Here is a 72089-nt window from a genome sequence, read left to right on the forward strand (position 1 = left end):
ATAGCAGGGAAAGCATTGGATTTTGGAGGGGTAAAATTTACTGTTCCCACTCCCATCAGTGCACCAGTAGTGTTGGACTTTGGAGGGGTATGATTTTCTATTCCAAATTCAGCCTGTACAACAGTAAAGAAAGCGTTGGATTTCAGAGCACTGAAATTTACTATTCTAAGTCCAAACAGGGCAAAAGTAGTGAACGCAAAGATTTCAGAAGGACAATATTAACTATTTCCACTCCAAAAAGTGCCACGTTGGGGAAGCGTTTGAATCGGAAGGGTGAGATTTACTATTCTCACACCAGCCACTACAACAGTAGGGATAGTGTTTGACTTTGTTGAGGTGCAATTTACAATTCCCACTCTAGCCTCTGCAATAGAAGGGTAAGCGTTGATTTTTGGAGGGGTGAAATTTGATATTCCCACTGGAACTAGCACAATAGTAGGGAAAGTGTTGGACTTTGGAGGGGAAAATTTACTATTTCCACTCCAAGCAGCACAACAGCAGGGAAAGTGTTGAACTACAAGAGATTACAAGAATGCAGAAATGCACAAATCTACCTGGGGAATTACTCTTCATCCTCACGTTTCACCATGCAGGCCTTGGTCGACCCAAAATGGAACCCAGAGTCTCACATGCATTGTACCATTCACAGGCACACATACACCCAGCGGAGATACACCACCCCTGTACTGCACACTTCTGCATACTACACCGATATAGACCAAGGGTGAGTAAAGCAGATAACAGATTAATTTTAAATGAGTGAGCCTGTAGGTTTCCCTTCAGTGACAAAGGTTAATAAGGACCTGTTCTCTCCTGCTGATCACTATACATATGCTGGCTCATGTTGCTTACATCCTGCTGAAGAAAAGAGCCTCTCACCACTATGAGGCTAGCTATTTGGGTACCTCTCCCAGTCTAACAAGACCAAAATCCATGAAACAGGTCTATTGCATGACCCATGTTTGCCTCTAACTAAACAAATCAGTATTAGAGTTCCAGACAGCAGCACATTTGGGGCACTGGAGGCAGGGGTGCATGCCCATTACCATGTGGAGGACTTTTCCATCCCAACAAAGTGCTTTAGGTTACTTCTGTCTGGACAAACAGCATTATAAGGTGCCTTTGAGAACAGAAAAGGTAAATTAAAAAATCAACTCAGTTTTGTAGATTTGCAGCAGTAGAACAGTAGTGAGCGAGCTTCTCTTGTTTTGTGATTCTTGAAGTGCATCAGCGAATGTGTCTGATTTGCATTAATGCAAAGCCAAATTCAGAGTTCTGACTAGAAAGCCATCAATGATACCTTAAACCTGGCACAGCTGCAGGACCAGGGAATATTTTAAAGAGTCCCTGTCCATGAAAATCAAAGACACCTTAGGAGAGACTACACTGCTGTTTGTGAATTAACTGAAAGACCTGCAAAAAGAGACGAGAAAATGGGGCATTACTTTACTTTTTTATAATATTTGACTATCACATTGGTATTCGAGGTGGTTGCAATACTCACCAGTGCTTTACTGTAATGTTCAATCTCTTGAACCTGACTAAGTATACAATACTGAGCACCTGCAATCTCATCTTAGTGGCTCAGGGGGTTCTCATCCACTTGCTATCAGTGCACTCCAGTTGGACAATCTTACATTATGTTGATATGGCTGAATGTTCGTGGGATGAATGATATTGCTTCTTTTCTATCACAATTTGAAATATGATCTGGTAGCTCCTGTTTCACTGCCTGCCTCTATGACTTTCACTGTGCGTAGATCGTTGACTTCACCCACCAAATCCCTATCTGGCTAAAGCTGAGGATCTCAAAGGGGGTTCCCTAGCTGCTCCTTGCATCCACAGTGGTGTCACTAGCTCTAAGATCACTTCATACTAGTGTTCTGATGGAGAATACCTTAACAATGGAAAAATTAATCACAGAGCTAAACAAACTGTCACAAATAGTGCAGTGAATTTGAAAAATACCTACCTATGCTGCTATGATGACCTCAAACCTCTTTTAATAGACATTGTCTCTATCACATTCATCCTCACGTACCTGTGCAGACATGCCCAGTGGATGGAAGAAAATGCATCTGGATTTAGCCAACCACAGCTGGATTGTCATTATGGGACTGCATGAATTCTGGGGTTTCTCCTTTTCATCAACACTTTTTTTTCCTTTTCTGATGTTTTCACGCTATACACACAAGATCATTTTCTGGAGCTTATTTTGTCAGCCTGCATGAATGGTTTTGTGACTGCACAAATACTCATTTTAATTCTGGGAAACCCAAAACTTGGGCAGGTGCTCTGGAAGAGCCTCACTCTTTGGGGAAAGTGAGCAGATCATGCATTGAATGGATCTTTGAGGTTGGGTAAACTTAGGTAAGGGTTATGGAAGGCAAAACCAAAGGGGATGATGGACGGAGTGTTGAACATTGCAAGCACTCACCCCCAGTCAACTGATCTGGGTTTAATCCATCATCATTCTTTAGCTCACTCCGCCACCCCAGTTCACACATGGCCATATGCAAATCAGTCTGACCCTGTGCCTCATGGGAACAGTCCGGCCCGAACTGCCAAGCCATGTCTTCCCTTGACCAGAAACAAGCATCCTCGGACCAGTGTCGGGTTCATAACCCTCATCAGCCAGGCTATCTTGAATCCAGTGCCAAAGTGAGCAAGGGACCCATGTCTGGGATTACCCTGCCAACTTAGGGCGAACAAAGCAAAGCCAAAGGGGATGATGGACAGAGTGTTGAACATTGCATGCACTCAGCCCCAGTCAACTGATCTGGGTTTAATCCATCATCATTCTTTAGCTCAGGGTTATGGAAGGTCTTCACTTGGAAGAAGTGAAGAGATCATGCAGTGAATAGATCTCTAAGTCCAAGGAATTAGTTGCACTAGATCTAAATTGGCAGCCTCACTGTGCACAAAAACACATAGGTCTTGATTACAACTTACTCATTAGATGGTTGGACTTATGAGTTGTTAGGTATTTTATGCATTTGATCATTATCGGCTTCATTGAAGATCTCAACCTTTGTTAACCTGTCGAACCTCAACCTGCCGAAATTTAACAGGGGAACCCCATACAGTATTTTCTGTATCATGCAGATTTGGGTGCGTTAAACACAAAAATACGCATTTTATTCCCCAACAACTCGTTATAGGTACTATTTGTCACACTCAATACATAACATGCCCCGTGGTATTGCTATCATCATGTGCAATTAATACCACCTATACTCATACTCAAGCCCATACTGTACTCTCTTTGGGTACATTATTTGCTTGTTGATACATTTATGGTGTTTTCCATGATAAAGAATAGTTGAGATTGGATTTTGTAAATGTTGAAAAAATAATTTAAAATATGGAGTGTTTAAAAAAGAGGTTTATCTGTTCTTTACAATTCTACACTTTTCGATGTCTGCAGTTCTTGCTTTCACTTTCACTTGGAGATTTGTTTTCTAAGATATATTTCATTTTCCAGACCATGTAAATGAAAATTGTAATCCCAGAAGCAAGTTTTGAGAGCAGCAAGCCAACTACTTGATTAAGATTCCATCAGAAAAAGAGTTATATGCACAAAAGAGATTGTCTATATCCTTAGAAATTAAAGTTATTATTTGGTGAAATGAGTCAGATGGTGATCACAAAGGGACAGCTAGGCACAAGAGTGCTTAATGTGAACATGGGTTAAATCCAGATGAGCATCTTTACAGGTTGGCAGGAAGATTCGACTGAAGTTCATGAACATTCTAAATTTGATCGCAAACTCTATGTGGGCAGTATGTGTCCGAGCATGCAGCTTTTGTCATTAGTAAAAAATTTAGTATGGATATCAATTTACACACACAATTATGTGACACTTTTTACTATATTTCCCTTTCCATAACGTGGTTGCTAGAGACTTGCAAGCCTTGCAGCACTCTGTTTTCATTGATCTGTAAAACTACATATGCCTTTCATTCATTTTGAATGAACATTATATTTCAAAGCATCATATTCCAATTATCTAACAAAGCAAATGCTTTAAGGTTAAGTTGGGTTTTTATGATCTCTGGTGAATCCAGGTATATATTGTTTTTTATCAAATGTATGTCAGCTTTCAAGCCAACCCATCAGAGGTGAAAAAATAAAGGGAGGAATCAAAATTTTGTATCCCAACTTCCAAAGGAAATATTGCTCTCTGACAGGTAAACCGATAAACAGATTCACACCAAAGTCTGCATAAAAACATAACTTTATTCAGATGAATGTCTTTGACGTTTATGAGAAAATTATAGTACTACAAGATGATGTGAAGGTTCCAGGGGTTGTAATCAATCAATCAAATACTTTATTCGACAACTTAATGTCATAAAAGTTAACAATTCGATCAATCATATTACAATTAAAAATTAGAGGTACAGGATATCGTCTACCAACTCACGATGAATTACTAAACAGATTAAAAATAGAATTTCAGAATAAAAACATACAAACAGTATTGGGGAGAAAAACTACCAAGACTTTTCCTATATTTCAGCTTGTATGGTTAGTGCATTTCTGGGCATATATAAAAAGTGCAAAATACAAATAGGTTTAGGAAACAAAATTTTCACATTGCCTTTCCCATGATACATAAAGTGCTTAATGCGTAGTGCAAAAAGACGCAAACAGGATAAAGTGCAAACATATCAATTGATGCAATCATAGGGTGTGCCGAAGGTAACCCTCCAAGCAGAAGTACATAAAAAAAAAGTGCTATGTGTAATAGGCCTTGCTCAGAAGTTTGGGGAGAACAGCTAAATACTCAATACATTATTATAATTCTAAAAATGGTCCTTCAATTAAACTTACAAAAGCGCACAGCTATATTTACATTATATCATTTAAAAATCTAAGCAATCGGATATCGGGAGTCTGTTTCTCTCCTTTTTGGATCGCATAGCTGCGACCAGGAAGCTGGCAATGTTGAAAATATCCCATGGTGAGCTTAATAACTGGAGGTAAAGTAGTGCTGGTTTAACCTGCAGAAGACCCTTCCCTTTCAGAATTGGAATTAAATACTTATTCCGCATAATGGAATAAAAGGGGCAAAACATCATAAAATGAAGGGTATTCTGGGTAGAGAAATTGTCACACTTACAGGGGGTTGAATGCTCTAGATTACACCACTCCTGAAAATCACCTAACTAAGTTAAAGCGAAACCTAGTTAAAAGCCAGCGATGGTACGGAACATTAACTATTATCAAATAGGGTTCAATACAAATATTTGTTTTCGTTAAAAAATGAGCCCTTACAAGAGGTTTCTGCAACTCTAATTCCTCCCTTCTGCTGACAACAAGTTCTTAAAGTTATGTTTTACCCAGAGAACATCCTCCTTCCGTATCTTTGCAGGGGCCTCAAATAACTCAGGCCGCCCCAATTTAGTTAGCCTGCTTTTAATATAGGTCAACCACTTGATTTTATTGGAATTGTCCAGTTGTACACAGTCGCTTAGGATGTTATGGTTCAGAGTCAGTTCAGGATTCAGCCACACTTTGAGCCAGCAGAGCAACGGAGCTAGGCTCAGAGTGTCTGAGATGTAACCAATCCCATGTTCCTGGTGTATGGAGAAGACTGGCGTTGATTGTGGGACTGATAAAAGACTACGTAGGAATTTGTTTTCGGCTATTTGGAAGCCCCATATAGAGGAGCCGTAGGTCGCGATCGCGACACACTTTGCACTGTATATTTTCAATATGCTCTTAATTGGTCTTGCCCCCAAGTGTTTAGCAAACCCCATTAAACCTATAGCAGAACGTGTAATGGAATTCTTTTTAATTTTCTGCTGCGGGATCCAGGAAAACTTCTCATCAAAGACTACCCCTAAATAGGTAAAAGAGGAGACTGAGGTCACCTCTTGACCATTACAATAAAAAGAATGGGGTTTTCTTGTTTTACTACCGATTGACAAGATATGGGACTTGCTGTTATTCACAACTAGGTCCAGCGACTGCATATAAGCCCCAAAAGCATCTAAAAGCCGCTGTAGAGCAACCGCTGTGCGAGCTATAAGGACTGCGTCATCCGCGTATAGGAGAACCGGGATAGAACAGTTTCCTACACGCGGAATATCCAGGGTCGCTGTTAAAAGGGATCTGTCTAAATCGTTAATATATAGGGTAAAAAGAACAGGTGCCAAGATACACCCTTGCCGAACACCACGAGCAGATCTAAAGGGACTTGTGCATTTACCATCCCGCGAAATTCTGACCGAGGCAGAAAGATCTTGATGAAGATCGGCCAGAAAATACACTAAGGGAGGATCAAGACCTTTTTCCAGCAGGATGGTCCACAGCTTTAACCTGTTAACCAGGTCAAAAGCTGAGGATAAGTCCATAAATGCCATCCTTTACAGCCTTCCTTAGCCACGGTGTATTTGCTAATTAATAATGACAAATTAAGGCACTGGTCAATGGTACTTCTGTGTTTTCTAAACCCATATTGTAAATCAGAAATAATATTTATCTCAGTGGCCCAGTCTGAGATTTTCGTTAAAATTACTTTGCCTAAAATCTTCACAGAAGAATCGATCAAGGATATGGGTCTGTAGCACCGCGGGTCCCCTCTCTGTCCCTTCTTAAAAATTGGAATAATAGTTGAACGGGACCAGGATGCAGGGAACCCTGGGGAGCCAGAGACATTAAAAACGTTAGCCAGGATCTTCGCCCAAAATTTGGGATCACTTTTAAATAGATCAGCTGGGACAGAATCAGGGCCAGGAGCCTTATCACTAATAGTTTCTCTTATAGCTTTCTCCACTTCATCTTCACAGAACACAAGTGGAGCTTGAGGTTGAGTAAGTGATAAGCTAGGAAGCAAGTCCAGGTTCTCAGGTGAGGCATATATTGCCTCAAAATGAGACAGCCATTGGGCCTCAGTAATATGGCAGTCTTGAGTCTCATTTTCTGAACCGGAAAAAAAAGGGGTGTTAATAATTCCCCAAAATTTCGAACTGTCCCTAATTACATCTACTGATAGCAATGCATGCCACGCCTCTGCCTTGATCTCAGATTTCCGCTTATAGATTGCCATCTTATACTGTTTATGCAGATCCGCGATCAAGGCTCTATCTCGGGGTTTTATTTTTAGAGCGTCGTTTAAAAGGCGATGGGCATATGAGCAGTTACTATCAAACCACTTTGGATCATATACCGCTCTCGATTTATGCTTAACTGTAAGGTCACTGGCAATTTGTTTACAAATACCCTCGAAAGCTCTGAGAATGGCGTCTTTTGTGCTCAAGGGATTGACACAAGTTAAAAAGTTCCCCTCGCATTTCTTACAAAGTTCATTAAAAAAGATGTCCGGAATCACCTTAGACCACCTGAGTCGTCTCCCTTGGTCACAGGTGGATACAGTACAAGGTGCAATTTGACTCTTGCCACTGGATAGTAGGCTGTAGTTTATATCAAGTTCCAAAATGACAGGGTTATGGTCACTAAAGGGCGATTCCCTGGCATTGTAGAAGACTACTTTGTCCAACAACCCCGGGGACAAAAAGATATAATCTATAATAGTATCTTTGGTGTTAGATTTGAATGTCGAGCACCGGTCAAGATTATTAACGAAACCGGGTTCGAAGAGGTCAACATCAGCCAGGAGAGACTCTAATGCTTCCCCCTCCCAGTATGTTCAAAATGGGGTATTGAGGCACAATTTTGGCCAAAACCGTCGTCAATACAGCAATTTAGGTGACAAGGATGGATGTTAAAATCGCCCATGAGCACAACATAAAACAGGGTAGTTTGCAAAACCCTATATTTTTCTAAAAAGGAGTTCAAATTGATCAGATGTTGATACCTGTAATCAATTTCCCCAGAATTATAAAAATTCACCAGAAGTATCTTAGGATGAGTGGTAGAACAGATTTCAATAGCCAAGCAATTAATTGAATCTGTCGGAATCCTATTTATAGTTCCCTGTATGTTCAAAGATAAAAGTTACATGAGTCCACCTTTTGCTCTACCAGCTATGGTGGCTTGCGCTGGTAGAAAAAAGGAACTAAAACCATCCAGCCAGAAATTCTCCCCCTTATCCCAGGATTCCTGAATGGCGATTACATCAAAAGATTTTAAAAATTCTAGCCACTGAGGATTGTCCCTTTTACTTCTTAAACCCGCAATATTCCAGCTAACAGTCTGCATTTTGGTGCATTAACAACACCAATGTCTGCTTCTGGACAAATAATACGGGGCCTGGCAGATAGGCAATTTTCATTCTCAGTGCCTAATCCCTCCAGGTCATTAAATGCAGGTGGGGGCGAAGAGACCTCTGGCTCAGGGAGTCAATCATTTAAGTCCAACATACTTAGAGGAGAAAATCTATTAGTCAGGGGTAAACCCACCTCCTCAGGCCCTGACCGGACATTTATAATATCAGGAGTCGGGGGGCCAACTCCTCCCGGTCTTGCAGAACTAGAAACTCTACTTATTGCTCTAGGCCAATGCTGGGACGAATGGGGTTTAATGTTGACAAGTGGCCTACTGAAGGGCAACTCTGTGTTTGAGGGAGGATAGAAGTAGCCCAACGGGACTGGCCTTATACCGTCTGCTTTAAGGGCAGTAGCATCCCAAAACAACCTGTTTGCTATATCCGGTTTGTTAAAATGTACTATTATACAGTCTCCTGCAATATTTTTAGGCTGGTTGCCCACCCACGACAATCGTCTAGCCATAATAATATGGTCTGATATTTCAGAAGAACCCGTACAATAGTGATTGCACCAACTTTTTGTTTTACGTAACAAACCATGTGTTGATTCTTGATCGGGGTGCTCAAGAGAGGGAACCCCTACAAGAACCGCGACAAGAGAGGTAGCTTCAGGGGGAGATCAATCCTATTATGGTTATTAGAAATGGAACTATTATACAACTCAGAATTCTCCCTTGTTACTGTGTTCGGCCCTCTGGGTTGCATAGGGACAGTGCCTTGGGGGGCATTAGAAACATTGTGTCTTGCAGTGGAAGAGAGGACCACCCTATCCCCCAAATTCACCAAGCCACCCTTCCCCAAAGGAGGCGACGGGGCACACGGTTGATTAAACCCTCTGATAGCTAACCCAGTTGCTACTGGTGTCACGTCGATATTATTAGACGGGGGACGCGGGAATGTCTCTCACTCGGGAGTCCAGAATAAAGTTTAAGTGATCACACTTCTTTTTAAGGTCAGCCACACAGGAGTTCATAGTGTCAATAATATCCTTAGCAATAGTGGACAGCATGGATTCAAATCTAGTGCTAAAAATATCCTCAATAAGGAGCTGCAAGGACTGCTGAGTAGAATCATCAATTCCTGGGAAAGCGATAGATGATTTAGCCTTAAAGCCTTTACAACGCTTTACAGGTTTTTTCCTTTGAGTATGTTTTGCATCAGATGGCCCAGCCATAAGGCCCCTTTCACACGGGTTGCAATGGCGGCTCTGTGGGCTAGACTGGTCGCCCAAGTTACCCAAGGTGGGCGCTGGAACATCAGTCAACAGTTCTGGAGCATTAATCACTACCACAGGTTCCAATGGAACAGGAGCCGATTCCGGGACAGCTGACCCATCCCTGGGAGCAGCACTTGTGTCCAAACCTAGTTCTTTTTCGGCGTTAGCAATTTCTTTGTTCAAAGCACCCACAGCGGAGGTTAAATAGGAGATAATGGAAGGAGACTTTCTGGGTATTTTGGCTTTCAAACCCCCCTTATCACAATTACCCATATGCTTGTGCTTACCCATCTGAAGGTGTTGGAGGGGTGGCCCAGCCCAGGCTTATACGGGCTTTGACGGGCACGGACGGGCACGCCCTTGGCCCGGGCTTTGCCCGGGCAGCGCCCGGGCACGCCCGCGCGTGTCCCGCACTGCGTTGGGTCAGTGCTGCTTAAGAGGGCCTCCGGCGCCCTCTGATGACGCTATTGGATTGGCGCCACGCAGGGAATTATGGGGGATGGAGTCCCTTCGCCCCCAGTAGCCGTTTCCCTCACGGCGGGAGCTGGGAGCCTTCTCGCCTTCTCGCCAGAATGCCGTTCCCCTCACGGCAGCGGGATCTCACCGGGTAATAAGGTGTCAGCCCAAGCGGTAAAAGTTCAGCAGTCGCGCGTCCCGCGCTGCGTTGGGTCAGTGCTGCTTAAGAGGGCCTCCGGCGCCCTCTGATGACGCTGTTGGATGGCGCCACGCAGGGAATTATGGGGGATGGAGTCCCTTCGCCCCCAGGAGCCGTTTCCCTCACGGCGGGAGCTGGGAGCCTTCTCGCCTTCTCGCCAGAATGTCGTTCCCCTCACGGCAGCGGGATCTCACCGGGTAATAAGGTGTCAGCCCAAGCGGTAAAAGTTCAGCAGTCGCGAGGCCAGGGGTTGTATATTCTTACCATAATTGACAGATCCTCTGAGGGTCAGGACTTTTGAGCCCTTTAAAGATTGTAAACAGTTCCAATGGAAGATGAAGCATTTTTCCCTTTACTCAATGCAGGATTGACATATACTCAGAGTATTTTAGGATTTAAAAATCTCATTGGCAGGCAGTAACAAAATACATGTTGCAGCAGCCAATTTGTGGTGCCAGGCTCTGAAGCCTCTGTCTTAAAGTGTCGAAGAGGGTACAAGGGTGCTTCAGAGTAACCTGTAATCCGGCAGCAAAAATGGGGTCTCTCTAAGGGGTAGAGAAGATCCCCATTTCTCTTTGGGTGATTCTGTATCCAATGTCTGGTCCACAGGTAGGTCTGCAATTTGACAAATTCAATATCCTTGTTTTGCAAATCCTGGAAAAAAGTACAAACAATAACAAAATCACAGTGCAACTGTGCATGTTGAGTATTTATAGTGAGCACTGTAGAATCTGGGGTCTTAATCACAGATCCCATACTCAGAAACCACAGTGCATGACCAAATTATGTGCCTAGCTGATTCTGTGACATGTGGGTTGGTGCAGGCTTGACTTCATGTCTGGTCATTCTCGCAGAATGCACAACAACAGGTCGAAGGTCTTGCACAGCTGATTCGGTGGCAGAGGCTGTCCACAGTTTGAAACAGAAACAGTTGTTGGGTGGACAGATCACTCAATCTTGAGGACTTTATGCGTGGAACTGATGTAGGGCCACTGTGAATAAGAATATAACAAGCATTTGCAATGCAATAGGTCTCGCATTTGCGAGAGTTTAAGCTATTGACATTGTGAATGACAAGGCCTGTTATTTATCTGTTTTTAATAATTAACACATAAATAAGTCATTGTCATTTACAATGCCAATAGCTCAAACTCCTGGAAATGCGAGACCTATTTCATTTCAAAGACGCGTCCGCCATTTTCACGGGCTGCTTGGAAAGTAAAAGCACGCATGGTGCGCTGAATGCTGCAGGAAAGCATGTCGTGCCTCCAGTAGGAGAAACTGATTAAAGAAAATAGTGCTTACAGATCAAATACAAAGTAAAAGGGCCAGCCCTCATGTGAGTTTACAAATGAAGACAAGGAGGTACTAAGGAGGGACTAACAAGCCTATTAACGAATCCGAAGCCAGCATTTACAAATGACAACGACGCAAGCCAATGAAAAATATGGGTGGAGAGTGAGCGGAGCTTCATGTCCATACTCGAATACAGCATTGCTCCAAATGGGTATGTCTGTGCCTTCCATGCAGTGTGGGGTTTACAGAACACAGAAGCGAATCTACACATAGCAAACACCTGGTCCGATGCCTTTTAGCAGTTAATCAAGGTATCAATCAATTTCTGAAAAAACAATCATTATTACTAATGTGCTTGCATATTCATTTATTTGATGGCTTTTTTTGACAGCATATGAACTGTCTCCCGCCATTGATTTACCCCCAAATTTAATATCTTAAATGGCTAATGTAATAGATAATGTGCTGCCTGGCTAAAAACGTATAAGGTCCCAAAGGCGAGACCTATTGGCTATGCCAATGCTTGTTGTAAACAAAGGTGTCTTGCAGCGAGATGTGCTAGCTTATACTCTTGCTGGGTCAACCATAAAAAAGTGGTTATGATGTCAAAGTAATACCTCACAGGTGATGACTGGGAGGAGGAATATAGAGTAATGAAGATTACCAGTAAATAATCAGCTCACACTGAGGGGACAATTGTTTTCTCCTCTCAAAGAGTACCGCCAAAGCCAGTAAAATGCCACACATAGGTAAACTACAAAAATGGGAATGCAGAGATGTAATATTTCCCAAGTACCTCTCCAGTTGCTTTTTTCTATTTGCAGTATAATTCATGTCGGTATTACACTGAGACTACAAGTCTCACCATGCAAAGATAAAACGTGGCCTGGACGAGCAAAGCCTGAGATAAAGGGAAGGAGCAAAGAGCCTCTGGTGAAAGGAGGGACAGAATGACGAAAGGGGAGAGAACCTATGATGAGCAGTTGGGAGCGAGTGAGAAGCGGAGAATAAAAGTGTAAGATGAAAGGAGGATCAGAGTTAGGAAAAGAAGCAGGGAGTCTCGTGATGAATTAAGGGAGCTAAGAGTAGGGAAAGCAGAGAGCTCGCAATGAATGTATGGACAGGATGAGAAAAGGCAGAGGGGGCCTCTAGAGAATGGAGGGGCAATGAACGACGGACAGAATGCACCGAGTAAAGGAACAGGGTAAAAGAGGGTGAAGACCTGCATCACCCCGTCAGTGGTACTATGCGCTATAAAAATGCAATTAAATGAATAGCGGGGCTGAGTGAGGAAGGCAGAGCCAGGGCGTGAAGGGGCAGTGAGGACAGAATGACAGCCTGCAATAACCGACGAGTCAGAGTGAGGAGTAGAAACATGTGATGGAGGGACAGGAGCAGGAAAGGGCAGGCAGGGGCCTGTGGTGTGTGTGGGCACAGGGAGGTTGCTTTGAACGGAGAGTCAGAGGGAGGAAAGACAGGCACTGTTTTTACAGAGAGACGTTACTAGGATGTGAGAGTGAGAGAGTTTTGGGTTGATAGAGTGAGAGAGGAAGTCTGCGTGAGGGAAGAGATAAGGTTGGAGTGGAGACACAGCCTGCAAGAAAATACAAGACAGAGAGACAGGGCCGTTATTGGGTGCAGGTTATGGAGAGAAGGAAAGAGCACCAACCAGCGGCGGATCGACAGTCAGGGTGAGGAGAAACTGATGACAGCCCCTGCGTCAGGGGTGCACTCCCTCTGTACAGAAGCAGGGGAAAGTGTCCCGGCGCACATCACTCTGAATGCATCATTGCATCATTGAGGAATGGGTTCCTGGCACTCCGCGCCGGCCACACGCCCATGCACTGCACCTTGGCCTCTTTGCTGAGACTGCAGACGTGGCCCAACCTAGGAGGGCAAGAGGTTCTGCAGGGTTAGGGGCAGAGAGGGTCTCTCTGATCATGGACAGGGTTAGCAGAGGCGGGACTCAAATACATGCTTTGCTACCGCGAGAGCCACTAACAGAAAAAACATGGAAAACGAAGACGGCATTAAGTACAGGCTGCAGAGAAAAACGAGAGTTTGAGCTATTAGCATTGTAAATGACAGTGCCTTTTATTTATGTTTTAAAAAAAAACTTAAATAAAAAGCATTGTCATTTACAATGCCAATAGCTCAAAAACTCAAGCTGAGTGGTTAAAACAAGACCTCCAGACAACCTACAACGTTAGCAAGTACGACCCACGGTCCATTGTGGTAGCACGAACATTCAATAGGTGAGATGAGGAAGGCAGGTACTCACTGTCTGTTCCTGTAGTCCGCCACACGCCACTCTATTGTTTACAGAGCATCACAGTTGTGCACGCGTTTCCAGTCCCCTATCCACGATAAACAGCAGAGTAAAAATTGAACAAGCCGGGCCACGGAACGGAAAGCGAGAGGCCAAAATTCTAAGGGGACTATGTGGGCGTGTGACACTAGGACCCTCGATCAATGCTCCGTCGTAGAAGAAGGACTAAAAAGGATAGAAGCCTTTCGAAGCTGGTTAAGGCTAAACAGGGCAGCCATCTTACAAAGACACAGTTGTGGATGGAGTGGAGGAGAAAGCGGACCTGCTGAATAATATCTTCTTGAATTTTGATAGTGTTTTTTCTTAATTGAAAAAATTAACTAACTTGTAAACATATTTATGTACTTTTTCAATTTTCGTCCTCAGTGGGAATGCTTTAGTTTCACATTGGAAAAAAAATGAAAATTAAAGATGGACGATTAACGGATGGTTGACGGACGGCGAGAGCGCACTGCCTGTGGCGTAAAGCTTGAGTGCAAGTGAGTGGTGCGCGCGCAGCAATGATTGGCGGCTGCGCGCGTGCACGCTCACGTGCACTCAAGCTTTAGGCCACAGGCAGCACTTTAAAAATCCCAACTATAAAATGTCTCTCCGAGCCAGCGCATGCGCTGGCATCAGCGAGACCTAAAAAAGGGGGCTGCATATTGTTCCCACTCCACAAGTCTGTGTTCGGTATGGCTAGATGTGAGCACATTATTGGCATTATTTTAACGTCATTTTTAAGTTACAGTTAGGAGCACGTCTGTGCTTTCTGATGACTTGAACATGTTGTCCTGGGTTTTATGTTTATTATGTTAATGTATTATGTAGGTAAAGGAGTGGAAATTTCCTCCACAGGCCACAAGAAAACTATTCTATTTGCTGCTCATTGAAATTGCCATTCACCCAATTACCAAACATTGCCAATTTCCATTTTGACAGGATGCCAAATGAATCAATTAGACGTGTCTTTATTTTCCAAACTATGCCCCAACATTTTACCTTAACTAAGACAGTTTCTCGACTATTCCCCAAACTCAAACGAAAGCACTTTTTAATCAAACAGTACAAAGATCTAGGGCAGAGATTAGAGGGCGAAGGCTAGTAAATGACCTCAGGGCTTCTCTGGCTTGCCCCTGTGCCTTATATACAGGTCATTGCAAATGAGAGACGCAAGTTTTTTCTGACATGGTTTCGCCTCCAAACTGTACATTTTCTGCTTGCGTTCCAGGAAAAGGCACGTGGTTTTCAACTCTCCCCAGATATCACAGTGAACTCCCAGCAGAACAAAGCACTTTGCACCTTTTGCTCTTTTGCGCATTTCACACTGCACAAAGAGTACAGTTTCTTTGGTCGATATTACAAGCACTACAAACCAGATCTCACGCCACGGCATTTGCTTATTTGCACTGCTTGGGAAACAAAACTCTAGTACATGCTGTTTTACCTTACATTTTAAGTGCCATAATGATAAGGGGGCATATGTATCAAACGATTTTTTCATCGCAAACGCTGCGAATCGCAAAATAACAGCGTTTGCGATTCAAAAATCGCTAATCGGGATGTATGAGCCAATATCTCATCGCAAAATTAAGGAATTGCTAATTTAGCGATTTTTTAATTTTGCGTAAGCATTTAAGAAATCGCAAAATGCGATTTCTTAAATGATATGTAACACGCACCCAAGTTGTGCGAATTATCCTTAAGAAATCACAAATTACCACCAACTTCTAGTTGGTGGTAATTTGCGGTTTCCTTTCAAAATGCACTTTTTTGAATTTTACAAAGTGCCACGGCGCGCACATACATGCCCTTAGGGCATGTATGTGCGCCATATGCGCACACATGCTCATTTCAGGGGTGCATCAGGGTGTCATCATGACACCCTTGCACCTTGGAAATTATTCTCAAATTGCGATTAGCAAATTGCGAATCGCAATTTGAGAATTACTTCACATTCATTCCTATGGGTCTCCTGGCCCATAGGATTGAATGGGAAGGTATTCCTTAATTGCGATTTCGCAATATGCTAATCGCAATTTAGGAATTTTAAGAAATCGCAAAAGTTTTGCGATTGTTTAAATACATCCCGTTTTGCAATTCTCAAATAGCGATTCTTTAAAAATCGCTATTTGAGAATCGCAAATGGAGATGTTGATACATATGCCCCAAGGTCACATTACTGAATTATTATCTCATTGCACAGATGCTTTTTTTAATACTTGCTTTTAGTGATTTTAGGAAATGTCTTTCTCAATTTTATTAAGCCTAATATTGTATGTGGTTTTCCTTACCTGCTCTGACTTTTATGGCCAAATAAAGTATTTGATGATGACCTCCAAAGACTACTAAATTTCATCCGTTGTCAGGAGATGTTACAAGGTAATGGTTAAGTTCTGATAGCGGAACCAGTAGACCAATGTTCTAGTCATTTGTCTCCTCCTAAAAATATATTGTGTTTCTGAGCAACTTTTTTTCCCATTGCCATATTCAAGCTGCTGATAACTGAAGTTCTTCCAAGTAGATCAACATCAATGCTAAGCAGAACATCACATGGAAAAGACGATGCTGCTAACCCATGTCACACTGAACCAAGGAACATGGGATTTGAATTTTGATTGCAGCAAGGTAAGAGGATATTGTGCTGATAATGGTTTCAAGATTTCTCTGAAACAGGCTAGTTTTGTTATTGAAATATTGCAATATATTGAAATATTGATATATTTTTTAATGTATCTGACAAATCAACCTGCTCCTGCAAAGCAACAAATAACAGAATTTTTTAAACAGCGTAAAATCTCTTCTATCTTTTGCGCCTGTGGATGGAAAGAAAGAGAGGGGATCTCCAGTTCAATCTTTAGTGTCATCATCAGTAGCATTACCCATCTAGAGAGGTTCCACCACTTGTTTTGACCAAAATGGTTATTTTTAAAATTTAAACTTTAATCTTAGCTTACATGTTTGCATCTTCCTTGGGAAAACAAAATTGAACATAAAAGAACATTGTAACATATCCAGGTAATGCCGTTAAAGTTTAAATTCATCGAAAAAGTATGCAAATCAGAGAATATATGAGTATGAGTAAAGGAAAGCTATGCAAAGTCACGGAAATGGGTTTTAAGAAAGAAAACGAAGAACAGAGGGAGAAGAGAGAAAGAGAAGAAAAGTGCGTATTATATAGGGTACTACAATTTATAACAATATGGAGTAAACATATGCGGAGAATATTAAATGCAGTAGAGAAACATTAGATACAACAAGAATAAACAATGAATATTACAATTGAATACATTTAGGTATAATTCCTAGCAGTAAGGGACAAATGAGTGAAAGGGGCATTCATAACTGATCACATTTGTCTGATAACTGCAAAGAACTAATGTTATAGTTGTCTAGCCAATGATTATAACATACTAAATTCTACCAACTCTTAAAACTGATAATGGCTGTGGACTTCCAGTTGGAAGTACTAACATGGATAGCAATTGATTCAACAAATTTCCAAAGCATTCTGTTAAAAGACCAAACATCATATAGACTACCAGGAAGCAATCAATCATTTAAAAAGGGTATTTGTTCCTGAGTGATATCATTAATATGTTACCACACCATTGACCAAAGTGTGCATATAGCTTGGCAAGAGGAAAACATATGAAACTATGTACCTGGACTGGATGAGTGTTACAATGCAAACAAGTGACTTGACGTGCAAGTTTAGCCTTAAAGAGATGAACAGGAGTGTAAAAAAGACTATTATAGAAAACTATAAAGTTTGAGTGAGGCTAGCAGTACGTGCATTGGAGTGTATTTTGCACCAAACGCCATCCCACAAACAACGCCACCATATAAAGTGTAAGTCAGATTCCCACAATGTTTCTGTGCTCATTGTGGCAATATAGTGTGCTTATAGATGGCCGTAGCCTTACAATGTACAATCAAAGTGATGGGGTGTGGAGGTCAGTTAAAATGGGAGGCAGCAGAGGAGGTATGTTGTGTAAAGGCGTTTTGTACCAGAACTGAGAGCACATCATACCTGGTGCACATGCTAGGTGGGTGGTTGTATGAGGAAGATAACTCGGTAAATGAGAAGAGAAAATCAAATTGGTATGACTGAGAGACGAGGAATAAGCCCATGTTAATCGATGCTTTCCATCTTAAAGTTTTTATATTCTTCCTAAGCAAGTTATTAAACCAAATAAGGCTATTAAAAGATGTATTAATGGAAGTTAGAGGAGACGCAAGAAGAGGTTTCAATAAGGTGCTAGCGTGGGAGACAGTAGCTCGCAACCAAAACGTAGGAGGGTTGGACATGAAAAGAATATGTTTGTGAGAAAAGGATGATAAAATGGCAGACTCTAGAGAGAACCAAGAGAATGGAACAGATAACATTGCGTTTGCCTAAAGCCAAAATCCCTATGGTAAGTTATACAGTTAGGGAAATTAACACCGTTCGAGATATTTGGATGTTTTAATTTTTGCAAAGATACGTCTGGGTTTGTTTACCTTCCTGTAGAAATTTTGAAATCACATGTCAATAGAGCAAAATATTTCATTAGAAATCTTAATAGGTAACATCATGAGAAAGAAATTAACGATGGCCAGGAGCATCATTTTAATGGTATCTAAACAATGACATCATGAAGGTATAATGGAGATCATTTCTGAGAAAAGTGGTGAAGTCTAGCTAGAAGGACTTCTGAATTCACTGTCAGGGTATCTTTGGGAGTTGTACATTTAATTTTGGTGGAGTTTCATGATAACCCTGCCTCAATAAAAGGTTGTTTATTACAGTGCTTATTGAGTGGCATTACTTCCGTTATGTCAACATTTAATTTGTAGCCCGAAACAATGGAGTAGAGTTTAACCTCATGAAAAAAGCCAGGGAAAGAACGCTCTGGTAGTGACAGAACACTATCATCAGTATAACCAGTGAATTTTATATGAGAATCCTTAATTTTTAACCTGGATAAAGTCCTTAATTGGTGGAGAAAGGGCTCCAAGACTAAGAGAAAGAGCAGGGGAGACAAAGGGCAGCCCTGTCTAGTACCTATGGTAAGAGGGAATTAGGGAGATTGTATATGGTTAACTACAACCAATTAATGTGGTGAGAAATACAGCAAAGATATAGGTTGTAGGAACTGAGGACCAATCCTGTAAAGCTTTCATAATTGACCCCATCAAAAGCTTTCTGTGCAATCAAAGATAGTGCAGCCAAAGAGTCTTTTCTTTGTGAGCTTTGATAATAGTATTCAGGGGGGAGCAAGAGTTGTCAGCATCATTTCTGTGCAGGATAAAACCAGTTTGCTTGAAGTCAATGAAATCAGACATCAAGGGGACAAGTCATACAGCTAATGCTGTAGCTATTATCACCCAATTGGTATTAATTAATTAAATAAGTCTGTAATTCTTACATCGGTTTAGATCTCAGTCTTTCTTAAGATTTAGACATATTGGGCCTCCTTTATGAGGCCCTTTGCAACACTTTTGCACGCCAGAACGTCACTTTTTTGACGCTACGGTGGTGCAATGTACTGTGGCATATTCACAAGGCCACATAAAGCCTTGTAAATATGTGCCCCTTTCACGCAGAACACTGCTTGAAAGGGGTGTTCCATGGGTGTTGCTGTGGGTGTTCCCACGCAACACCCATGGAACCTGAAGTATTCCTTGATTTATGAGAAATCATAAACCTGGGAATGTGTCAGAATCTAACGCCACCCGAGGGGTGGCGTTGGGGAGGCACAACAAGGAGAGATGTATTTATTTCTCCTGGTTTTTTGCTTTTACTATGTGTGCTGCATAGAAAGCGGACATTGCCTGAATTGATTGATTTTGTGGAGGAAGGTGTCCCTTCCTACACAAAATCAATCAGTATTCCAACGCAGGCAACCTTGCACAATGGTGCAACGGTGCCTACGTTGGCACATGGTAGCCCATTGTATGCCAGTGCAGGGGAATCGGGCAGGAATGCACCATTTCTATAAGATATTTTCTTTTGATGCAGGGCAGCGCAGCAAGATTCTTTGTGGCACTGCTCTGCACCAAAACCTCATAAATGAAGCCTATTGTATCCTCCAAAAAGGATCCAGAAGTGTATTTCAGATTAATGAAACAGTTAATTAGCTTGAAAAATGTAGGAAAGAGGAGTTTAGAAAAATTAAGATCAAATACAACAGTGAAACCATCTGGTCCAGGTGCTTTGCCCATAGGAAGATGCTGCACTGCCGAATAAAATTCTTCAATATAAATGATTGTTCCAGAATAGAGAGGTCACAAAGAAGTGTAGATTTGGGTACAAGTTTAGGGGAGTAGATAGAGTATACCTAAGCAGCTACTAAAGTATCTAAAACCAATTTATTATTTTTAGTAGTATAGCATATATGTTCCAATTGCTTTATGTGTAGGTGGAAAAATACCTCTTCTCTGTAGTTTTCTTTTTGGTGGAGACAAATCCTATATTAACTTACCATAAACCTGCCTTGGAATGGAATGGGGTTTGTCTGTTGTCTTTAATCAATAAATATGCCTTGACAAATAACATATAAGAAGTAAGAACAGAATTGTCAGAGAGCAAAGATTTATTAACTCTCCATCAGGATTTATGTGGGCGATCAGCAAGGATATCTAGATCGGTCCATACTTGAGCATGGTCAGATATTAAAATCAAACCTATTTCCAAGTTAAGAAAGTGCTGTAGTAAGCTTTTACTAAGTAATATATCATGAAGACGAGATTCAGATGGATGAGTGGGTGAATAGAAGGAGTACTCCTGCAGATCAGGGTTAAGCATTCTCCAAGAGGCAGAGAGTGAATGCTGAGAGATAAAATTGCTAAATACCTTTTGGGAAGTATCAGGAACAAATCGTAATATGGATTTCCTATCAATGAATGGGTCCAAGATTTAGTTACAATCACCTCCCATTAGTAAGTGGTCAGTGTCGTGGGTGAAGAGAGTGTGCCAAAAAGTGGGGTCAGGATATGTTGGACAATAAATGTTCATTAAAGTGAAAGGTGTATCATCAATGTTGAGTGTGACCAATATCCAGAAACCCTCTCAGTACCGTTATTGGGAGAATACTATGATGTTGAGAGACGTATGACAGAGAATTATCACCCCATTTTTGTTAGAGTTGGACGGAGGAAATAAGAATTCACCAACCCATTCTTCTTTTTAATAATGTAACTTCTGATTCAGTAAGATCTGTCTCCTGGTAGAAGGCAATGTGAAATGTTATGTCAGCTAAATGTGCCAATACACACTGACATTTGACTGGATGTTTCAGCCCCTTTGCATTTCTAGTTACTATTCGAATTTTGATAGTATTTGTAAGAAAGTAACAACTTATGACTCATAAAAAGTGTCTTAAATAACTGGTTTAAAGATAAAGAAGAAAGAATAAAGAATAAAGAGAGAAGTACTGGAGGAAGAAAACCTCTGCAGCTTGACACAGGCAAAAGTGGCATCAAAGGGACCTTAATCCTCGGATGCTGACAAAGCAAAAGGGAGCTAAAGACCACCCCTTGGGGGAAGGGACAGTGGCGCACCGAGAGAGAAATGGACAATCCATGACTGCAACAAGAGAATGGAAGAAACAAGGGATAGACACATGAACAAGAAATGCAAAGGAGAACAAATGAATAAGAAAGACTTGTAGAGTGAAAAGACAAATTATGTCTTAATCACAGAAGGCTCCTGAGACTGAACAATAATACACGACTCACTGACAGCAAAAAGGGAAGATCATTTGCGGTACTGTATGACATGACATGGCGTAAAGATTAGGCCTGAGCGGTAAATTCCGTTCCGTTCGCGGAATTTGCGTAATTTGGGTAATTTCGCGTTCCGCGGAGAACGCGAAATTGCTCAAAAATCTGCGTTCCGCGACTTCGCGAAATTTTTTGCTTGTTCGCGTTCTCAATATGCGTGTTCGCGAGATATTTCACCCCGAGCACGCAAACAGCGATCGCGAACAGGTAAAAAGTATCGCGAACAAGCAATTCCACGTGTTCGCGGAATTTCTGCGTGTTCGCGGAGATTTTTTACCGTTTCGCGGAGATTTGCGTAACGCAATTACGCAAGTTCCGCCCACCCCTAGTAAAGATATAAGACTGGGGAACCACTTAATGTCAAAATCTATAAGAAAATGGGAGAAAGAGGTACATCAGTTAACAACATATAAATGACCTTGTATAGGCAAGTAAGTAAAAGTAAAGCTTTAGGTATCAAGTGAACAATGCTGATAGTTATGTATTAGCGGGCGAACGTAAGTCAATAGCCTTAGCCTTGTGCTGGTTGATAAAGGTTTGAAGATTTTCCAGCTCCTCGAAGGAATGTGATTTAACCTTGAAAGTAAGTTTGGAAAGCCAGGGATGAAGTAATTCATATCTGATGTTCAAGGATCTCAATTGAGGACGTAGAGCCAAAAATTGCTTCAGCCCAGCTGATGTGGCAGGAGAGATGTCTTGTGTTGAAAAAAAAACTTATTGCGGGACCATTGAAGATATCCAACTCTTTTCACTGGTGGAAAAATCAGCATAACCTCAGGTAATTGGAGAAATAAAATGGTGATTCCTCTAGCGCAGGATTTGGAGGAAGAGGAGGATCGAGGGCCAAGTTGATGAGCCCATTAAATAGAGAGAGAAGGTAAAGTACGTAAATGCACAATTATAAGGATCACTGACTGCAAGAAAGGACTCATGAAAGAGTCAACTGAACCTTCTGGTATACCAAAGAGTCTTATGTTGATCCCACTGTTCCGGTTTTCCTAATTTTTCGTCAGTCTTTTTGGTTGGACAATGTGTTTAATCATATCAGAGATATCTGAAGTGGAACCTTCGAAGGTAATGACGTGTTGTTCAAGCATGGAGATGTGTTGATCATGGGTGTACCATTAGTCCTCAATTCATTAAAGGGAGAATCTAGTGCCAACTTTTAAATTGTTTTTAGGTCCTTCATTTTTCCATAACAACCTCGAAATTCAAAGGCAGAGGAGATTTAGAACAGCAGTCTAGGTCCTTTTTGGGCCATTTGAAAGAGGCACAATTAGCAGACGTCTTTGAAATGGTGCCAGCAGACAGAGGGGAAGCGACTAATATCTCTTAGACTCCAAGGCGCTCTCCATGAGGTCTATATAGTCAGGAGTGGTATTGTACATCGGAGGCCGTGAAACATGTATGTTAGTCATGGATTTAAATAGAGAAGGAGACTTCCTGACACATTGCACCTTGTGGGATCTCCCCATAGAAAAAGCTCATTTCAGATGAAGTTAAGTGAAAGGCAAAAACTCTATGGTAAAGAGTTATAGGGCTATGTAGTGCTTAGAATGGAATCGGTGTCTATTAGCAATGTAATATTTCCCAATGTGACAAACAAGGAAATGCTTCAGGTTAGGTTGAGTGTGGAGGGTGTTCCTCACAGTTTCTGCATGTTTGGTTGCCGTAGGCCATCATGAAAGCCGTTAATAAAATGCACCCAGGCACTGGCATTAGGGTATAGCATACAATAATGAAGTGGTATCTGGGCACTGTAGGCATCAGAGTGCTGCAAGCTGTTTCTTGCATAAGTATAGTCTTCTATGGCAAGTCACTTGTATGGCGTACCTTATTGCAATGTCAGATCTTTTTGTTGGCCTCTTGTTTGTAGTCTGGGAGGTAGGGGGTTTTACTCGCCATTTTTAGATTTTCCTGTTCTACTAGGCTGTACACACAGTTGCCTCCTGTACCTGAAACAACTGCTTCTGTTTGTGCATGGACCTCTCTTCAGTTGGGGAGATAATAGCTGGATCTGTCCCAGTCAGTGCTTTTAGCACTGATACTCAATCAGGATTTACCAAGACGTTACAAGCCAGACAGTGCACCACTGGCTCTATATCCTCTATAGATGCTGGGCCTATCGCCATAGTGGTACTCCAATCTCAAGTTCGGAGATGGCGATGCAATCCTTTAGCCTGTTTCGGCATGAGTAGTAAGTGAGACTTGTGTGTCACTGTTCAAGCGCATGTTTATTTCCATTTCCGGACAGATAAATGTATTATGATAACACCATCTGTGTCTTTTCAATATTCACCATCCCGTCCCTTTGGGACAGGCATAACTCAGGGTCCTGCACCTTTTTGGAGCAATGTACTACACTGGTCACTGCCAAGTGGCTCACACAGAGGTGACCATATTGAAAATAGTCAGCCTCCGCCCCTCTGCCTGATATTTTCAACTATTTTAATATATAAGCTGTAGGTTGAGACCAAAACCCCAAGTCAGACCAAAGAAACATTGACAAGGCATTATGCTATATGCCTCTAATATGTTTTTGCTACGTTTTGCATCATACAGGCAGTATTTACAAACCTTAAGCTCTCTGTCAAAGCACAGGCTGACTCACCTTAAAAACTGGAGCCATGCTGGTCAAATAATGGCTACTGGCTGAGGTGAATGGTTTGGGAGAGGGTGCTATGAGCGGCAAACCCTTCATCTGACACTGTGCTGGGACTGACCACACCCTACAGGACAACTGGGAGAAGAGGTTGGAGGCCCCTAAGAAACTGCCTCTGATATTGGAGACACCCCATGTCTATTTTAATTGAAAATTGCTGTCTGACCAGATGCCCAATATCATAGCACCATAGTCTCGTAACTCAATGAGTAGCGAGTCCACCCCAGAGGGTGGGGAGGTGGATTCCAGAATGTATTCAAGACCATTTAATGACTCAAAAAAGTATAGGCTGTGTCACCACCGCCAATCGATGACGGCATTTTTGGGTCTGGATTCTGTTCCTTTTTTCGTTATTCTTACACTTGTCTTGTTCCAAGGGATTTGGGCAATACATCTGGTACGGAGAAATGTACCTTATGATATTGACTGCGGACTTCGTTTCGCGATATTCTTAGGACTGTTGTGGACACTGGGAGGGCACTCGGGTATATCTAGTTCATTTTTATGTCAATCTCGCACATTGCAACCAGGTGTGCCAAGATTTATACAAATAAAGATACACAATTGATGGACAGAATGCAGAACAAATCAATAAATTCACCCCCAGTCAAGAGATCTGGGTTAAATCCATCATTATTTTGCCTCCCATGTCACCCCAGTCTAGACTTGGACATATGCAAATCAGTCTTCACCCTGTACCTCATGGGAACAGTCCAGCCCGAACTGCCAAGCCAGGTCCTCTCTGGACCGGAAACAAGCATCCTAGGACCGGTTTCGGGGTTTCACCCCTCTTCAGCCAGGATAGCTTGATTCCAGTGGCACAGTGAGCCCAGGACCCACGTCTGGGCATATCTGGCGCACTCAGGGCGAGAAAACAAAAGATACAGAATTGATGGACGGAATGCAGAACAAATCTAAACATTCACCCCCAGTCAAGAGATCTGAGTTAAATCCATCATTCTTTTGCTCACCATGCCACCCCAGTTTAGACCTGGCCATATGCAAATCAGTCTTGACCCTGTGCCTCATGGGAACAGTCCAGCCCAAACTGCCAAGCCAGGTCCACCCTGGACGGGAAACAAGCATTCTAGGACCGGTTTCGGGGTTTCACCCCTCTTCAGCCAAGAATATATGTTTATAGCATGTTTTTGTGACTGATTTACATTAATTTGGCTCAGAGTTTGTAATAAATCTTTTTTTTTCAATTTCAAGATACAGACTCTTACTTTTAATTTGTGATCCAATTGATCAAACTGTCTAAGAGCTTAAACATTTGTCTTTTCCTCTCAGGCTTCAAAAAAGGTCTATTAACCTATCCAAATTAGAAGGTCTGGCCTAGAGCGTTCTCAATGTGATAGGCAATGGAACAGGGTGCATAAAACAGGGCAAAAAGCAGAAAACATTTTCTTTGGCCAACATTCCGCTTGAGATAGAAAGGGAGATAGCAACCAGCCAAGTAATTGCAACAAAAAAACAAAAGGGGTGTGAACAATCATAATAAAATGCTTAAGAAATTTATAATAGCTTACCTTATGAAGGAAGAGTGAAAATGTGTGCTTTCTTTCAGTACAGAGGAGTTATTAAGACGTAGGGGACGACTCATCGGAGATGTAATTGCCAGAGAAGAGAGACTTTGCATAGTGAATGGAAAACATTTCTTCCCAATTAATGGTGCAAGGGTATTCTGCTATGGGAGGCTGAATGCCTTATCAGTGAAGACAGGGAGGAGGAAAATGGATGAGTAGGCAATTTTTATTTCTGCAGATTTGATAAGATCTGTAACTACATATTAAAACGCTAATAAAAGTAAGTAAAAGAAATAGAACTCTTTAAACAAGGCTTCATCTAAATGAAATGTTGCAGTGGAGTGTACCAAATACATTGCAAGGGCCTTTTAAAAGACAACTAACTAACAGCTGTCTGCTGGAGTGAGCCTCCATCTTCACAAAAAAAGACCTTAGACAACTCTTCGGAACAACTTCGATTCTACAGTAGGCCTGGGCTAAATTTCCGTTCCGCTCGCGGAAATTGCGATAATTTGACATTTTCGCGTTCCTTCGGAGAGTGCGAAAATGTCAAAATTTCAGTTTTCCGCAGCTTAGCGATAATTTGTTTCTTGCTCGCGCTGTAAAATAATACATTCTCGCGCGCGCGATCGCCTTACCTGAATCCCCGCGTTCGCCGACAAGTTTTCCCGATCCGGTCGCGTTCTCCACGAGATGTTGGATTGTTGGTAGCCATTTGCGCTGTCTCGCGACAGTTCGCGCCCGCAGTAATGTCATTGGTCAAGTCTTTCTACTCGCGATCATGCATCGCGAGAAGAGTGAAAACAAGATGGCCGCGCCTGCGAGCAACCGCATGGGTAAGTTGGCGAGCCGCGACCACGCAGAAAATACCGCGAACGGGTGGGAAAAAAACTTCTGCATCTTCGCGATATTTCCGCGTGTTTGCGGAGATTTTTAACATTTTCGGGATAATTTGCGAAAGTCACTTTCGCAAATTCCGCCCACCCCTATTCTACAGTACACATTCATTAAATGACATTCCTGAAAATTACCAACATCCCACAACTAGCTTACATAAATGGATCAGATGGTAATGTCCACAATCATGTATAGCACTGTTCCGGCCACTGGCAGAAGTGGCACTATCGAAAACTTTTAAAAATGGATATGAAATAAACAAATGTAACACATTGGTTGCGTAAGGGAAAAATCTGCCATAAAGTAGAAATTAAATAATGAGAGAAATTGCATCTTAGATATTTTGTTTCAGTTTAACTTTTTTAGCTAAAACTCAATGATTGTTGCAGGGATTCTGCTTATGCACAGAACTATGCGCAGGAACCCAGGACCTCAGAGAATTGTGGTGTACCAAAAACTCCCCTCAGAACCCAGAACCCCTTTTCCGACTAGCTTAGTGTCCCATTCGTTATCCGAGATCTAGCTCAGCGGTCCCAATGTATAGACAACACAGAACAAGCGACTTAGAATATTCTCAGGAATGGTGGGAATCAGAAATACCTTTTCGTTATTATTCTCATATCAGTCCACAACAGAATAATCAGAGACACGGTTAAAGTTTAAAGAGTTTAATTTATAAACCTCGCGTCCTAAGATGCAGTATTTTGGCTAACATAAGCAGACAAATGGTTAAGATCAGAACCATCAGCATTGTTACAATACCATAGAAAATGAAAGGAGCAATCATAATAAAATGACAGTGGAAAGCAGCCACCCTCCTTTCGCTAGTAAACTAATAGTATTATTTTTAGACTATTATAAGGTCTCTAGGCTTGAATGGGGAACCCCATACCGTATAGGTCAGCTTAGTGGAATCACATCACAGGAACAGCTAGGCTCTCTCCTGGGAACACTCTTCTGCCGACTGACTCTAAAACATGCTGCACTGCAATATTAAAAAGCACTCATCTTTCAGGTATCTGCAGCTGCGTGCATGTTATGGCTAAATAGTGGTACGATCAACCTGAACACAACATGCACCGTCTAGTGACCCAGACTCGTTCTTTACACGGTGTACAGACCAAGGTCACTGCTCACTGTTAAGGATGTAAAACAACAGACAGTTCTCATGTGAAGCAATGTCGAGTAAGCATTTCTTAATTAATAACATGTGACTACAGTGTCGCGTGCAAAAGCATCAGAAGCGGCAAGATGGCTTTCTAAGATCTAACGCGGTTGTGCTAACTTAGCATTGTACATAGGGAGATAGGTATCATCACTACACCCCCCCTTGATGGGACCACTAACCACTAGGGGCGCACTTTCAAGAACGCAGAGTTCAAGTCCGATAGAACGGAACCAAGGGCATGAACCATAAGTCCATATAAGGTGAGTGAAAAAGTTCGAAGAAAAAATAAAAAGAAAAAAGATGTTGTTAGGAAAATACCTCATTAAAAGGGAAAAAAGCAAAACATCGATGGCCACACCATGAAATGACGAGGGCACAAAGTCAATCCATCAGGGTGTAGGCACAATAAGTTACAACAGCTTCCAAGAGAAAATCATTGGAACGGTCCGCAAAATTGTCTGCCATCCAATTAAGCAAGGGAAAGGAACATACGTGTTCCTCGACTAAATGAGCCTCAAGCACCAAATATGGACAACAGGCGGGTTCTTCAAAATAACTCCGTTCCAAGAAGTCAGCCGTCGCCTTTCCGACGTCCCAATTCCCAAGCACTCCATGCGCAGCTGCACAGGCCATAATCCTGATGCCAGAACAAGCCAACTCATGAACCACCAAGGGGGTCATCAGCTGACTATAATCCGGAGCAGGAGACACCGATGACGACAAGCACAAATCCAGAGCCCACTGGAATGGACAATCTAGGCAATGAAAAACAGGTTGCACACAAGTAAAGAAGGGAAACCGGAACGACAATCCATAGGCGCTGCTTAAGGTCGCCAACGGCAAAGCGCCATAGTTATCAAGCATCCGGTTACGCAGATGGCGCAGCCTGGGCATGCTGCCTTGGTACGCAAGTTGTGCATCCATTGCGCAGCACGCAAATCAGTAGAAGCACCCCAGCTACAAGGGCGAGAAGCAAAGGGAGACCTCCGAAGACGCTTGAAAAAATAGAATGAAAAAATGCGGGGATCACACCAAAAATAGTTTGAAAGGAGGTCACGAGGCCGGAGCCCACAATTTAAAAAAAATTAACCAAGCCAGTAGTTGACGAGGCATTGAAGATAGTCTGAATCAAGGTTCCAAAATGTAGTGGGAGATCAGTATTCAAAAGAGCTTGTACTTCAGTGTGTGTATTAGCTACGTGAAGGACAAATGTTTCACGGGATGAAGTCAACGCGACTTCTTTCTGAGACAATAGAGCCCTTATTCTGCTCATCTTGTTGAACTCTGCTTTCAAGGTTGGAATAGAAGGCCAGATAGAAACATCGAGCCGGCCATGCGGGGGCGGGAAAAGGACGTTATTGCCGCAAACCACACGCTGTGATACTGTCACTATGTAAGGAATTCCCACTAACATCCCACAGAAAGCTTCATTATTTAATATCAAATAACTACCGTTAGCAAGCAGCGTAAAAGATGGTGTTATAACTGGCACCGGAATCCCTTTCAGGATGCACGCTAAATTAGGGGCCTCTACATTACAAGCACCATGTAATTGAATATGTCTACAAACTACAGAGTGATCTGGAGTGGAAGTACACTCCTCTCCTTTCAAGTAAACTTCTGCATTGTCTCTCACACATCTATACGTGAATGGGAGTGACCAAACCTCGTGCAGGAAGGCTGAACCAAGTTGTTCATATCTGCCCAGAGCATAATGTTTCATGCGCAAACTAAACTTAAACAGGGGAAAAGGTAACGTGATCAACTCGTGGATAAGCCACACGGCAGAATTTAATTCCGCAACCGAGAAAGGTAAAGTTTCTAACTTCTCAATGTGCAGCAGTGAGTAAGTAGCATCTTTCATGGACATAAACTGTTGCTTTGCAGTTAAATTAAAAGGGAGGAACAAAGATGAAACATTCATGTAATCCCAAGGTACATTCCCTGCCTTTAACGTTTGCAAGGTCCATGCAAACTGCATAATAGAACGCAATTGGTTTTGACCATGATACAATACAGAAAATCATCTTGCACAATGTCTAACACAGATGACACAATATTATCTAAAGTATAAATTCTGGAAGACAGGGTGTTAATGCTATTATCTATTACAGCCAACACTTTCTCCATATTGGCTTGATCAATAGCACGTAATCTGGATGCAGCCTCAATCTGTGACAGCTTCCAAACTTTGTTGTAAACAGCATATACCCATCTTTTGGACCTGCCCGTAGCAGGACCCTTAACAAAATCATTCAAATCTAGTTTGTCAGTTAATTTTGATAAATGAAGTTTAACAGAGGCTAAAGTAGAATGTTGCAGCCAAGATTGGCATAACTTCCCCACAGAGTAGGTAGTTACACTATGAGAGGATTCAAAACGTGGGTCCTCACAAACTTGTGTATACCCCTGTTTGAAACCTAGAAACCGATGTTGACAGACATCTGAACTTGTCTGCCACACTAACCACCCTTCCGGATTTAAATCAGTAATGTTGAAGGATGTGTTGGACACGTATGCCTGCAATTTAGAAAGGGAAAGATCTGTATGATTACCCCAACCAGGGTAAGCACCCAGATCCGGAATCGAGGGTGAATTTAATTTTTTTGTAGTACCCAATCCAAAGCAGGTGGTCTGAAAAATTGAAGAATTCAAAAATAGCATATGATTCGGGATAAGGCAGGCACGATGCAAAGCTTCTGTTCCCCGTACCTGCCACGGTTTAGAACCCCAAACCGGTTTAAGATCGATAGTAGCCTTCCACAGATTATATCCTCCAACTGCCAATTCGTCCATAAAGGACTTGGAATACAACAATTTGGTGTGTGTCAGTCTAACTTTAGAAGCAGACTCAGGCGCTACCTTAAAATAAAAGGAGGCCGGGTTTGACACACTGAAATCAGAAAAATAAGTGTATTTGTTCACCAATGTGGCTGAGCTGCCCAGACTAGGGGCGGGACAGTGTTCCCATTGAGTGTAATTTACAAAATTCCTAAACGTATTTGCTTTGTGCAGGAAGTGTGTGCCATAATGTTGATAGCAGAACTGCTCATCATAATTTGCAGTATCTAAATACAAATCCTCAGCATCAAATGCAGCATAATATTTTAAATCTGAAAACAGTGCTTCAATGGCTTTGACATCCCAATCATCCGAGCGGATGTTCTGTTTAACCACATCACCCATTAAAACACGAAATGCATTTGCCACATTAATCACTTCAGTGGGGCCATGAATTTGAAATTTAACAGCATCCCAAGCAATCCCATCACGGACAGGCCAGGCGGTAATGTTCACAAATGTCTTGTCTCTCTTCATGATATGTGATGAGGAGTGTTGGGCCAAAGTTCCATCAATTAGGCAAATTGTAGATCTTTCTTTCAGGTAGTGTCCATTGATAAGTCTAAAAAACACTACCACAAAGCCAATGGACATAAACAAAAAAAGACTTATGAGCACGAGCCAAATATAAGTCCAAGGGGGAATCAAAAAATGTCTTTTGAACCAGGCAACAAAAATGGAAACCTTCGACGGGGCAACGGAAGTAATGGAATTATTGTCAAAGGAAGAATGTGACTGGGTAATCACGGTTGATTGCAAAAGTGGCACTGGGACTTCTGTAGGATAAGCATACTCAGGATCTTCAGGCAGATCACCAGCCGTCGGTGGCAACAAAGGACCAGTGACTGCATGCATCTCGACGGCAACATCAGGCAAGGTGTTAGAAGCAGGGGCTACAACAGAATTTCTCAGCATCGAAGGGCAAGAAACCGCTGGTGTCATACTAAGAAGTATCGGCCACTCGCTGTAGCTTGATATTGTCAATAGAGATGTACCTGTTATCCTTGCGACCAGGAAGTGGAGGTAAAATGAGTGTACGAGTACCCTGTACTCCAAGCACCGGAACTGGTGCACGATAAGAGGGGCCAAAGTACTTCTTGTTCTCCACCTTCTCACGGACCAGGTCACCAACTCGAGGTAGCCAGCCGACTACCGGAATCGGAAGTGCAGCATCAGATGTGGAGGGTACGTGTTCCTTCGCTAGAGTGTCTCTGGCTTCTTGAAGAGTCTGCAATACAGCACAGTGATCATCTAGGTCAAAGGGTGCGGCCGACGCCGCCACGTCTAGACCATCAAGGTCTGGGACAAACATTTGTATGCCAAAGAGCATCTTGTATGGGGTCCGCCCACCCAGAGACCTTCTAGGGAGATTATTAAGTGCACGTTCAACGTCATACAAGTGGGCTAGCCAGTTCCGGCCAGTACCTAAGACCCTGGCTGTCAAAGATTGCTTTAAGTCACGGTTCATCCGCTCCACCACACTATTGCCCTCAGGCCGGTATGGAGACAAAAATTTGACTTGGACCCCCAAATTTCTCATAGCTTCTTTGTACGCCTTAGAGGCGAACGCAGGGCTGTGATCAGAATGAAAGGTACCACATGCAAAACTTCCAACAAAGACACGCAAATCCTTGATGACAGTACGGGCATCAGCACTCATTTGTGGCCACACCCACAGAAAACGTGTGCACGAATCCACTGCAACCAAGATGTACTTGTACGCAGTATCAGAGGTAAAAGGACCGCAATGATCTAAATAAACGCACACAAGTGGTTTATTAGAAATATACAACTGCGTTTGTTGTGGACGCGCCGCAGATGAAGGTTTGATCTGCTGACAAATGTCACAATCAAGAACATAGGCGTGTGCTTGTTTGTATAAGCCGAACCACCAGTAACGTTGCTGTAATAAAGATACCGTAGCCGCAACGCCGGCATGCGCGGACGCCATGCCCTCGTGGGCTGCTGATATCAAAGATGGTCTGTAGTCCGCGTTGGGAATCAATCTGTCACCAACGTCGTTAATCCTCACAAACGGGACGTTATCAGGACTTAAGTGATAATGGTAACGAGAGGGGAAGCCTTTTGGAAAGCCCTTCCCCGTCTCTGTAGCAGCAAAAGCCGCCAAGATGTCATCATCGATCTTACATTTGGATCTTGTAACTGCTGCAACTAAGTATGTCGCCACTGCGGTTTTTGCTGCTTCGTCAGCTAAACTGTTACCGACAGCATGGACGCCAACACGTTGGTGACCAAGAGTGTGAATTACATCCACGAGAGGCAGACGTTCTTCAAGATCTGCCACTTGAACCCAAAGCAACTTATGCTTAATCGTGCTACCTTTGGAATCATGGTAGTCGTTCCGAGACCAGAAATGAAGATTATCGTTGTAGGCTTGGACGCAATAAAACGAGTCACTCACTATAAGAGTAGTGACTCGAGGATCAGCAAACTCCAGTGCAAGCACCAGAGCACGAAGCTCCGCCAACTGCGCGGTACAATCACCCAATGTCTGTGTATGTACAACATCGGATTGGAACTCACCATTTACGAATGTACCCACCACAATTGCGCAAGACGCTGAATAGGTGTGCTTTGATCCAGTTGCGGGCTGCGCAGACCCGTCTGTGTAAATGACACAATGGTAATCCTCGAGCTGGCGCAAAGACACAGGAGGTGGATGAACGAATTCATATTGTAAGAACTCCTGAGTCTGTAATGCCGCGTCAAAAATATATGTGACGTCTGGCGAAGTCAAGGAAGTGGCCCATTGTATCCACCTAGGATGCAAAGCCTTGGAATTAGGTATACTAGCTTTCATCACTGCCTCGAGGGCAGGATATGGTGTCAGCACCAGCATACGTTTCCCTTGTGATAGCGCACGTTCTTTCAGGATTGCCATCTGAACTGCTGTCAGTACTTTTTCGACAGCGGAAAATCGCAGCTCAGCTGAAGTGTACAGGTGTGACTTGTATGCAATGGGGACTGTGTCGCCCTCATTGAACGTTAAGTAAGTGAAACCCACTGCACCCGGCACAATTCTAATGACCAGGTTAGTGTGGTTATCACGCGTTTGTAAGTATTTCAAAGCAAGAAGGTCAGCCTGCAATAACTGTAATCCAGCCGAATGCTCCGGCAGCCAGCATGATTTGGAAAAAGTAGGTTGTACCAAGGCATAAAGCGTCTTGGTATGCTGGGAATAGTCAGGAATGTACGTGTGACCGAAATTCAGAAAGCCCAGCAGGGATTGTAATTTTTTCAGTGTAGTAGGAGCACGGAGGCGTGCGCATTTCTCAAGGAAGTGCGGAGCCAATCCTCGACCTTCATTGTTGAGTTCGTACCCCAAGAACAACACCGTGTACTCGGCAATGTGGGACTTCACAAAGTTGAACTTGTAACCGAAGTCAGCAAACATAGTAATTATGTTATCCACGCAAGCAAGGTGTGTAAGTAACTCGTTGTCCGTTAGATATATGTCGTCGACATACGAGTACGCCTCCGGGTCTACCATCTCTAAGAGAGAGACCACTCGAGCAGCAAAGACCCCAGGGCTGTTTTTATAGCCCATCAGGAGCCTTTTGAACTGTTTTTGTATGCCACCCGAGGTGAACGCTGTCCACTCATAATTAACCCCTTCAGTGCCACGCCCTTTCCCCGCCCTGTGCCGGGCGTTACATTAGCGGGCGGGGTTCATGACGAGATAGTCTCGTCATGGGCACAGCGCAACCGTGCTCCATGACGAGACCATCTCGTCATGGGCACTGAAGAGGTTAAGAGGGGCCAGGTTATGACTATAAAAGCCATTGGAAATGTCAAGTGTGGTTTTAAACCATTTTCTCACGAGACTATCGACGAGAGCCGAACCATGGGTATTTTGCACCGCACACGTCCGGCAGTGTAAGTTTAAGTGCCGGTAATCCAAAACTAGCCGGTACGATCCGTCAGGCTTCGTCACAGTGAATAAAGGATTATTCATAGGTGACACACATGTTTCAATTACTCCCTGATATTCCAATTGTTCAAGGATGGAAGCGACGTGAGGTCGTTCCTCACGACGCATGGGATATTGGGGTTGTGGCTGGGGCGTGGACCGCAACGGAATCTCATGGTTGGGAGAAAATTTATCCCAGCCGACCTGATTACGATACAACGCAGGCGCAAGCACCTGCGCCCACTCCCCGGCCAACCTCGTAGAATTTTCCATCGGCACTGTGTGTCCAAAGGACGGGAGGATCACGTCCTCCCCTCGAGGAGCATCTAAAACGAAAGCCGGGGGCCAATCAGCCTCCGCTAAAAGAATATCATATGTGGAGGTCAGATTATCCCAAAAAACCACTCTAATTTTACGTTGTATGTCACCCTCAATTAAAAGGACAATTTGAAACAGTCGCTCAGGGGGAGCCACGCGGGTATCAGCAGTTTCAACACTTACAAATGTATCAGTTGCTGTCACCTCCAGATATGGACGCAGTGCTTGCCGCACTACTGTAACTTCCGCCATGCTGTCTAGCAGCGTTAGCGCCCATGTCAGGTTCAGAAGCGGTGTCCGTACCATCTGAGGCATACCTCGCCGTTAGTGCAGCAACTTTCTTTTTCTGAAACGGGGGCCGTTGATGTGCAGACTCGTCCTGTTTGCCTTTACCCTCGGTCTGGCGAGGTTGCTCACGACCTTGAGTTCCTCTTCCTTTCCCACGGTCTCCGCCACCGGATTGTGAAGCCGATGTTTCCTGTGAAGAACGAGGAGAGCGTTGTTCAGAAACCTGAAATCTTTCAGGTGACTTAATACGAGAACGATCGCGCAGATCATACGTGCGGTCACTGGACAACCGGTCGGGTGAGGCAGAATGAGAACCCTGTTTCTGTTGCTGTTTCCCCTGTTTCTTTGCTCTCCAACTCTGCTTTGGAAAGTTGGGTTTTTCGTCTTTAGTAGACGAACTAACCTTAGTTTGTTGTACTACATCAGGAATGATCACGGTGGGTTTCACACCCAAGGCGCTACGACCCACCATTCTGTAGGCTTTCTGAATTATTTTTGCGAATTCCCTGGGCCTGTCGTTCACATCCACAAGTTCCAGCATATTACCAACTTGGAACTGCATGGCATCTCCTTTGAGGTTGCCCATCACCATGGAACAAACCACATCGAAGCTGGCGACAAGCCTCATTCCCAATTCAATAGCCGCCCCCGCCCCATGGTTCTCTTGAACCTTTTTGATGACGGAGGGTAGTACAGACATAGACGGAGTGCCATAGCACTTCGAATAGGTCGCCGCAAAGACCTTCCCCCAGTTGTCACAATCGGCTATGTCCGGGACCAGGTCTTTAGGCAAAGTAATGGTGAGTATCCTGTGTTTCTCCACAGGGCCAGTATTTGGAAAAACTGCTTCCAGTTGATCGAATTTCTCAGCAAGCCAATAGGGAAATTCATCCTTTCTGGTGGGGCGCTTGCCGACCACTGAATTAACCATAACAGGACTAATAACCACTGCATGGTGGTCCGTAGGTTGTCCCGCAACAGCAGGTGCCCCCGCCTGCACAGTGCGTGACACGTACTGCACTAAAGCCCTATGTACAGTAATAAGGGCAGTGTGGAGCACACGCAACTCAGCCACCGCCACTGTGAGATAGCGGGGATGAGGCGTAAATCTGGATAGCACCGGCCATGTGGCCCCTGCAATAGACAACGGGCCCATTCTCGCCGGTGTAACCGCATGGGGAAGGGCGCCATTAAACCAAATAGTATGCTGCCAGGCAGAGATAGACATTTCTTGTGTCCTATATGGGGTATAGACCGCAGGGATTGCAGTGGCAGTATAGGTGTGAAACGTATCATCGTCATCCACCGCCGGAAAGGTCACCCATGAGTAAAACAACTCATACGGGTATGACGCATCAGCACTGACCACAAAAATAACAGCCATCCCTTCATCAGGCACCCCATACGTCATCAAATGACGGCACAGAGGTGTACGACTATGCGCGGCAATATCAACCGCCATCAGGACACACTAAAGCGTAACAACGATATCAAGGGTAGCACTGGGGTTCAGGAAAAATAACCTTTTTAATGATCAAGCTTGAAAGAACCTATTAGTCGAAACCTAGGTAGGTTAAACCGTCACTCCCGTCAACCGGAAACCAGAGTGAGGGTGTTGTGGACTAATAAAAGCACTACTAAGGCGTCTCCAATAGACCAAACGTTAGGTGCACCATGTTGCAGGGATTCTGCTTATGCACAGAACTATGCGCAGGAACCCAGGACCTCAGAGAATTGTGGTGTACCAAAAACTCCCCTCAGAACCCAGAACCCCTTTTCCGACTAGCTTAGTGTCCCATTCGTTATCCGAGATCTAGCTCGGCGGTCCCAATGTATAGACAACCCAGAACAAGCGACTTAGAATATTCTCAGGAATGGTGGGAATCAGAAATACCTTTTCGTTATTATTCTCATATCAGTCCACAACAGAATAATCAGAGACACAGTTAAAGTTAAAAGAGTTTAATTTATAAACCTCGCGTCCTAAGATGCAGTATTTTGGCTAACATAAGCAGACAAATGGTTAAGATCAGAACCATCAGCATTGTTACAATACCATAGAAAATGAAAGGAGCAATCATAATAAAATGACAGTTGAAAGCAGCCACCCTCCTTTCGCTAGTAAACTAATAGTATTATTATTAGACTATTAGAAGGTCTCTAGGCTTGAATTGGGAACCCCATACCGTATAGGTCAGCTTAGTGGAATCACATCACAGGATCAGCTAGGCTCTCTCCTGGGAACACTCTTCTGCCGACTGACTCTAAAACATGCTGCACTGCAATATTAAAAAGCACTCGTCTTTCAGGTATCTGCAGCTGCGTGCATGTTATGGCTAAATAGTGGTACGATCAACCTGAACACAACATGCACCGTCTAGTGACCCAGACTCGTTCTTTACACGGTGTACAGACCAAGGTCACTGCTCACTGTTAAGGATGTTAAACAACAGACAGTTCTCATGTGAAGCAAAGTCGAGTAAGCATTTCTTAATTAATAACATGTGACTACAGTGTCGCGTGCAAAAGCAGCAGAAGCGGCAAGATGGCTTTCTAACATCTAACGCGGTTGTGCTAACTTAGCATTGTACATAGGGAGATAGGTATCATCACTACATGATGAATGCTTTCCAAATTTCCAAAATTGAAACTCTAAATGTATTCTTTAATTAGCATGGAATCTATATATGAAACAAACTTTAGTATCCTTTTCTCTGGACAAAGGGAGTTTTAAAGTGTCTTTGAGCACATAAAAGCTACATCAAAAAATGTACTTCATGTTGTAAATATGCAGCACTAGAACAGAAGCTGAAGAGCTTCTCTTGTTTTGTGATTCTTAAAGTGTATTATGAAACGTGTCTGATTTGCATGAATGCAAAGCAATTTTCAGAGTCAGGACTACAAAGCCCCCAGTGATACCTTAAACCTGGCAGAGCTGCAGGTTCAGGGATCACTTTAAAGAATCCTTGCTGATGGTAGTCAAGGACATCTTAAGGGAGACTAGCACTGCTGTTTGTGAATTCATTTTTGAGATCTGCAAAAAGAGGAGAGAAAATGGAGCATTCCTATGCAGTAGAGTATTTGACAATCACATTGGTATTTGAGGTGGTTGGAACACTCACCAGTGCATTCATTGTGGTATTCAATCTCTTGGACTGGGCTAAAGTTAGAATGCTGAGCACCTGCGATCTCATCTTAGTGGCTCAGGGGTTTGCATCCGCTTGCTATCAGTGCACTACAGTTGGACAATCTTACATTACTTCGGCATGGCCAGGTGTTCATGGAATGAATGTTTCTTTCGTCCTAACACAACTTCAAATATGGTCTGGTCTCTCCGGTTCCTGGTTTACTGCCTGCCTCCATGTCTTCTACTGTGTGAAGATCGTAGACTTCAACCACCACATCTTCGTCTGGCTAAAGCTGAGGATCTCAAAAGTGGTGCCCTTCCTGCTCCTTGGGTTCTTGGTGGGGACACTTGCTCTCAGCATCACTTCATACTTGGGTTCATATGGAGAATACCTCAACAATGGAGCAACTAATCACACAGATAAAGGAACTGTCACTAATAGTGCAGTGAATTTGAAATACTCTTACCTCTATGCTACTATTGGTGTCTTCCTACCTCTTGTCATTGGCATTGTCTCTATGAAATTCATCCTCATGTCCCTTTACAGCCATACTAAGCGGATGAAAGAGAAGGCATCGGGGTTCAGCCAACCGCAACTGGAATGCCATTATGGGGCTGCACGAATGCTAGGGTCTCTCCTTTTCATCAACATTTTATTTTTCATTTCTGATGTTTTCCTTCTGTGTTCACAAGATCCTTTTCTGAGGCTTATTTTTTCAGCCTGCAATAATGCTTTTGTGACTGCACAATCCACAACCTTAATTCTGGGAAACACCAAACTTAGGCAGGGGCTCTGGAATATGCTCACTTCTTGGAGAAAGTGAAGAGATCATGCAGCAAATGGATCTCTGACGTAAAGATTAAATCAGCGTCACTGTGCACTGAAAAAAATATGACGTTATTATCTTTGGGTACAATTTTGATACATATATGGTGGCTTCCAAGATAAAGGCTAGTACAGATGGGATTTTGTAGGTGTTTGAACAACTATTCAATATGTCAAACTGAAAAACAAAGTCAAATTGATCTTTAGAAATTTCTTGCTTTTTCGCTTTTTGCATTTCTTGCTTGTATTTTCACTAAGATGTATATTTATATATATATATATATATATATATATATATATATATATATATATATATATATATATATATATATCCTGAAAGACTCTTGGCGCTGAGGAAGGCATTATTAATGCCGAAACGCATTCGCCAATATTGTTAAAAGCTGAATAAAGAAGCCTCCCTACTCACCCCTGCTGTGGCTCTACTCTTTCCTCGGAGGAGTCTTGGTGATGTGTCGGCGCGCATGCCAGAAGCGCTCTTTAGAGGCCCCCGCATCGTGAAGCTGGCCTTGGTTTCGCTGGCATCTGCTGTGGCAGACTTCTTCGTGTTTCCAGGGTACTGGAATTACCAAGGCCCACCACTGAATTCGGGAGGAGATGGGGCGGTGTCGGAGTCATTGACTCTGCGATGGGCGAGATGGATTACCAGACTTGCCCCCGCCGAATGGAATCCTGATGCTCGGAGGTTGATGCGGTTTGGGGACCTAGGGGGGCACCGGAGTTCAAGCAGGACACAGGTGATTGATACAGACGACATCGGGGTGCCATACAAATCCGCATAAATATCGATTTACCCCCACAGCACCTACCAGGACAAACTATTGCATTCTGGGATCTGCAGTGCGCACGCACCAGGTGTCCTGCAGATGGTATGCTAAGACATTGATCTTGGGGGGCGGAGCGGACCAGAACCAATTGTTTTGGGGCAGTAAGTTTAAAAACACGATGACGCCTGCATCTCCTGAAAGACTCTTGGCGCTGAGGAAGGCATTATTCATGCCGAAATGCATTCGCCAATATTGTTAAATGCTGAATAAAGAAGCCTCCCTACTCACCCCTGCTGTGGCCTCTACTCTTTCCTCGGAGGAGTTTTGGTGATGTTTCGGCACGCATGCCAGAAGCGCGCTTTAGAGGCCCCCGCATCGTGAAGCTAGCCTTGGTTTCGCTGGCATCTGCTGTGGCAGACTTCTTCGTGTTTCCAGGGTACTGGAATTACCAAGGCCCACCACTGAATTCGGGAGGAGATGGGGCGGTGTCGGAGACATTGACTCTGCGATGGGCGAGATGGATCACCAGACTTGCCCCCGCCGGAAGAAATCCTGATGCTCGGAGGTTGATGCGGTTTGGGGACCTAGGGGGGCACCGGAGTTCAAGCAGGACACAGGTGATTGATACAGACGACATCGGCGTGCCATACAAATCCACATAAATATCGATTTACCCCCACAGCACCTACCAGGACAAACTATTGCATTCTGGGTTCTGCAGTGCACACGCACCAGGTGTCCTGCAGATGGTATGCTAAGACATTGATCTTGGGGGCGGAGTGGACCAGAACCAATTGTTTTGGGGCAGTAAGTTTAAAACACGATGACGCCTGCATCTCCTAAAAGACTCTTGGCGCTGAGGAACGCATTGTTCATGCCGAAATGCATTCGCCAATATTGTTAAAAGCTGAATAAAGAAGCCTCCCTACTCACCCCTGCTGTGGCCTCGACTCTTTCCTCGTAGGAGTTTGGTGATGTTTCGGCACGCATGCCAGAAGCGCGCTTTAGAGGCCCCCGCATCGTGAAGCGGGCCTTGGTTTCGCTGGCATCTGCTGTAGCAGACTTCTTCGTGTTTCCAGGGTACTGGAATTACCAAGGTCCACCACTGAATTCGGGAGGAGATGGGGCGGTGTCGGAGTCATTGACTCTGCGATGGGCGAGATGGATTACCAGACTTGCCCCCGCCGGATCGAATCCTGATGCTCGGAGGTTGATGCGGTTTGGGGACCTAGGGGGGCACCGGAGTTTAAGCAGGACACAGGTGATTGATACAGACGACATCGGGGTGCCATACAAATCCGCAGTGGACCAGAACCAATTGTTTTGGGGCAGTAAGTTTAAAACACGATGACGCCTGCATCTCCTAAAAGACTCTTGGCGCTGAGGAAGGCATTATTCATGCCAAAATGCATTTGCCAATATTGTTAAAAGCTGAATAAAGAAGCCTCCCTACTCACCCCTGCTGTGGTCTCTACTCTTTCCTCGGAGGAGTTTTGGTGATGTTTCAGCGCGCATGCCAGAAGCGCGCTTTAGAGGCCCCTGCATCGTGAAGCTGGCCTTGGTTTCGCTGGCATCTGCTGTGGCAGACTTCTTCGTGTTTCCAGGGTACTGGGATTACCAAGGCCCACCACTGAATTCGGGAGGAGATGGGGCGGTGTCGGAGTCATTGACTCTGCGATGGGCGAGATGGATTACCAGACTTGCCCCCGCCGAATGGAATCCTGATGCTCGGAGGTTGATGCGGTTTGGGGACCTAGGGGGGCACCGGAGTTCAAGCAGGACACAGGTGATTGATACAGACGACATCGGGGTGCCATACAAATCCGCATAAATATCGATTTACCCCCACAGCACCTACCAGGACAAACTATTGCATTCTGGGATCTGCAGTGCGCACGCACCAGGTGTCCTGCAGATGGTATGCTAAGACATTGATCTTGGGGGGCGGAGCGGACCAGAACCAATTGTTTTGGGGCAGTAAGTTTAAAAACACGATGACGCCTGCATCTCCTGAAAGACTCTTGGCGCTGAGGAAGGCATTATTCATGCCGAAATGCATTCGCCAATATTGTTAAATGCTGAATAAAGAAGCCTCCCTACTCACCCCTGCTGTGGCCTCTACTCTTTCCTCGGAGGAGTTTTGGTGATGTTTCGGCACGCATGCCAGAAGCGCGCTTTAGAGGCCCCCGCATCGTGAAGCTAGCCTTGGTTTCGCTGGCATCTGCTGTGGCAGACTTCTTCGTGTTTCCAGGGTACTGGAATTACCAAGGCCCACCACTGAATTCGGGAGGAGATGGGGCGATGTCGGAGACATTGACTCTGCGATGGGCGAGATGGATCACCAGACTTGCCCCCGCCGGATGAAATCCTGATGCTCGGAGGTTGATGCGGTTTGGGGACCTAGGGGGGCACCGGAGTTCAAGCAGGACACAGGTGATTGATACAGACGACATCGGCGTGCCATACAAATCCACATAAATATCGATTTACCCCCACAGCACCTACCAGGACAAACTATTGCATTCTGGGTTCTGCAGTGCACACGCACCAGGTGTCCTGCAGATGGTATGCTAAGACATTGATCTTGGGGGCGGAGTGGACCAGAACCAATTGTTTTGGGGCAGTAAGTTTAAAACACGATGACGCCTGCATCTCCTAAAAGACTCTTGGCGCTGAGGAACGCATTGTTCATGCCGAAATGCATTCGCCAATATTGTTAAAAGCTGAATAAAGAAGCCTCCCTACTCACCCCTGCTGTGGCCTCGACTCTTTCCTCGTAGGAGTTTGGTGATGTTTCGGCACGCATGCCAGAAGCGCGCTTTTGAGGCCCCCGCATCGTGAAGCGGGCCTTGGTTTCGCTGGCATCTGCTGTAGCAGACTTCTTCGTGTTTCCAGGGTACTGGAATTACCAAGGTCCACCACTGAATTCGGGAGGAGATGGGGCGGTGTCGGAGTCATTGACTCTGCGATGGGCGAGATGGATTACCAGACTTGCCCCCGCCGGATCGAATCCTGATGCTCGGAGGTTGATGCGGTTTGGGGACCTAGGGGGGCACCGGAGTTTAAGCAGGACACAGGTGATTGATACAGACGACATCGGGGTGCCATACAAATCCGCAGTGGACCAGAACCAATTGTTTTGGGGCAGTAAGTTTAAAACACGATGACGCCTGCATCTCCTAAAAGACTCTTGGCGCTGAGGAAGGCATTATTCATGCCAAAATGCATTTGCCAATATTGTTAAAAGCTGAATAAAGAAGCCTCCCTACTCACCCCTGCTGTGGTCTCTACTCTTTCCTCGGAGGAGTTTTGGTGATGTTTCAGCGCGCATGCCAGAAGCGCGCTTTAGAGGCCCCTGCATCGTGAAGCTGGCCTTGGTTTCGCTGGCATCTGCTGTGGCAGACTTCTTCGTGTTTCCAGGGTACTGGGATTACCAAGGCCCACCACTGAATTCGGGAGGAGATGGGGCGGTGTCGGAGTCATTGACTCTGCGATGGGCGAGATGGATTACCAGACTTGCCCCCGCCGGATCGAATCCTGATGCTCGGAGGTTGATGCGGTTTGGGGACCTAGGGGGGCACCGGAGTTTAAGCAGGACACAGGTGATTGATACAGACGACATCGGGGTGCCATACAAATCCGCATAAATACCGATTTACCCCCACAGCACCTACCAGGACAAACTATTGCATTCTGGGATCTGCAGTGCACATGCACCAGGTGTCCTGCAGATGTAATGCTAAGACATTGATCTTGGGGGCGGAGCGGACCAGAACCAATTGTTTTGGGGCAGTAAGTTCAAAAACACGATGACGCCTGCATCTCCTGAAAGACTCTTGGCGCTGAGGAAGGCATTGTTCATGCCAAAATGCATTTGCCAATATTGTTAAAAGCTGAATAAAGAAGCCTCCTTACTCACCCCTGCTGTGGCCTCTACTCTTTACTCGGAGGAGTTTTGGTGATGTTTCAGCGCGCATGCCAGAAGCGCGCTTTAGAGGCCCCTGCATCGTGAAGCTGGCCTTGGTTTCGCTGGCATCTGCTGTGGCAGACTTCTTCGTGTTTCCAGGGTACTGGGATTACCAAGGCCCACCACTGAATTCGGGAGGAGATGGGGCGGTGTCGGAGACATTGACTCTGCGATGGGCGAGATGGATTACCAGACTTGCCCCCGCCGGATGGAATCCTGATGCTCGTAGGTTGATGCGGTTTGGGGACCTAGGGGGGCACCGGAGTTCAAGCAGGACACAGGTGATTGATACAGACGACATCGGGGTGCCATACAAATCCGCATAAATATCGATTTACCCCCACAGCACCTACCAGGACAAACTATTGCATTCTGGGATCTGCGGTGCACACGCACCAGGCGTCCTGCAGATGGTATGCTAAGACATTGATCTTGACATAATTCTCCCCTTCTGGAAAGAAACAAGCCGCACTCCAACAGTGGCATTCAAAATTTTATTGATGTTATGGCATCGGCAGTCCTGACGCGTTTTGGTCACATTGACCTTTATCAAAGGTAAGCCTGGGCATCAAAAAGAATAAAGTCCACATCTACAAACTACAGCCATTTTAAAGTGTTTGCCCCATAGTGGGCGCCCCGAAGGGTTGTTGCTTTGCATGCTGGTACTTGTGGTACCTTATTCAGTCAAACAAGTATAACCCTCCATTGGGTGATGCCGCTATGTCTGAAATTGCACCACACACACCGTTGCTCCGATAACCCCATATTTAGGGATTCAGGAGTCCATGCCGAAGTCGATCTTCGGTGGCGCACTACTGCCCACACTTGCTTTCATATATATATATATATATATATACACAAAACCAACTCCGTTCCTGCGGATTGTCAGTTTCTAATTTATTTTTAAATAGCATGATGTGTTTCAACTCCTTGCCTTTCTCAAATGTTGGTGACACACCTCATTTGGAGTTATTGCTGCATTCCTATTCGTGGATGAAAAGTATGTGTGCAAGGAGGAACGACTACACGTTGTCTCAACACTATATTTATATGAAATCCGTCCAGTGCAATTAAATAGGATGATGCAAACTCCAGAATTCTGTGCAGAAAGTGCTACTTTATTACAGCAATCAAAAACAAAATACAGTTGGCCGAAACGCATACATTGAAGAAAATTGCACACTACATCCGGTACCCGCCACGCTTAAGGTTGTCTGGGTAAACAAGGAATGCCATATTACACATATGTACATATATGTAAATGAGAATTGTAATCCACAGGCATGTTTCGAGAAAAGCAGCCCAATTGTTTCCTAACATTTCATTGAAAATAGACTTCTCCGGACAAAGAGGATTACTTAAAGCAGAGGTTCTTAACTTGTGGTCTGGTGACCCCTACTTTGTCTGTGAAGCCAACTGAGGGGGTACGCGACTTCTTAGAAAAATTAAATATTGTTAACAGTTAAATAATGAGTGTGTAAATAAAGAAACACAAGGAAAAACAGATTATTTTCAAACTTTCTTCAAATGTGAAGGAATTTGAAATTGGAGACTAAAAATTAAGTTAGTGTCCTCAGACTGATTGGTGGAAGCAGTGCAAGTGCATTAAACAGAATATAGCATGGATGTTGAGTGGCCTCAATTGCAATTAGAAAAGCTCTAACCTTACAATTAAAATTAACATTTTGATTATTTTTATATTTATTTGTTAATTGAAGAAAACATTTCATTATTTGTGTATTTGTTTCATGTATGCTTGTTTCAGTGTTTATGCTCTTTGTTTTTGTTCAAACCAATAAATTGGTTATGCTAGGGTCCCTGGATTCCAATAATGACTCAGTGGGTGTCCACAGATTCCTGCAATGGCTCAGTGGGGATCCCTAAATTCCGATAATGATTCAGTGGGGGGCCCAGTATTCCAGTAATGATTAAGCGGTGGTCCACAGACGCCAAAAGGTAAAGATCCACTGGCCTTGGTGAATGGAGTCAGAGATGGTGATTACAAAATGACAGCTAGGCACAGGAGTACTTAAATTGGACATGAGTTAAATCTGGATTTGCATCTTTTCAGATTGGCAGGCACAGTCTTGTGCAGTCCATGCACATTTTAAATTGTTTTGCAAACTGTATGAGTCTGAGCATGCAGTATTTTATCAGATGTGAAAGATACAGAATGGATATCCATTTACACCCAGTTTTTGTGGCAATTTTTACCTCAAGTTACCATTCCATAAAGTGATTGTCAGAGGCTTGCAAGCCTCGCAGCATTCTGTTTTCCTTAATCTATATCCAAAATCTGTTAAAACCTACTTGTACCTTCCATTCATTTTATTTGAAAACAATATTTCAGAACATCATTATTATTATTAATAAACATGGTGTGCACCCCTGCATGCACCCTAGAGGCACAAGGGCCCCCTCTGTTTCCTAATGGAGGAGAAGCTGCCATAAAACCCATGGCGGAGAGGAAACTCGTAATATGCTTGGCGGGACTGCAGGGGTCAGCCAAGCATATTCCTTCCTCTACACCGCTACAACACCGCCAGGGAATGGCAGTTCCTTGGCAGCATCCGTGCTGCAATGGTGGCTGGACCATGAACACTGCACCTTCGTGAGTATGGCAGTGTGCGGCCCGCCTTGCTTATTGTCAGGACCTTAACCATCATAAAATAAGCACAATATAATATAACATAATGATGCATTACTGAAACAGTGCACGAAAATCCCAAACTACCATTAGTGAAAAACACTACTATTAATACAGCTAAATATAGAAAAAAAAACACAGCCAACACTATAACTGACCTCTAGACCTCCCGCCTATATCCCCACTACTGTAAATCCCCTAAAGAAACATTTAAAAAGAAGTTAACTATTCTGACTTAGAGCAGCAACTTACTGCAACCTGGATCCTGTAAAATAGACACAAAATGACACAAATAAACTAGCAAATAGAGGTATTGGTAAAGAAGATGGCTACTAAATGAATCTAAAGAAAGACTATCTGCCCATAAAAATGAATGACAAATAATTGAAATGGATACATTTATGAAACATTTTTAAATGTATTAAACATGTAAAATATGTCAACAAATGTTAAATAATTATAAAGTATAATTTAAATAATAGCGAAAAATTATACAATTATTTAATATATACTGTAAAAACATATGTTAAAATTATTTTGAAAATATGTATATAAAACAATTTAGGAATCTGAAAAAATGTTAAACAATTAAAATAAGAGGAAAATGTATTACTTACAATGCAACTTAAATATGATGTAATTTAATTCAAAATAACTTTATTTGGTTCGAGCAGACCATAAAAGTTTAACATACTGTTACATCCTATACTTCCTAGTCCTGGCTGCTCAGCCTGCATGAGTATGATGTCATGGAATGTTGGGTGTGTGTGCATGCTTTGAAGGAGTGGGCAGTTAGACTGAGTGGGGCTGAGCAGCAGGTTGCTGCTCCCGGTGGGGCACCCTGTACCATCTTACATGAAGAATAAATCTACTTAACTACATCCCTGGCTCCTGGTCTACCTTTGACGACAGCACCTTTCTTCAGTTACAAAAATGGCGACGATTTTTAAAAGAACCACGTGTGAAGAACCAAGAAGTTACACAGGAACCAAAAGAAGATGGCCAGTGTACGAAATGAAGCCTTAATATTAAGCCTGCGCAACGCTTTGGATGCCCCACCGGTGTCTTTTCCAACAGACAGTCCACAGAGGTATGTGTTGGGCGTTGGACATACCGCCTGCTCACACACTACTAACTTTGAATGTTTTGGACACCTGATCCTGTCTAGCCATTTTACAGTCTGCTCACACTTTGGATGTTTAGCCATGGAATTTTAATATGACCGGATGCCTGAAATTTGCTGATAAGAATTGGATCGTTTTATTCATATGGGCAGCTGTTGTAATGTGATAAACCTGTTTTGATGTGCGGTGAACTGAATCCAGTTCGACTATTTGGCAATGCAACGGAAGAGAGCCTGAGAATTTAGCAACCTACTAAACATAGTCAGCACAACTTGGATGAGGATTTACAGTTGAATGTCGCTAAAGAACGTTAAGGTCCCTTGCCACAGGTTTGATGCTCGAAGTGTTAATTTTCGTACTGCGCAAAGTTTGACCTTGTGCAGCCAACCCTGCGTGTCATATCGGTGTGAAGGAAACAGATTGATAGTCTAAGAGTTGTGCCGGCTGTTTCAGGTAAAGAGTTAACTGACATAGTGAAAACTATGGGTGAGCGGACCCCCATTGCAGTGCCAAAACATTTACGGGTGGCACGGGGACTCTTAAAGACTTTATTTTAGTAGCGCGTGAACCGAGTAGTCGGTGCAAAGCTGGTTATTATTATTTAAATATTACCTGCTGTAGCACGCCTTAACTTTCAAAGGAGGCATCTATGACGCCTGGTTACTATGGAGCCACGAGCGGAGAAAACGACTTGAAGGTCCCGTGAAGCCCTCATGGAGAGCAAGCTGTTCTACCAAGTTGAGCTGTCCTGTGATGTCAGGAGAGCACGGCCTTGCCGTGAACCACCTGACGGTGCTCATTCCGGCGTGCTGCCATTTTGGGATTGGCGTTTCAGATTTACTTGGTTCCTGTTTCGCCAACCACACATCGTCGTCTCAATGCTGATAAGTGTGGACATCTCGTGGTTTTGATACAGCAAATACAAGGACAGAAAGCAGTGTCAGGCGTAGCAGAGTTAAACCAAAGCAAGCTACTGTCCTTGTGACACAACACCTAATGTGTGTCATCTTCTTGCGTCAGCATCGTTTACATGGACAGTGAATGCACGTTTGTGCCGTGAGCCACAAACGTGCATTCACTGTCCATGTAAACGATGCCTCTGCGATCCGTCTCTGCGTTTGTAACGTGCCGCCATCTTGTGGAGGTTTGCATTCATTGATTCTTTATGCCATACGTAATTTTGACAACCACGTTTTTTTTAGGTTGTCAAGGACAGTAAAGTTTTGGAAGCAGTGTTGTCACAGTCCAGCCTCGTGTGCGCTTCAACTGTTAACGCGATTTGCCCTCGATATTGCTGCATCTGATGAATAATTTACTAAGACTTGACTTGAGGGCTGCACTTGAAGAGGTTTTTTTCCAGATGCTGAGTTCCGCATCGGTGCATGGCATAAACATGTGGACCAGTGATTTCCTCTAAGTTATTTAGAAATTCACCGAAACAAGCAAGAAGAATTTACATATTTTATCTGTATAGTTAATTCATGTTGTACTGTGGTACTGTTATGTAAGATCCTTCAACCATAATTTTAATGTGAATGTACTTATGTATTGTTTTAGCAACTAATTTTATTTACATGCTGTGATTTTCTATATATGGTCTGGGGGTATGTATCGTGTTTTGTCTAAGCATGTTTTATGGGTCGTGTACCCCGTGTTGTATTTTTTTTGCTTTTGCCTCGCACGTCAGGGTTGCGTTGGCAGTGTCCCTCGCACGTCATGGTTGCGTTGGGAGCGTATTTCACACATCAGGGTTGTGTTGGAATGTGATTTGCCTCACACGTCAGGGTTGCGTTGGGAATATCCCTCACACATCAGGGTTGTGTTGGGAGCGTCCTTCACACGTCATGGTTGTGTTGTGAATTTGTTTTGCTTCGCACGTCAGGGTTGCTTTGGCAGTGTCCCTCGCACGTCATGGTTGCGTTGGGAGCATATTTTTTTTTGCTTTTGCCTCGCACGTCAAGGTTGCGTTGGCAGTGTCCCTTGCACGTCATGGTTGCGTTGGGAAGGTGCTTTGCTTCGCACGTCAGGGTTGCATTGGCAGAGTACTCAATAATTAGTTTTGTAGTTGTCGAGTGCATATATTTTATCTTTTACCTCACACATCAAGGTTGCATAGGTAGTGCACTAGCTATTAAATTGTAATGGTGGGCGTACATTACATTTTTGTTCTCCCTCGCACATCAGTTATTGTGCGTTATTACATCCTTACTGGAACATGTGCACGTTTTTCTTACATGTTTTTTTTAAGCAGAGGGAGATAGGTGTGTTGTGATGTTCTTCAGGGTGTACTGAGTAAATGTTTTGAGTGTATTTTCCCTGAAACTGTTGCAATATGTTTTGTTTGCACCCTGCATGAAACATGTGCAATTTTTAATGTGATCTTGCATGTTTCAATACCATTCTATATGAAGAACACTATTATTATGCTATATGTTCTTATCATCAATCATTTATCTCTTATCATTTTATTTGATCTTGTCGATCTTAATATCCTAGAATGCTAATTGATTGATGTTGTGATCTAGGTATGTATTTACTTATCTAAAGTGATTTTCGTGATCTAATCGATTTTATTTCCTAGTGACGAAATGTGATATTGTTCCTTCAATTTGCTTTTTGTTTGTTGTTTTAATTGTTTCTAAAGGAAGGAGATATGTTACATCCTATACTTCCTAGTCCTGGCTGCTCAGCCTGCATGAGGGTGATGTCATGGAATGTTGGGTGTGTGTGCATGCTTTGAAGGAGTGGGCAGTTAGACTGAGCGGGGCTGAGCAGCAGGATGCTTCTCCCGGTGGGGCGCCCTGTACCATCTTACATGAAGAATAAATCTACTTAACTACATCCCTGGCTCCTGGTCTACCTATGACGACTGCACCTTTCTTCAGTTACAAAACATACACACATAAAACTGTAAAGAATGTCATATCCAATTTATACAGTAATGTAACTAAGATCGCTAAAAGCTCAGAATAGAGACATTTGTGGCGCTGAAAAATTAAGCCTGCAAGGTCAGTGCCCTAAACCCAAATACTCAAGGCTCAGGACTGCAGGCTTTAGTACCCCCTATCAGCTTCCGTCGTATCAGTACATATTAAATTATTTAAAAAACAATGAAAACACCGATTTCTGTATTACAATTCATAACATTTTCTTATTGACAATGCAATTCTGATATATTTAGATATGGCAGTGCAAATAGAAGCGGTAGACAAAGAGTGTAAAAAGTTAAAACCATCCTGATAGGTACAAGGGCGAATTTCTCTCAAGATTGGGTTCAGAAATTTTGCCCTTGGCTCGTTATGGAGTTTGTAAAACAGCATAAAGTGCAAAGTGCTCTGAGCTGCTAAATTATCGCAAGGACAAGCAGTGAGTTTATCACTCCAACCTGACTGTTTAGGGAAGGCCACTAGAAAGTGCAAAGTGCAAAGACAGAATCCGGTCATAATAAAACGAGTCTCTGCGTTAATAGTGAAGGACAGATAAAATTGCTGTTGTGTGGGAGACAGTACTGAGTGACATTGCGTCCCCAAATGCCGACGATGCGTATTTGCCTCAGCATGGTATGCTTCTTTTATAATAGTTTTCATATTTCTATGAATGCTGGCAGGGTTGTCATAATAGTGCCCCAGGCCAATCGCGTTGAATTTTTCTCTAACAAAATGGAACCATGGGATCGCCGAGGCATTATCAAGGTTAATACAATCCTTGATAATTCCCTTGAGAGTGTTATGTCCTCGGATGTCCACATTTTAGCCCAGAGAACCAATGGGGCAATATTAATTCGGTCCTCTATAAATCCAACGCTACCTCAGAATGGCAAAAGACAGTGGGGGCACTTGTTGGGGTCATCAACAGCCTTTTTATACATTTATTTTCTAAAGTTTGTAACTGAATACTTTTATGATGTCCCCACATTCCTGCCCCATAGGTTGCAACAGATAGGCATTTCAATTTGTATAAAGTAATCAATTCTGTTAGGCTTGTGGCCTAATTTACAGGCGAAGCGAAATAGACCCTTCACTACCCGGCTAATATGCTGTGCCCTTGCTTTGACAAGAGGGTCCCAATTCAATTTGTTATTAAAAACATTCCCCAGATATGTAAAATTAGACACCTTGTCGATGGTCTTACCCTTTACAGTAAATTTTCTTGCTTTGGTTTGATTGGGGCCACACACTATGATATAAGACTTATTGTACTTCTAGGTCCAGTGCTGACATAAAATCGGTAAAAATATGCAAAGATTGTTGGAGGTTATTGGCTGTTAAGGCCATTAAGACTGTGTCATCCGCATATGACAACAAATGGACCGGGTTGCCACCTATTCTGGAGAAGTCAAGTGCCTTCTCTGTTAAGAATGCCTCTAGGCAATTTGTGTACAATAGAAAGAGAATAGGGCTGGGATACACCCCTGCCGAACACCTTCTCTGGAGACGATTGGCTTGGTCTTCTCCCCTCTACGTCAATATTGTATGGCAACAGTGGTGGACACGTGCAACCTACGCAGGAGAGTGATAAGAGCTTCATCAATCCCCATTTTTTCTATCTGTGCCCTTGATAAAAAATGAAAATAGTTTTATTTATTTATGTATAAAAGTGTATTTTTAAGAAGAAATGTATGTTTAAAAATGTAAACCTATACATTTAATAAACTTTGAAATAAAACAGAAAATGTGTTACGTTTTAACTCTATTAAAGTTTTTTTATTAATATTATTTGTTACAAACATACAACTTGTTTTTTTACTTATATATCTAAACACCGTCTATACTAATTACATAACATAAACTATTCTAATAGTTACAAATACTATTTAAACAAATGCTTTTACACTAAAATGATTAAATAAAATAATAACAATCCTAATAAACCATTTTTAAGAAAGTGTTGGACAGTAAAGGAGGGGCATTTACTATTCCCTCCCCAATCTAAACCAATTTGATTAGTCTATTAACATTCCAATCTAACCCAATTTGGGGAAGGAGTTGAACACTACAATGAGTGGCATTTACTATCCCCACTACTATCGTAATCCAATTTGGGGATTGTGCTCTACACTAAAGAGGTGACATCTACTATTCCAACTTCAAGCTCCCATTCCATATATACCAATTTGGGTAAGCTGCTAGACACTAAGGAGGTGCCACTTACTGTTCTGTTCATGAAATGCACACAGATACTGTCATTAGGGTATAGCTTACAATAACTAAGTGGTATCGGGGCATTGTGAGCATCAGGGTGTTGCAAGATGTCTCTTGGGTAAGTATAGTCTCCTATGGCAAGTCAATTGTATGGCATACAGTACTGCAATGTCAATAGTTTTGGCAGTGTAGGTTACTCCTTTCAGATCTGTTTAGTAGATCTCTAGTCTCCAGCCTGGATGTCAGTGAGTTGTTGTGACACGCCATGTTTAGAATTTCCTGCTCAACTAGTCTATACACATACTTGTGTGCTGGTACCTGACTCAACTGCTACTGTTTTAGCTGGGGCCTCTGTTTATTGGAAGAGATAATAGCTGGAATCTGTCTTTGCCAATGTTTTTAGCTCTGAGACTCAATCAGGACTTGCCCAAAAGTTCCAAGTCAGGCAGCACATTTCTGGGTCGGTGCACTCTCGAGCTTCAGAGCATATTGCCATAGTGGTACACCGACCTCTAATTCAGAGATATCGATGTAGGCCTTTAGCCTGTTATGGCGTGACATTGCGGAGTAGGACATAGTACAGGTGTGGCTGCTGTTCAAGCTCCTGTTTGCTTGCATTGCCTGACAGATAAATGTGTTATGGCAACACTCTCTGTGTCTATTCAATCTCTTGCAACATGCTTCCATGGGGCATGCATCCCTCGCTGCCCTGTTCCTTTTTGGAGAAATATTCTGCACTAGTCTTACACAGAGGTGATATATTGAACATGGTCAGCCTCTGCCTTGCAGCCTGCTTTCTTCAACAATTTTTCCAAATCAGCTATAAGTAGAGACCAAGGGGTATATTTACAATAAAATGGAGGACCGTGGGCCAGCTCCAAAATAGCTAACGCCACACTCCATCACTTTAGAAATGCAGGGATGCGCTGTATTTGCAAGGGTGTCTCCTTTGAGGGAATGATTGTTTATGTGCAGAAAGGGACAGCTTCCTGCACATAAACAAATATTCATGGTGTGTTGCTGTTTCTATGCATGCTGTATAATGCAGCACACATAGAAACATCAAAGAACGAGGAGAAATAAAGCATTCCTCCTTGTTTCACCATGTTAAGACCAGGTTTTCTCAGGTCTAAGTTTTAGCCTTGTAAATAGGGGGCAGCTAAATCAGTGGGTATTGTGGTGGAACGCCCACCGCAGCACCCGTTGCCCACTCTTTTCACGCTAAGTATAGTGTGACAGGGTGCCTTTTTTACAAGGCGGCGTTAAGCCATGTTAAGTGGCTTAACACTGCCTTGTACATGAGGCAAAGCATGTGGTGATAGGGGCTTGTAAATATGCACTCACATTTCTTACTCAGACCAAAGAAATATTGACAAAGCATGATGCTAAATGCCTCTAAAATATTTTTTGCACCTTTTACAACATCCAGCTACTTTTACAAAAAGTAAGCACTCTGCAAAGTGCAGGCAGGCCCACCTTACTAACTGTACCCACGAAATCCGGTAAACAGTAATCCGCAAACCTATGCATTACTTGAGGATGATGAATTTTGGGCAATTATCTATCCTGTAAGACTACATGATCATTTGTTGTACCTGTGAGTAATGAAACACTTTTCTCTATGGATGGGCATATCTGAGAAAACTATGCTATTTATATTTTATGGAATTTATTAAAAATGAATGTCCTGATCTATTGCAGATTATGTGAACAATTGCAAAGAAAGTGATTAAAAAATAAAATATTAAATAACATTTCAACAATGTGATGAGGTAGAGAATTTGCCTTTCTGTGTGGTCCCTCAGCTTTTTCCTTGAAAAAATGATATACCTTCTTTATTGGTTGTTCAGAGGTGGAATCCAGGATTAGGACTTGCATTTTGCATTACCACGCAGTATTTTAGGTTGAAATTAAAAAGAATTTTCAAAATTGACAGCAAAAATGTACCTGTGGGATGTTTATTTAATATTTGGTTTTATATGAGTCATTTATTTTTCCTACACTCACTCTTGCACTCAATTTTTGCACCTCAAGTTTTGGGGACAAGGAGGATGACCTGGATGACTTGGCTATCTTTACTGTGGCTGAGATGAAAGCCCTCTGCGAGGAGATGAAGCTCAAACTGAGTTTGAATGCCAAGAAGGGGGAGTTTGAGAAAGCCCTCTGGTCATAGAAAGAGTCCCCCCAACAACAGATTGCCTCAAAGGAGTGGAAGGCTATCACCCCAATGCAGAAAAGAAGATGACCACCACCTTTGTTTACAGGACAGGGAGCAGTGTATCCTCTCGCTGTCTCACCACCTCATAAACTAGAGCTGGCAGACAAGTGGGATGAGTGGACCCTTAAGCTTAATTTGGCAACCGTTGAACTAGAGGAGATGCAGGCAGCCCTGGAAGCTGAGAAGCAAAAGGCAGAGAGACAACGCTGTGGAAGAAAAGCGGGCTACCCTTGATCTTGAGGAGAATAAGGCTTAACAGGGAAGATGGGCAATCTGTATGTTGATGAGAAGATGGTAGCTGTAGCTCTGGCTGCTGAGGAGAAACAGGCAGTAACAGATGTTGCACTGGAGAAGACAAAATTAGCCTTAGAGGAACTGAAGGCCACACTGAGGAGCCAGAAGTGAAAGAACTTGCAGTCCCAGTGAGGATCAGTCTAGTTGGTGAAGGTGCAAGTTGTAGTGTCATGCAGGTTAGCAATTACAGAACCCTTTTGAATCCCAATGGACTCCTTAAAACTGTCAACAACAGCTGGAACCTCATTGGGTATACCATATCCAGGATGCACTACTGTAAGATACTGTTTTAATGTGTTACTACAGTTTTAATGCAAAGATTGACATTTCTCTCCCAGAGATTTTGCCGTGGTTCAAGCAAACTGCTCATACATGTGTTGTCGTTGAAGTACAGAATTAACGCGTAGTGCATGTGGAGTCAAAGTGCACCTTCAGAGCTATAAAGTAGTTGAAGATATCAAAAGCATCACAGGGAGATCTACACATAATTCTCCAAGAAACTGCAGGTCAGGCCATAAGGGAAAGATACTGCGCTGCTACGCAATATAAAGTCATAAGGTATAAAGAGTGTTAACGTTGAAGGCAAATACGTACAGAGACAGAAAAGAAGGGCTGAAGACTACATTGTCAAATATGATTAAAATGCAAAAAGCAATGCTGACAGAATAATTGATAAAAAATATACTGTCATTGCACTTACCAGAACCTCAATAAGTAGAGCTCTACGACCTCATGTGGTGGGCGAGGAGTACCAAGAAGAAGCACAGGGGTTGTGCTTACTGATGTGCCCAATACCTGAAGTGGCACACCACCAAAGCTGATAACACATATCAACGTGGGGGGAGGTCTAAGGGAAGTTTAAGCAAAACAATAGACCAGCAGGTTGTGTTTCCCCTAACAACAATTATCAAAACACTAATACAACCTGGGTCTGTGATTGAGCAAAGAATTAACACAAAATGGTCTAGGTGAACCCCATTCTCAACGTGACGACTCTATAGGAGAGCACTCCCTTCAACAGGACCCATCAATCACTTAAGGTGGTTAATTGTTATTATCATCTGGGTCTGTGTACTCCAACCAGCAGGACCAGTTCATGAAGCAGTGATCCGGTCACTAGCATAGAAGGAGCAACCAAGGAGGATTGTCACCTGATCTCTCACGAGTATTGTCTTGGATGAGGTACTACCCATAGATCAAAGGTGGGAGATCCTAAAAGTCAGCAGTAAAATTATAATAGTGAGATTTAAAAATGGCTAAGGGTGCTCAAAATTTCTTTAATAGTAGAGGACCCCTGTCACGTTTAAAAAGCAAGATGGCAATATGGCATAAATTAAATTGACATTATGCTATTGTCCATAGCAAGTACGGTTAACATGTTTCTGCCCTCAATCGATCAAATGTATCTGGGCTTTCGTCAGGACCTACATTACTGCTGTGGTTTTTTATGTGAAAAAACGTGTAAATAAAATATTTACCACCAAAGCTGCCTGATGGCGGCTCAGAACAACTCCAGAGGTCTCTAGAAAGTGAAGGGTTTTTTATGGAGACCAAGAAGGAGGTCACGGTTACCCAGACTGTCCAGGATGACTCAGAGATCAATACAAAGAGGAGCCTTAGAGATGACGCAGATAACACAGGTTCCAGTGGACAGCAGACAGAATCTGAAAGAGCTCCACCCTCAATGTCAGCCACTCCCACAAATAGTTACAATGCTGCCACTTTCCTGAAACCACCTTCACCTTTAGAATCCACCAAAAAGTAATTATTGGTGATAGATGGACTCCTTGGATAAAGATATTTGATAATTTCATTGATGCCCTTGAAGAGACTGATAAGTAAAAGTAGGGCTGGGATGTAAACATCGCTCCACCGGTTGGAGTTCACAGAGTTTTGCCACTCCACATGCGCTCTGTTTGGGGCGTGGAGTTCAGCAAAAACTCTGCCAACTGCATCTTGGATAAGTTTACCGTCTCCGACCCCTGCTTTTCACCATGTTCGGGCATTAAAGAACATTAAAGGGCTGGACAGAGACTGGGCTACATTGATTTTATGCTCAATGGCGGGGCAAACGTGCAACAATGTGTCCCCACATGTCGGCTGTTTGTCCTGTGACTACATGGGGTGTTTTGGTAACCTGTTGAACTTGGTAATAGACCCTGAGCTTCTCCAGTTCTTTGAGAGCACATGACAAAAGGAGTTCTCAAAAATCTAAAACCTTTTAATACACAGAAATGAAAATAAACAGAGCCAGTGAGAGCAGAGGGAGGGTCTGACTGTTCGGTAGAACAAGGCAACCGGCGAACTAGAAGGCTGCCATTCCATTGCTAGAGAACCATGTAAGGGTACTGCTACATCAGACTCGTGTTGGGTCATGATTGTGTCTCAAAGGTTTGTAGGATGGGGACAGAGTCAGTTATTGTGAGGCTACTGCTTTGGAAAGGCCGCTAGGGCTGAGGACGGTCAGAAATCTGACGTGCTCAGTGCAGAGCAGTGCCTCTGAAACCGGAGTAGTCATTTGGTCTTCTTTAACATGTGAAGTGATTGGGTCTGGCAAGGTCCCAGCTATGCTAGGTACCGGTCTGAAACATACCAATGTGCCAGTCCTCTTGTGAACTAGTGTGGAACCATAAGCCCTGTGGCATCTAAAAATACCTTCCAACATGCGACTCGTGGGAAAGACACAGGGCCCAGCTGCTCCCATGGAATGGGCCCTCTGAGCCCAAGCGGAGCACCACAGCATTCTTGTGGACATGCACTCCCATTCACTCAGTCAGGACCCCTTCTATTTCCAACAGTTGTGCAATTTCTGTTCAGTGGGCTTCTGCGAGGCCTCACAAATATTGCACAAGACAAGCTAGCCAAGGGCTCTAGTGCATTTATCACAATCACATGCTTTGTTACCTTTGGATTTCCACTTAGACTGTGATGGACAAGAGATATTGAAGCCCCCTGCTGCATTGACTTTGCGTGCACTTTGTCTGTCCAGTTTCTCCTGGGCCTTCACACTCATGCCTTGTCATGTAGAGTGCCAAGGTGCAATTACCTCAGTCGCTTATTTCGCAGTGTCAAATAGAAAGAATCCTCCTATGTGGTATATATTAAGGGTACCCCCATTCTCTCAAATCTGACAGAATACAAGTTTAATTTTCCTAAAATCACTAAATGGTATATGCCTTACCAAAATAAAATACATGACTGTGGGTGTCAGAGATATCGTGCTGTTTATCCAGCTGGGTTCACTTGCATGCACAGGTTCCTGGGTGTGGCTTCCCTAAGTTTGTAGGGCTGGATGCAGCATGGAGCTCGGTCTTCCAGTTCCTGGTCTGGTGTGTGAGCGCAGTGATAATGCACAAAAATCACACAGCACTTGATTGGCAGATGGCACAGCATAAAACAGAAGCAAAGTTTTCATCATGTCTAGTGCTTTCTTCACCGAATGCTCAAAGACGATGCGCCTGGACTGCTGGTCACTTGAACATTTCCAATACCTATTATCTACATCTCTTCAAATTGAGACTTTACAGCATGAACAACAAATCATTACTACGCATCATGGGGGATTTAAGGGATAATCCTGCATCGATTTGAGACTCTGACCTCTGCAGCTCTTACTGCCGTTGTTAGCTATTACAACCTATGTAACTTTTTAATGTACAGCTTTGCGACATTTGCAAGCGCAATGTTGTGTTCTCCTGCTTTATTTGATGGTCACTCTATAACCCGTCAACATATATCCCTGGGTTGAACTTCTTTTTGACCCCTTTTTGTACAGGTAGTTGTGCATGTGCAGTAGATCTCATTCGCTCCAAGCTGCCTTGGTGATGCAAATTGCAAGTTGAGTATTAGTAACTTAAGAAGGAGTTGAGCGCAGAGCGAGGGAGAAAAATCAAATTCGCAGAACCTGGGTCTGTTCAGCTGGTGGAAATATCAGGCTGGAACAGAAGGTGCACCACGGCCAAGAAGGCATGGTAAGAAGACATACTGCTACTGTCATTTCGGTTGTGCCATGGCAGAGTCAGTCTCAGTGTCAGGCCAAGTCTGCCACAATCTAACTAGCTTTTAAGAGGCATTAGCGGAACATGTTGAGAAATCGCCTACCTTTTCCATCAGTCATTCTTTAATGTAGTGGAGTTAGATATCATAGCCAGCGGTCAGAGTGAGAAACGTGCTTGAACTGAGATGTGCAGTGACAGGATGAGCGGCTTTAAGTGGTGCAGGTTTTTAACAGAAAGTAGAGCGAGATGGGAATGAGTGTCAGGTTGTGGGCCATGTCACTCCGCCAGCTTGCAGAAGTCGGTGGAATTTGGCGGAGGTTTTCATGATTCTCCGCAAGCTCCAATCAGGACTATGAAAAAGATTATCAATAATCTCAAAAATCTTGCTTGTGAAGGTATCTTTGTATCTCAAGTTCCATCCAGTGCCAACTGTTGATTATGAAAGATACATTTTCAGTCACTAACAACAGAAAGTTGGTGAATCCATTGATAGATTTGTTGAGAGTCTTGATTCACTCATCAAACACTGTAAGTTCAATGAATTTAATGACGAAGAATCTATACATCAGGACCTTGTGGAGACCACACTTCAGCCTGAATCTGTAGTTGTAGTGACGGAGATAGACACCTCTGCACCGGCCAGTACTTCACAAGGTAAGATGCATGTAAATGACCATTCATTACTTCATCTAACAAACAACCCCTCAAGACAGGTCAGGCTTAGTGTTCAAAATCATACTCCAGTCCACATTTTACTTGCTACACACAGATGCTTTATAGGATTAACAGACAGCAACTTCTATAGGAAAGGCAAGTAGGGAGCAAGACAGCATTGTTGCTTACAAGTACAACAAGCAAGTGAAATATATAGACACTGTGTGTTATAATCTAATTTAATGAAACAAAACAATGCACAATGTGGCATACATGTTCAAAAAATTAAACCAAAATTGCAGTTTAACATCACAGATGCATCTGCAGAGGAGACAGAGGAAAGTGAAGGTGATGACACCGTGGCGACTTAGGCACAGTCAGGAGTAGAGACACAAGTGGCCCCAGAAACCCCAATACATGCACCCACAAGATGCAGGACCACAGTGCCACTACTACCTGCCAAGGAAGTAGAGGAGGAGAGCCAACCTGATCCCCAGACATCCCAGGCTTGGCATACCCTACACCAAGACCCCATTCACAGGTGCAGCCCAGCTATGTCCAAAACCAGAGGTGCAGGTCAACGGAACAGATGGGATCTGCAGAAGATGAGAGTCCAAATGTCTGGGGTGGGCTGGAGGGCAAAATGCTGAGGGTGCAGCGCCTGCAAGGGAAGAACATGCATTTAATGCAGGCACAACTTCTACTAACATGGCAGACATGAGGGACTGCTTGAAAGAGCTCACTACGGCAGAGGTGGAAGGACATAGACAGACAAATGAAGCCATACAAGAGCTATGCAGGGTGATGCAGGAGGACCAGGTCTCCCAACACAGAAGGCATCACCAATTCTTAGGGCGCTTAGATGGCTGAGCACCAACACAGCTCTTCTGTCCTGTCGGTCTGTGGCCATGCAGGTAGAAATGAGCCATTGCTGTGGAGAAGTGGCCAGGGCACTCATCCAGGTCAACAATGCAGTGGAGCAATTTCAGACTGCTTCTTCTGGGGGCAGCAATGTACTGGTTGGAGTGGAGAGTGAGGAGGCGTCCAGCCTCAGTAGTCTCTGGGCAACAGTGACCACATGCACTAGGAGTACCACAACATCCAAAGCCTCCAAAAGGGACGTAACAGAGGCCACAGAAAGGAGTTTGGGAGTGCGTGGCCGCAAAAAGTAGTGGGGTGTTGAGAGACAAACTCCAATATGGTGAGGTAACGATTATCATGCCATTTGTCTTGACTGACATACAAATTCAATGTCAATGTCATGTTGTATTATTTTTACACTCACAGTGCTAGTTAGCACGTGGTATGTGTGCATTAACACTACCACATGTTATTCATTAAAAACATCCGCTACAGTTAAACCATGCAGCGTCTTGTCTCAGCATTAACCACCCTAAAAAAAATGTTGTGGTTGCCCTGGCTGGTTGCCTTCCATTTATTCCTTCCTTTCTGGCTCGCTGTCAGACAGTTTCAGGGGTATGCCTCTCCTATTTGCGATGTTGTGCAACATGGCACAAGTGGTCACAATTCTGCAGCAGGTATCCGGTCGGTACCTCAAGGCCCCATCAGTCTTGTAGAGGCAGCGGAACCTACTTTTCAGTAGGTGAAAGGTGTGCTCTATGACGTTTCGAGTGGAGAAGAGCGCTGCATTGTAGCGCTGCTCACGTGGGATACTTGGGTTGAGGTATGGTGTCAGGCAGTAAGAGCACACAGCGTAAGCGCTGTCAACTACAGGGTAGTAAGCAATAAGTTACTCACTGGTATGTATCACCATTTGCCCACAGTATGCAAGACATTGTAAAATATGTTTTCCAAGCAGGTATCCTTTGCCAAAGTTACCCCCAATGAGACAAGTGTGAATGCCACTGTGTCTGAATATGTATGAGTCATGTGTGCTGCCAGGGAATTGTGCCACTATGTCAGTTGTGATGTTTTTGAAATTGCAGATGACGTGGATATTCAGTGAATGGTAAGATTTTCTGTTCCTCTAAAAGTACTCATTTACTGATGGGGGACAAATGGCTACATGCGTTCCATCAATGCAACCAATTACATGGGGAAACTGGGCTACCTGATAGAAGTCTAATTTAGTTTGCTGCTATTCTTGTGGGGTTGAGGGGAAGCTAATATGGTGGTGTATCCTGCTCAACATGGCGTCAATGAAAGATTTGAAAAAGGGCAATAGGGCACTTTGTGACACCCCTCCAGCTACAGCTACTACTATACCCCTGAAAGCTATCTGATGCTAGGAGGTGCAAGGAACATAGGACCTGCACATGAGTGGGTATGGCATGTGTCCTGCGAGTCTGATGCTGCAGTAGGGGATATAATTCAGCAATCAGATCATAGATCATGTCTGCATTTAACCTATACTTGTCTTAGATCTCTTCCTCTGTCTGCCCCATCAATGTAACACACACTCTAAAAATGCGCTCCTGTATCCTCCTCCTTCTCTGTGCTGCTGTCCGTAGCCTCGTCCTCCTCACCATGACATAAAGCGCTGCCATTGTGAAACATTCTGAGGCCTTCTGGGCCTGTTTAAATACTTTACCAATGATTCCCACCTGTTTTTATTGTTTTCACCTGGTTACCACCTGCCTGAAAAATTTGGTATTCTGCGATCACAAAATTGCGATTTAAAAAAAATCGCAAATTGCGATTTGTCATGCATAGCTTTGGGAGTCCCAATTTGCGATTAGCAAATACAGAATCGGCAAATCGGAAAGCGCAATTTTTAGATTCTTTATTTTTTGCAAATTACATGAAAACTCTGCAAACTTTTTTGATGCATTGCTTAGGGCTATTTTGTGATGGCAAACGGCCTTTTTTAGGGATTCGCAATGTTTGCAATTGCAAAATAGCTTGATGCATGTGGCCCTTAAGCTTCCAATGCCTATGGACAGTGCCTCGATACCCTCACGGGTGATAAGCTGTGCTATACAAATCTACGTTTCATTTCATTTAATTGAAAAGTTAAGGTTCATTTGTAGCGACAATGAAACACAAGAAAACAAAGGTGCAAGCACCCATCCATGTACTTCAAGGTATAGCTTCCAGTGCTTGTCTGTGCAGTTTCAGCACTGCTGATATGACTTCAATGAACTACAACATGAATGCTCACACAAAATAGTATGACAGTTCCCTTCGTTGTTTCATGACTTGAGAAAGTTTAAAACTATGAAAGTAAAGGTGCATATTATTGAGGATATCAGGCCTGTCGCTCAAAGAGATAGGTGAATTCCTTTTCATTGACAAGAGACTGTTGAAAAAGAAATTACTCAAACATGAGATCATTGAGCATTCTACTGGTCCCACACCAGGAGTTACTCATGTAGTGGTAGTGCACAAAAAGGACAGTGAAGGAGCTGTATGCATATGCGTTGACATGTGTCAGGTGAACACGCCAATTGGATGAGAACGATATCCAGGTCCACACATTGCTGATATGATAACGCAACAAAATAGTGCAAAGGTCTTCTCTTGGCATGATTAAAATTAAGGATATCATCAGTTGGAACTCGAAGAAAATTATAATTACATTACAATCTTTTCTACAGACCGAGTTTTGGTGTGTCATCAACTGCTGAACTTTTTTAAGACATCATTTGACGTATCATACAGCCTGTCATGAATGTGTTCAATTATAGCAATGCAATATTGGTTTTCAGAGCTACACAAAAGCGGCACGATAAATCTCTCACACAATTATGTAGTTTACTTGCTTATGCAGGTTTGTCTTTGAATGCGGAAAAGTGTGAGTTTCATAAGACAAAGCTAAAATACTTTGACCATATGTTTTCTGATGGGGGTATGACATCCAATCCTGGTATAGTACAAGCTCTGTCAAATGCCGATCCCCCAAAAGTTGTTTCCAAGTTACATTAATTTCTTGGCATGGCCAGTTACTGTTCCAGATACATAGAAGACGTTGCCACTGTAAGTGCTCCGTTGAGAGACATGATGAAAAAGAATGTTCCATTTCATTGGTCATGTGAATGTGAGAAATGTTTGAAAAGAATCAAACAAGCCATTGAGAACGCTACTGAATTGGCATACTTCAATCCAAAGCTGCATACTGAGTTTGATGTTGATGCTAGCCCTGTTGGGTTAGGCGCTATTCTTGCACAGCACAGTGGACACCCAAATGCTCGAAGACATGTTGTGGCATATGGCAGTAGAAGTTTGTTCCAAACAGAACATGCTTATTGACAACCTTAGAAATAAAGTTTGGCTGTGGTGTGGGCTTGTGAACATTTCCATCTATTCCTGTACGGAAAGCTTTTTATGCTGGTTACAGATCATCAAGCCTCTCTGACCATGTTTGGCAATACAGGGCCCAAGATGCCTCCTCTCATTGATTGATGGGGATTCCAATTACAAGAGTACATTCTACCATTGTGCATCATCCAGGGAAACATCAGAACCCAGCCGACTACTTCTCCAGAGTGGCTATACAAGATCATGGTGCTCAATTGTGTGTCTTAGCCAAGATGGCTGAAGCCTATATTAACTTTATTGTAAAGTCAAATATTCCAGCTGAAATTTCATTAGCCCAGATTGTTGCAGGCATGAGCCATGATAGTGACATGCTAAAGTTGAAGATATTATCACACATCAGTCATGGAACCAACACACTAAACCTCAAACCAGTGATGGTGCATATCAAAAGTACAAAAATCTCAAAGATGAATTGTCTATACCTCAAGAAGGAGTTATACTGGGAGGTTTGAAGATTGTGATTCCGGAGAGTCTGGGAGAGAAAATAATTGAAGTGGTCCCTATTGTGGAATCGTTGTCACAAAACAAGCTCTCCAGGATCAAGTGTTATTTTCTTATCTCAGTGAGAGGGTTAAAAGAGAATTAAAGCATGTCATCTATGCAACTGTCCACGAAAATTACTCAGCACATCTTGAACATGTCAGAAGCCCAGAAGCATGCATGGGGGAGAGTATCCATATACTTTTTGGTTCCACTCGATAATGAACATCACCTGATGGTGATTGGAGATGAATATTTACAATTCCCATTAATTGAAGATCTCTCCTCTGGTTCACTGACAAAATATCAATAGCAAAATTAAGATGTCAAAAATATTGATGAAAAAATATAGAATGCTAAAATATCGACTCCCTATACTTAAACAGCTAAGTACAAAAATATTGAATCAAAAATATTGTAGTTAAAATATAGATGTAAATAAATATTGATTTAAAAACATAAATAAAATAAAATAATATATATTAAACATATTAAATATTAAATGTAATATACATTGTAACTAAATATAAAAAAAGAAACCTAATTAAAAAAATATAAACACACAAACATAATAATGTATACATATACCAAATAAATACTTTAAAATATTTGATTAACTTTATCTTTATTTAATTTCTAAACTTTTAAGTTATATACAAATATAATATATACCTATATCAATAATTTCAAATAAAAAAAACATTCTATAATTAATTAAAACATTATCTATTAAAATAAATTAAAACGTACATTTTGCAATATGGAATATGTTGGATAGCGGAAAACATTAAAATCATTGACCCAAGACGTCCCAAAAATCAATGGAAAGCACTCCCCATACTACTCTAAGGAGATGACGTGGTCCTTATGGGCTGCACTCCGAATTCCTTATGTACCTTAGTGCAGGGTTTTGTCAACCACATGGATAGCTTGGACCTATGTATCAATTTTAAAAAGTCTTTTATAATGTTGTGTGGTCCCAGGAAACGTCAACTTAGTTTTATATCTGTGGGCAATGAGGAGTTGATGAGCACTAGCATCTTTCCTTATCTTGGGGGTGGTCTTTGCTGCCAATTGCTCCTGGACTGAGCACATGGCTCACTCCAGGAGCACGTTCTCAAAGGCCACCAACTCGATTCTCAGTCTTCCACGTCCAAAGAGAACAGGTGCTATTTAACCTATTTTAAAAAATGTTAAAGCTCAATGCTTGCCAACAGCCTCGTACACCGCTGAGGTTTGGGGCATCGCCAAGAGTCCGTATATCCAACAGGAAGAGAATAGATTTTGCAGGAAGCTACTAAGCGTCCCGATCTCCACATCCCAATATATTTGCCATAGGGAACTCAACCTAAATTTAAAAGAAGATTTTATTAAGGCCCACCCCGCCCTCTTTTGGTTATCCGTTTGGAAAAACCCAGCTGCATCCCTAACGAGAGAGATCATTAGTGATTGTTTTGTATGTGAGAAAGGGAAGGACATCCCTTGGCTAGAAGGGGTGCATCAGAGCCTACATAGCGTTAACAAGGGAAGTATCTTCCTAAACCCCAGTACAGCAGTGACTATGATTAAAAATGAGCTTAGGAGTGCCCTCTATTTGTCATATTGAGTGGAAAGGATTGAAAAGGAATCCAAAAAGTCCCTTGTCTCTAGCTACATGGCCACTGAACATCCCATGCATCCGCTGGCTAATTACCTTACCCTGTCTATGAGCCATTTGGAGAGGAGCCTTTTATTTCGCCTAAGGGCATGCACTATTAAATTTGTTTGATGTTTTCCCCTTGGTCACCACTCTGGCCTTGATCACTTACCTTGCCCGTGTGAGGGTCACAGTGGTCAATCTATTTTACATTTTTTGTTTTTCTGTAAATACTATTTAAAGTATATTAAGTGGCTTTTATCTCTGTATTTTAAAATGTTTATGTCCATTAGTCTGGAAAATGCTTACCTGAAGCTACTTAGCTTGGATGACGAAGAGTTGGTTTTTCGCACAGGCACTTTTTTCAGAATTGCTGTTCGAGCACGTCAGATTATGTCTAATCTTTGAGCTTTTAGATTATTTACTCATGTATTTTTGCACGAATTTCAAAGATTATTGTATACTGTATGTGGCTAATGGATTTTACAATGACTGTCTTATTTGTAAATTTCTAACCTGCTGTGTTGCTGTGCTTTTATGGATACAACGTTATCCGAATAAAGTGTCTTTGAACCTTGAATCTTGATAGTGGAATAATTAAATGTACTATGACAACTCCAGTGAATACAACAGTAGGTAAAGTGTTGGATAGCACAGGGGTAACAATTACTATTCCCACTCCAAAGAGTGCAACAGTAGTGAAAGTGTTGGATAGCGGAGGGGTAACATTTACCATTCCCACTCCAGTTAGTGCAAAAGTAGGGTAAATGTTGGATAGCAGAAGAATTACATTTACTATTCCAACTCCAGTGAGTGCAACAGTAGGAAAAATCTTGGATAGTGGAGGGGTAAAAATTACTATGACCACTCCAGTGAGTGCAACAGTAGGGAAGGTGTTGGATAGCGAAGGGCACACATTTCTATTACCCCTCCAAAGACTGCAATAGAACGGAAAGTGTTGGACAGGGTAGGGGTAAAAATTACTATTCTCACTCCAGTGATTGCAACAGTAGGGAAAGTGCTGGGTGGCGAAGCGGTAAAAATTAATATTCCCACTCCAGTGAGTGCAGCAGTAGGGAAAGTATTGGATAGAGGAGTGGTAAAAATTCCTATTCCTATTCCAGTGAGTGCAACAGTAGGGAAAGTGCTAATTAATTATTAATTCATCAATAAAAAATAAATTACTTCCCACCCTTCCCACTATTTACTCCTATAAACACCACAACACACACCTAACATTGCACCATTACCATCATTAATTGCTAATTAATTAACTAAAATTAATTAACAAATAAATATTAAATAATTAATAACAAATTAATTTACACATTTAACACCATAACATCTCAATTAAACAAATATTAATAAATACAAATTATTCAATAAATGTAATATAATTAAATTACTTCCCACCCTATTTCCCTATAAACCCACAACTCGCTACGGGACTAAAAATGCAAAATTCAACAATAAAAAACAAAAATAACTACTAAAAATAACCAATAAATGTTATATAATTAAATTACTTCCCACCCTTTTCCCCTATAAACCCACAACTCGCTACGGAACTAAAAACGCAAAATTCTAATTGAAAAAAATTAATAACTACTAAAATTTGAACACATATAATAAACATACAAACAATTCTTATACACGAAAACATACATCTACTAAAATACATAACATTAATAAAAAATATATATTTTTAACAACTATATTTTAGCAAACGATATTAAACAAATCGATATTACTTACCTAAAATCGATATTCTTGACCATGAGAATTTGTCTGTCGATATTCCTGACCCACAATATTTTTGACACGATTCCGTCTCTGCACCCTCTTGTCTACCACTCAAGACCCAGTTATTGAACGTTTAGATGGTGTTCCAGCTTTCTTTAGATCTAACAATGGCCCACCTTTCAACAGACGAGAGTTAAGAGACTTTTTAGAGCACCTAAATGTAAAGCATCAGAAGAGCACACCTGTATGGCAACAGGCCAATGGCCTTGATGAATGCTTTATGAGTACACAAAAAAAGCAGTGCAGCGTGCTACCCTAGATAAGCTTGATCTTAAAACTGTGTTACATTTCCACTTTAAGAGCTCATCACTTAACACCTCACTCGACCATGGGTGACAGCCCTGCAACGTTCATGGGCGGACGAGCAATGACAACCAAGTTGCCTCAATGGACCCATCAGAAAGAAAAAGACGAAGACAAGACTTGTGAAAAAGGCCTGGTTTACAAACAGAATATGAAAGCGCACACTTAAAGAAGATGACATGCAAAGATTCTCATTTTTGAAACAGGAGATTGAGTGCTCGCTCGTCAGATGCAGAAAAGAAAGTCTGATGCTGAATTCCATGCCAAGTCTTTTCAAGTGGTTTATACAAAGGGACATATGGTAGCTTTCGAGTGCACTGGGAAGTCTATCACAGGAGATTTTTAGCATTTGACTCCTCATTTGTCAGATTCAGATGTCAGAGTATACTAACCCTGAAATCTTTGCAACTGCTGTTGCTCCTACATCAGCAACAAAGATCATGTACATACATGGTGACAGTTCCCAGTTCCCAAACAATAAGGGTGGACATTTCAAGTGCCACGATGACTGATTGAAGAGCTTTGATTCTATATATTTACGTAGTTTGTAAAAACGTATCTTTTTTTAACGGAGGGAGCGATGTAGAGTCATGAGATTAAGCAATGAAGGAACCCTTTTGGCTTACAATGGACTCTATAGAGCTTTGACATAAGTGTTAGAGCGGAATGCAATGAAGGCAGGTTTAGAATGTTGAGTTTGCGGTTACACCCAGATGAATAAAGAAATTAATACCAAACTATGGATTAGTCACTGGCGGGTACCCACGTGGGAGAGGACGCTACATCAGTGATTTAAAAGTGCCTAGGAAAGGTAAGCTTAAGGTTCGCATCCCAAAAGACTTGGTGCCTAGTTCTGTGGTTTGGAATGACATTAATGAGTGGTTATGATCATCCTTGTGATGGTTTATTTTAGTCCTTGTGTATGCACAGAGCCCCACCCAGAAGAGAACTGGGAGATTAGCATGTGGAAGCACATGCACACTGTTAGGAGGACCACATTGTTTGCCCTAGATACAGCTGAATAAGTTTGGTATGCCTTGATGAAAGATGCAGATTTGGGTTGACCCAAGAAAAGTATCACCTGAGGCTCGGCGATTCCCAAAAAGAGTCACACCAGTCTTGGGAGGATTTTGTATAAATGTCCAGTAAGCCATGGGTGGTTGGGTGCAGGGCAGCAAAGTAGGGGATTATGATGGGCTGAAAAATATGACAATGAGTGAACACATCTTGAGTAATTGTTTTTGAAAAGCTGTCCCAGCTCAGGAAATGTGCTATGCTAGTTATTGTTAGGGAGCTTGGAAACAAAGGAGTGTCCAAGAAGATACCAGATGGTAACCATAAAGAGAGTGGTTCAGCACCCAGCAGAAAGGTAGAAGTGAGATCCCCCTAATGTCCAAAACCTCTAACAAGGAGAGAGTCTCCCAACTTACATCAGGGAAGCATGTGGGTAGGAACCCAGGGAGGAAGAGGCTCTTTGAGAGGGGCAAGTGCTTTGACTGTCATCTGTCAGGGCATAGGATAGAGATACCTCGTGCCTAGGAAGGCACTCAATAGTAGGCATTCTGCAAGGGTGACATTGTGTAGTGCTAGGGTGAGGTTATTCCCAGAAGAAGAAGATAGAGCATTTCCTAGTGTCTCTTGGGTGGGATGAGGGCCGAGCAGGTAAGTTGGTGATCCCAGAGAGTTCCATGAAGTACTTTTGTAGGTCACTGTGAACGGGGTCCATCTCACTGCTCTGCTTGATACCCATGTCAGCAGGACACTTGTAGTCCAAAGGCTAGTCACCGTAGAGTGCATCCTACAGCGATCACAGCACACGGGTCCCAACTACACTGGGGAGCCCGTTGGCAGACAGAGTGTTTGCCTACTTGGTGCTTTGAGCCCGCGCCTGAGTGATTACCGGGGCAGAAATGGGAGAGTGCTTCGTCTCCTCGCCCCTGCCTCTTCGCAGAGCTCAGACCAGGCAAAATTGCGGGAGGACTGCCACCGGCGAGAGCCGCTGACTAGTCAGTCGTGGAAAAAAGGGGGCAGCACCTACTCTAACTACCCCACCGTTCTGAGGAATCTTTCTCTCTTTATCTCTCTGCCCCGGAGTCTCACGGCCACACGCTAATGAACCGCAATGACGCATTGGGTCTCGGGACAACAGTGAGGTTTCCCGGTTTGGCAGTGTTTGAGCCGGTGTACAGTTACTGCAAGGAGAAAGCTTCCGATGTGCATGCAAGTGAGGATTGGAAAGGGAAGAAAGAAAATGAAGAAGGGATTGAAGGAGATGGTGTAGTGAAGATCGTTATCTATATATGTACAATGCTAAGTTATCACAACCGCGTTAGATGTTAGAAAGCCATCTTGCCGCTTTTGCTGCTTTTGCACACGACACTGTAGTCACATGTTATTAATTGAGAAATGCTTACTCGACTTTGCTTCACATGAGAACTGACTGTTGTTCACATCCCAAACAGTGAGCAGCGACCTTGGTCTGTACACAGTGTAAAGAAACAGTCTGGGTCGCTAGACGGTGCATGTTGTTGGGTTCAGGTTGATCGGCCCACTATTTAGCCATAACATGCACGCAGCTGCAAATATCTGAAAGTCGGGTGCTTTTAATATTGCAGTGTTACATGTTTTCATTACATTCGGAAGAAGAGCTTTCCCAGGAGCAGAGCCTAGCTGATCCTGTGATGTGATCGCCCTGAGCTGATCTTTACGGTATGGGGTTCCCCATTCAAGCCTAGAGACCTTTTACTAGTATAATAATAATACTATTAGTTTGCTAGCGAAAGGAAGGTGGCTTAGATCCACTGTCACTTTATTATGATTACTCCTTTCATTTTCTATGGTATTGTAACTATGCTGATGGTTTTGATATTAATCATTTGTCTGCTTATGTTAGCCAAAGTACTGCATCTTAGGAAACGAGGTTTATAAAATAAACTCTTTAAACTTTCCTGTGTCTCTGTTTATTCTGTTGTTGACTGATATGAGAATAATTACGAACAGGTATTTCTGATTCCCACCATTCCTGAGAAATACACTAAGTTGCTTGTTCTGGATTGTCTATACATTGGGACCGCCAAGATAATACTCGGATAACGAATGGGACACTGATGCTGGGCGGATAAGGGGTTCTGGGTTCTGAGGTGAGTTTTTGGTACACCACAATTCACTGCGGTCCTGGTTTCCTGCGCATAGTTCTGTGCATAAGCAGAATCCCTGCAACAAGGCGCACCTAACGTTTGGTCTATTGATTTGAAACGCCTTAGTAGTGCTTGTATTAGTCCACAACACCCTCACTCTGGTTTCCGGTTGACGGGAGTGACGGTTTAACCTACCTGTGTTTCGACTAATAGGTTCCTTTAAGCTTGATCATTAAAAAGGTTATTTTTTCTGAACCCCAGTGCTACTGTTGATATCGTTGATGCTCTTTAGTGTGTCCTAATGGCGGTTGACACCTCTGCGCCGTCATTTGACGACACATGGGGTGCCAGATGATGGGATGGCTGTTATTTTTGTGGTGAGCGCTGATGCGTCATACCCGTATGAGTTGTTTTACTCATGGGTGACTTTTCCGGCAGAGGATGATGATGGTACATTTCACACAAATACAGCCATGCAGCCGCCTGCGGTCTATACCCCATATAGGACACAAGAAATTCCAATCTCTGCCTGGCAGCATACTATTTGGTTTAATGGCGCCCT

The 72089-nt window shown here is 43.0% G+C and overlaps 2 protein-coding genes across 2 annotated transcripts; one reads left to right on the forward strand and one right to left on the reverse strand.

Annotated features, from left to right (window-relative positions):
* Positions 1-9113: 9113 nt before the first annotated feature.
* LOC146786054 (uncharacterized) lies at positions 9114-35650 on the reverse strand. The gene is made up of 3 exons (XM_085633146.1): positions 35579-35650; positions 32586-33765; positions 9114-9625 (listed from the first exon to the last, which is right to left on the reverse strand). Exons 1-3 carry the CDS (start codon positions 35648-35650, stop codon positions 9114-9116), a joined length of 1764 nt encoding a protein of 587 aa, XP_085489272.1.
* Positions 35651-38163: 2513 nt separating this feature from the next.
* Positions 38164-39060, forward strand: LOC146786055 (taste receptor type 2 member 9-like). Its single transcript, XM_085633147.1, has one exon. The coding sequence runs from the start codon at positions 38164-38166 to the stop codon at positions 39058-39060; it is 897 nt and encodes a 298-aa protein (XP_085489273.1).
* The last annotated feature ends 33029 nt before the right edge of the window (positions 39061-72089 follow it).

The sequence above is a fragment of the Triturus cristatus genome, chromosome 11, assembly GCF_964204655.1.
Source record: "Triturus cristatus chromosome 11, aTriCri1.1, whole genome shotgun sequence".
NCBI lineage: Eukaryota > Metazoa > Chordata > Amphibia > Caudata > Salamandridae > Triturus > Triturus cristatus.

Bases quoted from the DNA above. Each gene is read 5' to 3' on its own strand.
- LOC146786054 (XM_085633146.1), bottom strand. From the start codon at position 35,650: ATGCTGGAACTTGTGGATGTGAACGACAGGCCCAGGGAATTCGCAAAA. The intron at 33,766-35,578 runs GTGGGTCGTAGC...GACTATTCCCAG, and splicing joins TTCAGAAAGCCTACAGAATG to CATACCAAGACGCTTTATGC. The intron at 9,626-32,585 runs GTGACAGATTGA...CTTTGAACAAAG, and splicing joins TGTGAGGATTAACGACGTTG to AAATTGCTAACGCCGAAAAA.
- LOC146786055 (XM_085633147.1), top strand. From the start codon at position 38,164: ATGGAGCATTCCTATGCAGTAGAGTATTTGACAATCACATTGGTATTT.